Source organism: Carassius gibelio, chromosome B16 (genome assembly GCF_023724105.1).
Source record: "Carassius gibelio isolate Cgi1373 ecotype wild population from Czech Republic chromosome B16, carGib1.2-hapl.c, whole genome shotgun sequence".
NCBI lineage: Eukaryota > Metazoa > Chordata > Actinopteri > Cypriniformes > Cyprinidae > Carassius > Carassius gibelio.
The window spans coordinates 10,939,561-11,003,123 of record NC_068411.1 but is presented as its reverse complement, the minus strand read 5'-3'; the positions used below and the strand labels follow the sequence as shown (position 1 = coordinate 11,003,123).

The following is a 63,563-nucleotide window of genomic DNA, read 5'->3' as shown; positions in this document are numbered from 1 at the left end:
GCACAGGTACTCCTGGCAGTCCAGGCAGTGGGAGGTAGCGGGGTTGCCCTCATCACAGGAGCTGCACTGAGGGTCTGAGAGGTGCTGGGGTCTCAGAAGACCACCGTGATGGACCACCGATGAAGGCCGACCGTTCTTGCCCTGTTCCTCAGCAGAGACCACCACATCCAGCAGGTTGCTGAAGAGAAAGTTGGAGGAAGGTAGCGCGTCAACGCCTGATTCCGACAGAGACACTTTTTGGTCGCATGTGGGGCATCTGAGCTTCAGAGGGTCACCTGGGCTCCTGTGGCCCTCCAGGCATTGCCTGCAGAAGGCGTGCAAACAGGGCAAGACGTGCAGCCTCCTGGTGGATGAGGTAGATGAGGAGCTGGAGGTCTGGGAGGACGAGGAGGAGGTAGATGAATTGGAGGAGATCGGAGCAGAGCAGCCGCACAGCTCCTTGCACAGCGGACATGTTTGCAGGTCGGAGTCTGGGAAAGACGCCATTTGCGCAGAGGACCACAAAATAACTTCACACATAAAGACGCGTTAAGATACACAAAAAGCTTCCGAAATGGTTCCCTGATCAATTCGAGCAAATGATGCAGATCATAGACTTGGCATGCTGCAATCAACGATAGCTACTTGATATATACATGGCCGTTTAATGAGTTTAGATTTAATTGGGCGCTCTACTTTGGTTATTATCGATAGATATTCGCTGAAAAAACTCTTTACGCAACTTCTCGAGTGCGCGTTTGGAAACCAATTGTCATTTTGAGGCCTTATAATCCCTCGCTATGGGGCATTAACATTGTTGCGAAACATGAAATCCGCTGCGAGGTCCCTGCTCCGATCCTCCCCCACCGTCGCATGACGAGAGGGGCCAAACGCCCTCGACACGGTGTCAGTTTTTACCTTCCCAAGCGCAAATGTGTCCGTTTTCCATGAACGCGCTTTAGTCTACCATCTGCGCGTCGTTATACTCAATACGCGCTTGCGCGAGCCGCAATTAAATAATTCAAAGTATGTCCCATGTAGCTCATTAGCACGCAGCGCAGCTCCCCTCAAGATCCTGTTACTGTAGTGAGGCTGAAAAGCCCCTTTAACTTCCCTCAATCCGGTTACAGTAACACTTTGGCGAGGGATATAAAGTAACCATTCAACCTTTCGTTCCACGAGTTTCAACTGCCCATATTCGTCTCACGTCTACACCGCAAAACAAACGCTCTCCCCGCGCAACTCTTCAATCCGCATTCATTTTCAATGGCATGACGCTCGCGCGGAATACAATTCTACAACGCGTGACCATCAAGTGAACGCTTCCACACTAAAAAAGCCTAGAGCGCACTTCCGCCAGAGAACACTCTAGAAGGGCGGGGCTTATGTGACGAGGGGGCGGGGTTGGGCAGGGCATTCTCTTTAAACTAGTACATATTCAGCATGTATGTATTTATGTGTGTGTGTGTGTGTGTGTGTGTGTGTGTGTGTTTGTGTGTGTGTGTGTGTGTGTGTGTGTGTGTGTGTGTGTGTGTGTGTGTGTGTGTGTGTGCGCGCGCACACAGCTGGGTAGATTACTTACAAATTGTAGTCTGTTGGTGATTCCAAATTACATCACAACAGTTGTTGTTAGTAACGTAATCCATTACATTACACATTTTAGGTAATATAATCAGGCGACTTTTTGATTACTTTTAGACCTAACTCATTTATCACATTGATTTAAATATGATAATCTTGTACCATATTGATATAAGCTAATTAGGGAGAATTGATTTTGAATAATTTATTGAATTTGCGTGAATAATATCATGTAATCAATATTAGGAGTAGTTTAAAATGTAATTTTCAAGTAGTTAATTTTTGGATTTTTATTTATATATATATATATATATATTTTACTGCAGTCACGTTTGTAATATATATTATATTCTCATTCTATGTCTTGCTCCTAGCCTAAAAAAAAGTTTAATTCTTTCTTACCAAAATATCCTTCAACTGTTTGATTCTTGGTATAAATAAATTATCTTAATTATCCTAATATCTTAATTAATTTATAATCTGAAAGCATGGTCAACTATATTTTATTTTTCTATATTTAAATTAGTATATATATTTTCATCTTGTTTATAACATTACCAGCATATTTTTTTTATCTGTTATTATTCAGTTTTTGTTTTATATATATATATTGTTCTTTAAAAGGAACACATCTGGTTTGGTGATTGGGTGATTGAGCATTATTGATGGGGCCATGGGTGTACGCAAAAAAAAGGTTGGTAAACATGTTCTGGGACATGAAGGTCCCTTTGTATACCATTATTTCCCATTAATTCTCCCAGCCATCATCTTTCAACAGTACATGCTAATTTCCCTCCACACCTGAACCTATGAAATCAATCTCAACCTTTTTGTAATCAATATTATCCCTCCCAAGGGCCCCTCCTGTAATAGATAGCTACCACATGTAGGACTGGCTTTTGTGCATGTTTATGGGCACTCAGGATGGGGTGCTGGGGTGGCTCTTGTGACAAGGGAGGGAGCTTCTCGGTGGGGCTTAGGCTCCAGATGCAGGCTACCCAATAAAGCAGTGGGATGCCAAGCTGAAAGACAGAGCTTTGGGAGGGACCCTTTGACCCCATTATTATGGCTTGAATTAGGGGTAGTGGAAGCTGCCCACACCCGGCTGCAGAGCTCTGGCCATCCCAAGGACATTCCATTGATCTACGTGAGGAAAAAGCCAGAAAGGGGGTTGGGTGAGGGCAGAGGCTCAGCAAAACCAAGCAAAGAAAGGAAGGGTCATGTCACATGGTGGAAATGACCACAGGCAATGTGGATAAGGGTTGTGTGTACGTGTGATTGTGGATCTGTGTAATGAAGCCCAGGAAGAAGCTAGTCCTTTTAACTGTCACTCATAATCAACATGTAATGAAGGATTTTGTTAAACTCTTATTATGGTGCTCCCAGGTATGAGGGACTATTTCTACATTTTAAAAAAAACAGTAATAACCTGGATGGAGAACAATCACAAACATATATATTTTTAAATATATAACTTTATGTAAACATTAACAAACCGTTCTGAGAATGTATTTTTTTTTAACTGGCATGTGCCTGAAGGAAACTCTCTGTATGTGATTTGTCCATTTTTGATTGACTTTTTGTGCTTAAACCTCAAAAATGCAATTGATAGGTTGGTTATCAGCAGGGGTTTCCTGCAGGCCTGTCTTAATCGCAGGATTACATTTATATCCACTTACTGAACAAAGACTCTTGCCCTGTCATACCCTGTCGTATCACTTTTGAACTGACTAATTGATAATTAGTCTTGCTTTGCTTGTGAACATCTTTAAGGTAGCTTTCACTTTAATTGCAATGCAATACACACTGCTGAAAATACATGGAATGTTGGCAGAGACAAATACATTATTGCATATATTAATCTATTTCATTCATGTGACTTTTTCACCCATCCAATCATTTTGTAGAATAAAGTAATAGCACTGAATACAAAACCACAATCACCTTACAGAACAAACCCTATACCTGTCTAACATTCATTGACATTTTAGGGTCAAGGTTAGGGTCAAAAGTTTGGAATAATGAAGATTTTGTTGTTGCTGTTGTCTTATATTTGTGTGAATGGATATATTTTTCATGGTCTGACAGTGGCTCAGGAGGGCAAATTGGATCTTTTAGTTCGTGGTGTATGATGCATTAACAAAACAGGGCCAAATGCCTGTAGAAACACCATTTAATGGCTATTGCTTTTATTTATTTACTTACGCTGTGTAACTATTTATTCTATATAACGCTAGGTAATTATCTGTTCACATCTCCAAAAACAATGGCTGATTAGTAGATATTCAAGTATTTTCATTATAATGATAATTTATATAGACTTCAGGCTGGGTTTTTGAAGTACAGTATAATGAGTACAACGAGAAGAAAACAGAAAATCCAAATATGTCTGACTGGTCTGTGACCTGCTTGCTGATAGCCTCTGTCTCCATCCTGTGTGAGTAAATCTGTCTAAAAGCAGACAGTAGAGGGGGGCAGAGCATGAACAGACTCTCAGGTGATGTTTGAAAGGGCTGAGATTATGCGCAAAAATGCGAGGGTGCCTGCAAGTTCAGCTTCGAGATGCATATGACGACATCTGCACGACCAAGTCAAAGTTTGACATGAGATTTAAAAAAAAAAGTTTCTTTAAAAGAGTCTCTTGTGTTCAAGTCTGTTCAAGTGTTCAAGTCTGCATTTATTTGATGAAAAACACATGGATCCTCCAGTAGACTACAAATATGGAAAAACTACTATAATATCAGTATAATACAGATTCATATATGACACAAATGAATTATTATCATTGTATTATAATTTATTCATTCATTCCTATTAAGATTGTAAAACTCATGGGGCCCTATTTTAACGATCTGAAACGCAAGTGTCAAAGCGCGAAGCGCAAGTAACTTTGTGGGCGGGTCTCGGCGCTCTTGCTATTTTTCCGGCGGGATAAATGGCTCTTGCGCCCGGCGCAAATCTAAAATGGGTTGGTCTGAAGTAGCTACATTATTCATAGGTGTGGTTTGGGCGTAACGTGAAATAAACCAATCAGAGCGTCATCCAACATTCCCTTTAAAAGCAGGTGCGCAAGTTCCATTATGGATTGCTATTATTATGGCGTATTTACCAGGCGCACGCCAGGAGCGGTTCACAGCCGAGGAGACTGATGTTCTTGTAAGAGCAGTGAAAGACAGAGAAGTTGTGTTGTATGGGGATGGGAGAATAATTAGCCTGAATAATTTGTAAGCTAGATTTATGCCTATTTTTTCACATCTTCGTGTCACACCACAATGATTTCCGACATCTCATGTGTTAATATTTTTTTAGTGTAACAATTTATGATTTGCAAAAATAACTGTTGCATCTGTGTAGATAACATGAGCAAAGTGTATGCGCGTTGTGCACGCTATACATTATGGTCAAGCATGCGCCCTTAAAATAGCATAATGAACAACGCGCAACGCGCCACTGACTTTAGACTAGGTTTTTTCTGGTCAGTGGCGCAATTGTTTAATGGAACAGCAAAATAGCACCAGGGATTGTTTGCGCCGGAACACGCCTCCTTTTTTGCCCTGAACCGCCCAGGGAGCGCAAGTTCATTCACTAGTTTAGCGACGTTCTTCTGTGGAGGGAAAAGCGCGCTTTGCGCGGGTGCAAAATAGGAATGACACATGCGTCGGTGTACAAAGTCAATTGCGCTGGGTGCAAGATAGGGCCCATGGACTCTTGTAAACATTGTAATCTAAACAGGTACATATTAGCAGTGTATACAACAGTGACTGGTGCATTTGAACCATTGTTTACATTGTTTTGTGGTTACAGAGTTTTGATATTTATCGTATGTACAGATATCAGAGTATAAACCTTTGAAACACAACAGCAGCAGACAACATGGATACACTGTACACTACATCTTAAAACAAATTATATATAGCATTTAGGACTGCTAATGTACAAACACTACACTGGAAGAGAAGACTTTCAGATTTTCTGAATCTGTTCACTTTTCCAATTCTTAATAGTTCTATATTCAGCATTTAGACAAAACCTTTTCTCCAAACACATCTGAATTTTAACTGTGCCTTTTAGGCATTAAATGTGTTTCTCTCCTGTCAGTCGGGAACATTTGGCTTTTAAAATTATAAAGTCGGCTCAAACCGTCATTCTAGCACTGCTCTGAAAACCAGAACCAATCAAAAATATGTATTTAAAAACCCAAAGTTGCATATTACCAAAACATGATTATAATGACTGCATTATAAATCTATGTTATGTTCAACTAGCAACTGATCATTTTAAGGCAAAAAATTGCCTTTTTCAGAATCGTGAAGATGATACTTAAAAAAAAAAAAAAAAAAAAAAACAATTATGACACTGAAGTGTTATGCTCATGTGAAATGGTTGCCAGTGCAAATAAACAAAACACTTTGTGCTTAGTTATAACATACATCACACGACTGGGGCCCACTGCCTCAAAAGCACAACACTAGATCCTCAGTGCATGTATAATGCCTATACACTAGACCAAATCTCAAAATCTTCAAAAACTTGTGACTATGTGCCTGAGAGGCACAGTAATAAAGTCCAGATAGATTTCAATCTGTTTCAGCCCTTCCAGTCCCAGGGAATACACAGATCCCCATCCCGCATGACTGAACAGAAGTAAGAGATGTAGAGATGAAGGCCCTGAATCTGTGGGCATCTTTCCTCCATCAGACGCCTGCAGCAGGGGATCATCTGACTGCTGGACACACTGGGCTCTTTAGACAGACCTACAGGCAAATCGAAACGAGGTCTTCTTCCTCCTTCTCAAACCTGTATAGAAGGGAATAAACAGTCACTATATCAGAAAAAAAAACAGCATCCAGAGACACTTGACAAGACATTTCAAGACACAATCTCTATAAAAGAGACAGATTTTCTGATTAGGTATAACTAATGATTTAATAAATTTTAGAAAAAAACATTTTAACTGTGAAAAAAAAAGATCATGTTAACAATATGAAATATAGTGTACATGATTCTCAGAATAGCACTGAGATTTTCCTCAATGTTATCATTACAGATAACAATAATTTATTAAATAAATAAATAAATGAAAATAATATATATAATAAAATAAAATGAAACATACTAATCCCAAACGTTTTTTATTATTATTTTTTATGTTTGCAAAATTAAGCTAAATTATGGAGAGAGAGAAAAACACACACACACACACACACACACACACACACACACACACACACACACACACATATATATATATATATATATATATATATATATATATATATATATATATATATATATAAAAACCCTGTTGCAATACTTTTAATTTCTTTATTGTGATTTTTTTCCCCTTTAAGTGTAACATAATGTGAAAATGAACATTATTGGTCATTTTAAGAATATACGGTTACACAGGTGTCCTTGTTACAGTGTAATTTTACATTTAAGTAGAGAGTAACATTTAATTAACTACATATACTTACGAAATGGTCAGAGTTTAGCTTAGGGCTACTTGCATGTAATTATGCATAATTTACTTTTATTATAATAGTAAGTACATGTAACTTGTGTAACAAGGACACCTTAAAATAAAGCGTTACCGTGTATACTGATGAATCATGCACAATATTTTAACTTATAGAAGATAAATGGTCATTTGTGATGTCATGTGAATGTGCAGTGATAGGTCAAGCCCTCACTTGTCTCTGTGTTGCATGCGTCTCCGGGCCTCCTGGGCCTGCCTCTGGAGGAAGTTCTGCAGCTGGAGGGTGTCACACATGGTGAGGATGATGAAGTGGCCCTTCTCATGCAGGCAGGGGGTGGAGCGGTCACTATGGCAACGGAACAGAATAGAAAAACAATGATTGACGGGACATTAAGAAGCACAAAGACTTCTAAGTGAACAGTGAGGATATATCAGTCAGAAATGAATAGAACACAGGGAACCATTGGAATAACACTAAACCATTCATATACAATCTGTTGTTAACAGGCCAGTATGGTCTCTCTTCGGTTTCATTTTTATGTTTATCTTGTCCTTTTAGTAGAATTACTATTCTTTACATTTTCCACAGCTATCCATTTAAAGATACAGTACATAATTTATTGTAACTTCACTTGCTGTTACATCAAGATAACTACAATGATACTATTTCAGTGTCCACAACAATGGATAGAATGGTTTGTTTGTTGTAAGCAAATATTACAGTTATTTTGTATTTCAATTTGCTGATGCAGCAAAAGAAAATAATTAAAGCAAACAAACTGCCATTCAGATTTTATTTTGAAGTGACATCAATGGAGAACATGCTTTTGTTCCCATAGTGTTACAGTTATGTCAGTTAGATTTTCTCCATAACATTTTGATTGGACATTATTGCCTAATATAACTTTTAAATATTTTATATCTAATAATTTTTCGTTAAAACACTTAAAGAAAATAATAAATTAATCAAAATGATAGTAAAGACATTTATAATGTCAATTTATATGATGAAAAAATATATAATTGTTTCCACAAATATATGAAGCAGCACAGTTGTTTGATAACATAATGATAATACATTTTTATTGAGCACCAAATCAGTATACTAAGATTTCTAAAGGACTATGTGACACAGAAGACTGATGCTGATAATTCAGCTTTACCATCACAGAAAACATTCAAATAGAACTCCATTATGAACTGAAATAATATTTCACAATAATACTGTACTTTTTGTCAAATAAATGCAGCCTTGCTGAGCACAGAAGACATATTTCAAAAAAATAATCTCACCTACTCTAAAGTTTTGAACTGTAGGGAATATTATAAAAACACTAAATTATTATTATTTTTTTTTTATCTTCTTTAAATTATAAGAAAAGAAAAGTTGTTTCAGAGAATGAAAGGTATTGCTGAGACTCAATTTCTGAGGACCTTGCCTCACATAGTTGAAGGTCGTAAACACAGAAAACACGCACAGAGACAAATGACTGGAATTGAAGCATGCAAGTATTTACTTTTCCAAGCTCATTGTGAGGCCTTGCATGCTGTGGGGGTGCAGAGAGAGGCGCTGAGACAACAGTCTCTTGTGGAAAGTGTTGAGGGCGCTGTATTGTTCCTCCAGAGGCACAGCTGGACCCATCCGCTCGATGTGGATCACCTGAATCCCTCCCGACAGGTGACTGATGCACTCTTTCAGCCAGTCCGACTGCTGGAACAGGCTTTGGTAACTCAGCAATCTTTCAAAGAGCTCAGCATACACATGGACAGACACAAACACATGCGTCTTAGTCAGCAAAAATGTTTATTTTTTAAGCTAAGAATAATATAAGAATGGTTTAATAGATGAGAACATACAAAGTGAACATACTGACAACAGGATAAGAACTCAATACTCTGTCCAACAGTTTTACACATGGAGACAGAAGTTTAAAAGTATGGGATAGGTATTTTTAAAATGTAATTTCTACCTGTGATGTAAAAGCTGGATTTTCAGCATAATTACCACAGTCTTCAGTGTCACGTGATTCAGAAATCATTCTTATATTGTGATATAGTGTCCATATATAACTGGGCAGGCGGAGGGATCAAAAAGGCGTGATAAAGAGTCGGGTTTGACATTTTTGGAACCAGGGCGGTACGATAAAGTACCAAGCCTGCCTGGAATTGAGTCTTTTGGCACTTCTAATGTACTCTAAATTCTAATGATCGGTCCAAACAATAAAAGGAACCCCTGAACCTTCCAGCCAGTGCCGCCACTCTTCTAATGCTAATTTGACGGCCAACAACTCTCTATAGCCAATGTCATAATTACGTTCGGCAGGAGATAGTAGATGAGAGAAAAACGAGCAAGGATGTATCTTATCGTCCGAAGCAGCACGTTGGGACAACACTGCTCCTACCCCCACCTCACCACGAACTGCCGTGTGGGATCAGGGGCCACAAGGATGGGAGCCGAAACGAAGCGACTCTTGAGGTTAGCGACCACCTGAACGGAGTACTGGGGGAGGTCAAGGCTGTCAGGGGTGAGGCTAGTTGGCTGAAATTGCAAATGAAACGCCAATAGAAATTGGCGAACCCCAGAAACCGCTGTAGGGCCTTACGGGAATCTGGAGATGGCCAATCTATCACAGCCTTAACTTTATCAGGGTCCATACGTATTCCCTCGGACGAGACAATATACCCTAGGAAAGGAACAGACTGTGCTGGGAAAACGCATTTCTCCGCCTTGACAAAAAGCCCATTCTCAAGTTACCTCTGGAGCACTCGTCTGACGTGTTGAACGTGTTCCTGGAGAGATGAAGAAAAAATCAGTATGTCATCCAGGTAAACATATATAAACTGATCTACCATATCTCTCAACATGTCATTAACGAGCGCTTGGAAAACCCCTGGCGAGTTGAAGAGCCCGAACGGCATCACCAAGTATTCAAAGTGCCCTCTAGGGGTATTAAAGGCGGTTTTCCATTCATCCCCCTTCCTGATGCGGACCAAATGATAAGCATTAAGTAAATCCAGTTTTGTGAATATGGATGCTCCCTGCAACCTCTTGAAAGCTGAAGACATGAGTGGCAAAGAATAGGTGTTCTTTATCGTGATGTTGTACAGCTCTCAGTAATCAATGCAAGGTCGCAGGGAACCATCCTTCTTACCCACGAAAAAGAATCCCGCCCCCGCTGGAGAAGAGGAAGGACAGATGAGCCCAGAGGCTAAGAAATCAGAAATGTATTTCTCCATGGCCTCCCTCTCAGGAATAGACAGAGAGTATACCTTGCCCTTAGGCGGAGACTTACCTGACACTATATCTATGGCACAGTCGTAGGGACGATGTGGAGGAAGAGAAGCAGCACGGGACTTACTGAACACTTCCTTCAGGTCCAGATACTCTACAGGCACGTTTGGCAACACCATGTTCTCCTTCTGAAAGACAGAAACAGGGACAACAGAACAAGCAGAAACCAGACAAGACTCATGACAACTTTCACTCCACAATGTGACAGTGTTTGAACCCCATTCCACTTGTGGATTATGTTTGGTTAACCAGGGGTGACCTAACACAATGGGAGCAACAGGGGAGTCCATGAGAAAAAAGGATATTGTTTTTGCGATGGTTTCCAGACGTGAGCAGTGCGATGGGTTCAGTATGGTAAGTGACGTGAGGCAGTTCCTGGCCGTTGAGTTCGGTGACATGGATGGGGAGAGACACAGGAAGGACAGGAATGTTCAAGTGATGTGCCAGTGAAGAATCAATGAAATTACCTTCGGCTCCGGAGTCGATGATGTAGTTGAGGACTTCCCAGCGGAGATCACACCCGATAGTAGCCTCAAGTTTACTACCAGGCTGGCTCTTTTAACCGGGCATAAGTCGATGTTATGAGCTGAGCCTCCACAGTATAAACACAGTCCTTGGGACCACTGCCGTTCCCTCTCCCTCCGGGACGTGGTCGTCGACTGGACCGACCGCGTTCTCTCGACTCAAGCGCCCCCTGGCAGGAGAGATGGTAGGGCGTGTAGGACTGGGTTGGCGACCCAGGCAGTTAATCCGTGCGTCTACTCATAGAGCCAAATCTATGAGTCCATTGAGTGTGGGGGGCAGCTCGAGGAGGTAGATTTCCTTATGAACACGGTCGGCTAACCCATGCAGGAATCGATCCCACTGCGTGGCCTTCTTCCACTGGCAAGCGGCTGCCAGGGTGCGGACAGTACCATGACTGAGGTGCCCTTGAGCAAGGCACCGATCCCTCAACTGCTCCCTGGGTGCCACAGCATAAATGGCTACCCACTGCTCTGTGTGTGCAGTTTCGATGGGTTAAATGCAGAGCACAGATTCTGAGTATGGGTCACCATACTCGGCTGAATGTCACTTTCATGTTTTTGTATTTATATAGATACATAATAAATATACCCAGTACACACTCATATTGTGTAAACAAAAACTTTTATTTTGATTCTATTCTATTCTATTTCATTAGATTTTAAAAGGAAATGTTTCCTGAGATGGCAAAGCAGCCGCTATTCCAGTTTTCATGTCACATACAGTGAGCCTTCAGAAATCCTTCTGATGTGCTGATCTGGTGCTCAAGAAACATTTCTTTCTGAATCCAGTTGTGCTGTGTAGTATTGTTGTGGATTCTTTCATTAATAAAAGGTTTAAAATCAATTATTTGCAAATACAATTTGTTGTAATAATGTCAAAATATTTACTGTTCATTTTGATCAATTAAATAAAAAGTTTAATTTTTTTCAAAAAAATTTTTGGAATCAATTGGAAAATTATGGAATTATTGTAATCTCCAAAAATATATACTGCTATATTCTAAATTATTTTCTTAAAGTAATGTTAGCCACCTTTTTTACGACCAGAGTTTTGAGGAATACACAGAATACAAATGTTTTTTATTCATAAATATCAAAACTTACTCCATGAGATCAAATGCACCTTCTTCATGTATACATGCCTGGACTGACTTTTATTTATTTTATTTGATCTCACTTTCTATTCTTAATGGCCAGGCACACACCATATAAGTAGCACTGTCTGTGTGTAAATAATTAGATTCATGCAAATAAAACATCAGGATATGTGGTTGAACAAAAATAACATCCTGACTGGACTTGAGCAGAGACTTTTAACTCAGGTCAGGTGTTCTTTACCTACATACTGTTGAGAGTGTAATCACACTCCTCTTTTATTGACACAAATTAAGCAAGAAAAACAAACACGACGAGAAACACTTCCACCCACAGTAAAACACTGCCCATTCAATTTTAGAGCCATTAGATGTAACGTTATTCAGCATTCAATAGACTCAACAACACTGTAAACAAGTCACAGGCTTAATCAGCCACACACACAATTTATGTCAGGATGCTATAATCCAAACACTAAAATGATTTAGTCAGTAAGCACGAGCTGTCAGTACTGGCGCCATCTATAGGTTATTTTGGGATTATCATTACAGTTTTTTTTTCAGCTGCTTACACACTTTTTCAAAACTTTGCCTATATATGTATATATATATATATATATATATATATATATATATATATATATATATATATATATATATATATATATATATATATATACTTTACACACAAATCCAAAAACTGCACACACAAAATGCAAAATGCCTCACATCTCTTGCATTCGAAGCACTTCATTCAAAATATTGCAAACATTTACAAAACACCTTTTTCATAATATTAATTTCTGTTCGATTGTGCATGTGTGTGTGCATGTGTGTGTGTGTGTGTTACATAGAGTATTGTGTGTTGTGTTTTGCAGAAAAGTGTTTAATGAAAAGTCAAAGGCCGAGAATCAGTGTATGGTTTTGCAGATTTGGTGTGTGTTTCTGGTGTTTGAGGGTCAGGTTTCAGAAATCGGATACCAAGTAAAGATTTTGGGTGTATGCAACTGAAAAAAAAACGTAAACTCCAAGAGATGTTTGAGCAATTCAAAAAGGTGAATAAAAGAAGACTGCAAGAATTTGTGACGCTTTATTAATTTAATTAGCTTTAAAAAATGCATGTGTGGCCTAGTGGATTTTATTTACATTTTTTTTTTTTTTTATGTGCCACTGACTTCAGATTTGAGGCTTAAACATAAAGGAAGGTTTTAATCATTTTAATGCGACAATATGCATAATAATGACATAATCATAGTTATTTATTTTAGGTTGTTGTTTTTCTTTCATAGCTTATATGCATGTGCTCGTTTAGTCCTTCTTATTACAGAGTTCACCTATACATAATATAGCCTGTACTTTGTGTACACTTGTTTGTGTGTTAATTGTTGGGAACACTGTAAACCTGTGAGATGAAAGTAGAATAATGCTGATGCATTGACTGTAAGAATGAATCCTGTAATAGTGTGATTGTCACAGTCGTACAGTGGCTAAAGGCGATAGCCACTGGTGTGCTGCAGGCAGAACACATCTGGTCACTCTCGAATGACCAGAGCAGGACTCAAAAATCAGTGACAGGATCCTGAGAGACACATGCTGCTGTCAGAAAGGGCATCAGCTGCTCTTCTCAGGTCACTTCATGCATGTTTCATATACTGTAGGTGGGCTGTCTGCCACTGCTGGAAAAGAGGAGAGCGTGTGTCGATGTCTGTGTGTGCAGAGAAACCATAGTGACACGCTGTTATTCAGACTAGATCAATAGGAACAGACATTTCAATGTGTTTTGTGGTTACTGAAGGACTATGGTAGGTATATTCAAGTTAGATGCTAATGTACAGTATATTTTGTGTAATAATATTTTCACATTTTTGGAGGGGAAAATGGCCTGTATCCACTAGATGGAGCAATAATGACACTTAGATCTACTAATAATATGATATTTGTGACCCTGGACCACAAAACTTGTCATAAAAGCACGGGTATATTTGAAGCAATAGACAACAATATATTGCATGCGTCAAAATGATCGATTCGTCTTTTATGAAAAAATCAGGACATTAAGTATGTTCCATGAAGAGATTTTGTAAATTTACTACTGTAAATATATCAAAAGTTCATTCTTGATTATAAGTATATATTGCTAAGCACTTCTTTTGAGCAACTTTAAAGGCAAGTTTCTCAATATTTAGTTTTTTTTTTTTTTTTTGCATCCTCAAATTCCAGATTTTCAAAAAGGCCTAGTTGCATTTCAGCCAAATATTATCACATACCAGTGGAAAGCTTATTTATTCAGCTTTCAGGTTTTTATATATATATATATATATATATATATATATATATATATATATATATATATATATATATATGTATGTATATATATATATATATATATATATATATATATATATATATATATATATATATATATATATATATAATAAAAAATAAACATAAAAACACCTTTATGACAGGTTTTCTGGTCCAGGGTCACATTTATGGCTGCTATGATGATGATAAGAATAATAAGAAGATAAAAAAGATGTTAAAAGAAAAAAATAAAGACAAAAAAAGTCCAAATAAATTAAGATAATTATTAAAATTACTATTATAATATGTTTGCACAAAGTTTGTGTTCAACTGATTTTAATGTGTTTTATAGAATTTATTGATATAGGTAATTAATAATAAAAAATGGTACCAACATAGTTTAGTTTAATTCTCACTATTGGTTATTAGCATACTTATTATTAATATATTGGCTGTTAATTATTACTTACAAAGCAAATATTCTGCTTAAATATATTTTCCTTTGTACTCTACCCCATACATAAATTTAATAACTATCTTAATAACTATTAATAAGAAAATTGGGAGTTTATTGAGGCAAATATAGTTAATAGTTAATATAGTGAGATTAGATTGGTTCCCAATCTAAAAGTGTGACAAATAAAATAAAATAAACAATTTCTTTGTTTCTAATTTTCAACGAAGAAAATGAAAACACAGTAATTGTATTATATTTTATTATACTTTTTTGTGTTGTTTATTATACCATTTTTATTTACATTTTTATCATTATACATTTTAAGTTCCAATATTCTTCTGCTGCATAAAAAAAATCATATGACAAGATATTAGATTTTACCTTGGCTATTCAAGTGCAATTCTTATTTCTCAATGATATTACATTTATGTTATTAATATCAACAGTCACTGCAATTTAATTATTTGAATTACTATAAAATACGCAACCACACAAATGAACTGAATCCTCTGTAAGTTCAGAGCAGAACAGCGTCTCTTCTCCATGCGTCTTCATCAGTCATCAGCAGACACAGGTTCATTTTTATGACATATGATGGGAAAGCTGCGTCCTCTCACTGGGTCAACTGACAGGTTGATGTGCGAGGGTGTAAATGGTGTCGTTGTGTGTGATGAGGTGAGACCCTGGTGTTGTGAAGAAGCCGTACCCTTTCACCACGGCGGCCTGATTCACAACACCAGCTGCCCTGCCCCATCATCGCCGTCTGAACACATCATCTGTCACCGTCTTCCTCTCTGAGGATCCACCTGTCAATCAAAACAAAAACAAAACAAAAAAATATCACATATGCACCCTGGACTGATATTAGTCAATTAGCAAACAGAGCAATATATTCCTACAAAATACATAAAAATAGGTCTCTACTCGTATTTTGAATTGTGCACTAAACTGTATTATGTTTTAGAGTTGATGGAAATGTTTGTAAAATGAATGGCTCATGTACTGGATGAAAAGTCAATTTTCTCTCTGTGTGTGTTTACACTATAGGATGTGCATAAAGAAATACAGAGATGCACTTACGAATTTAGTTGATTTATGTCAGGGTTACTAAAAGCGATGTTTTGCATTTTCTTGAATGATTTATATATTTTTTTGAGATCTTTAGATTTTCCAAATCTTGCAGCGCAAACAAAACTAATTTCAAAATAATGTAAATTCATTAACAAAAAATGTTTAAAAGTTTTGAATTCTATAAGAGATTAACATTTCACTATAATTATTGCTCAAAGAATAGCAGTGAAAGTACTGTATTCATTTGAAATAAAAATAAAATATATTATGCACCCTTTCCTACTGGAACATGGCTGATAAATGCAAATTCATTCATCCATCCATCTTTAAAAAAATCTCATATTAAGTTTGAGCTAAAGGTTTTGTAAAAAAAAAAGAAAGAAAAAAAAATCCATCCATCCATTTATCCTTCATCTATCCATCCATCCATTTATCCATCATCCATCCATCCATACGCCCATCCATCCATCCATCCATACACCCATCCATCCATCCATCCATCCATCCATTTATCCATCATCCATCCATCCATACACCCATCCATCCATCCATACACCCATCCATCATCCATCCATCCATTTATCCATCATCCATCCATCCATCCATTCATCCATCCATCCATACACCCATCCATCCAATCATTTATCCATCCATTTATCAATAATCTATCATCCATCCGTCCATCCATTTATCCATCATCCATCCATCCATTCATCCATCCATCCATACACCCATCTATCCATCCATGTATCTATCCATCTATCCACTTAAGATTTTGTGTAAAATTAATCAACAGACATACAAATCTGCTTTTCAGGTTTCAGTATGGTTATATAAGTTGAAGAAGCTGTTAATATAACACATCACATGCAACACAAAAAATGACCTCACATTACAAAGCACCCTGCGTGATCCGCAGAACAAAAGGCGCAATTACTGCGTTCACCACACTGGGGAATGCTGACTTCCTGATAATTCCTTCCTGGTTACAGGAGAGTCTCCAGGGTAGAGGTCTTATGAGTGTGGCGCTTATGTTTCTGATTTCAGTTCAAAGACTGACCTAAGTGAGTAGAACTAATACAGTGGAGGTTTTCTTCTTTTCTTTTTTTTTTACAGGAAAATTACTGTTTCCTTTGACTCTATTATTTGCCTATTCTACTATCCCTTCTCTATCCACCGCAGGTTAATCCATATTAATTCCTCCACAGATGAACATGTCACATCACATATAATATCCAGGCAATACGTTCCCCTTCTAATCCTGTTTCATCAGCTCGCGTGCCCTTTATGGTCAATCTAATAGCGACAAAGCCCACATAAGTGCTTTTGAGCCAAGAACTGCTTTAAGGTTTCAATTAAAGGCCGTGAGAGGCAGGAGATTTTTGGATGTCTGCCAGTGTCCTTCAAACACAGACTGTCACAGAACACAGCCAAAGCCATAAAAAGAGGAAAACAAGGCATGTGTGTAAGGAAAATACATGGAAACTGTACGGAACTGTAAAAGCATTAGTGTGCGTGCATTAAAAAGAGACATGTGACCCGACTTTGAGACAAGCAGAAATAATCATGTCCTCTTTCTACTCGCTGCCAGCGGTCTTTGAGGAACTGAATACCCTTATTGAAGTGCATGAGTTTAATTTTTTAAATTGACCTCAGTGATTTGTGTGCATTTAATATTAGGTCCTCTGGTATCTTCAGCTGTGTAGTTCTCACCAGGAGTGTCACTGTGCTAGTAACAGATTATGATCTTTTGAAAATGAAGGGAATCAGATGGGACAGAGCCATATTTATACATCAAACACAGTGTGTCCTTTTGATACTTGATGTGTTTTAAAATAGCTACTGTATATATATATATAAACTAAAATACATAACAATTGACAATACAATTTTTACAGTATTTAAACATCTTAGTTCCTCTCTATATTAGATGGCCTTAACTACTATGCACTTACATTTAAATTAATTTGACACAATGCACTTTTTATGTACACACGTTTTTACTTTATGCTCATATATAAATGTAAATCTAATTAAATGTAATTCCATCTGTAATAAATCTCTGTCATTACATTTATAAAAACACTGTTGACCCATCCTTGTTAACATTAGTTGCCAAAAATAAAACTGTTCATTGTTATATTAGCTCAGCTTCAGTAAATATGTTGAAATTGGCATATACTAAAGTATTCGTATTGTAAGTTCATTTTAACTAATTTAGTTAACAATATCAAATGGAACCTAACTGTAAAGTCCCCCACACGAGGAGTTTACAGTTAAACATACTGTAAATATACTGTACAGTATGTATTGTATCTTTGGCTTACATGCAAAATGTCATATTATAATGAATGCATTAAACTGCATTAAAAAAAACCATTATTTTACCTGACAAAAATAAATAACCAACATATTACAAAGGTAAAAAAAAAAACAAAAAAACAAAAAAACAATTGTATTAATGTGATATAAATTTCCACTTTTAATTTCCATTCCATCCAGGATTGGGCTCCTTAGACAGGAAACATGGACAGTTTGTCGCGCTTGTTCCTGCTTGCTAAACGCTGGCCCAAATGTTAATGGCTCCTGGCCGTAATTAAAGCACTTAAGGAAATTACCCTGAGCTGAGTTCTGTGGAGGGTGCTGCGGGGGAGGATTCCACGGCACAACCCCAGTCAGCCTTGCCTCCTCAAACACGGCAGAGTTTGCATCAAAGTTCTGATAGACCGACCCATTCCTTCTGAGCTCTCCTGACAGCTGGCCCACCCAGCTCACATCCTGGGACTTTACTTAGCAGTTTCAACATATCTCAAAGCCCCAGCGGGAAACCTAACAGAAGGATCAATCAAACAATCACAGCAACACAGAATCAGGCACAGACTGGACGTGTCTGGCTCGCTCTGGTTTGCTGATGCTCTGCCAAAATACAACCGTGATGAAAAGATGCAGTACAATATTTGAACGCTCAGCACACGCCAACGTTATTCCTTCTGTTTGTGAGACGATACACAATAATAACAGAGCTATAATTCATAATTAAGAAGGAATCGTTCTTCATGTGGCTGATACTGTATAAGTAATTAAAGCACACATATATTTAGCGTGTATGGATGCTGTGTGTATTAAAACCATGCCTTCAGAGACATCTGGAAACAGCATCAACTTGGAAAAGTAATGCATAAATGAACTGAATAATTATATGTAAATATGCAGTTTTGGAATCTTTGTTAGAGACAGTCTAGTCATTAATATAATATAATATAATATAATATAATATAATATAATATAATATAATATAATATAATATAATATAATATAATATAATATAATATAATACCATGCATTAAGCGTTTCGGATTCTCATAACTGAGTTCAAATCAAACTGTCTGTGACTTTCAGTCCTATCAAGTAAAGGGAAATACATGTTAATGTCAATGATAAGAAATAAATTAACTGTGGAAATATGCTAATACCTACAGTCAGCAGATCTATTTCTTGAATCTGTTAAGCCAGAAGGCAGTTTTCTCATTATTAGTGAAATCTTGTGATGAGCTACTGGTCTGAATCTTGCTGCATACACTAAACAGCTCCAAACCACAAACACACACACACACACACACAACTGCCTCGTCTGACGGCCTTGTGATCTCCAGACTGCCAGTAAACGCATGACATGCAGTGATAGTCCCTGAGAATGTGTGCTGCGTTAACCAATACTGCCTCTAAAAGAGACAAATCTCCTGTTTCACTTCTTCAAACATGTTTGGAATATAACATACCGATTCAAAATATTCTAATAAAGACCCTAAAGACTTAATCTAATATCTAAAATGATTAAGTGATAGAATGCAGGAGCATACATTTATGGCCAATCTGATTCCACGCTGCACGAGTGTTTCTCCATTTCTGTGTTCCCTGCTGTAGTCAGACAGTAAGGGACAGCCTCTAGACACAAAATGGCCGTCTTTATCACACAATATATGATGTTGTTCGGTGTAAAGTGGTAAGCAATGCTGATTGCTATGTTTCTGCTTTGTATAATTTCGCTAAAAGAAGTACTAGTCTAGATTCATTGTGATTCCCAACCTATTATGCTAATTTAAATTCTCTATAACGCATGCTGAAACGATTGAAGATCAATTCTTAAATAGATGTCTAACCGTAAACTGGCGCTTATCTGGACCTGTCTGTATCCAGAGTCTGAGAGTCTGAGAGTCTGAGAGTATTTGTGTGCTGGGCAGGCGTGGCACTGCAGTCAGAAAGAGAGAGAGAGAGAGAGAGAGAGAGAGATGTTTGTTTGTAAGAGAGCAAGATAAAAACAAAATGAGAGAGTTTCCTTTTACATTGGACCTCTGGGCAACACAACAAAAACCATAGAGGAAAGACAGCAATGTCGCAGAACTCATTTTTTTTTTCTTGACTTGGAGTTTATTGCATTTAATATGAGTGAACTGCAAGAGGGAAAGAAAAGGAACAAAATGCAAAACAAAACAGCAAAATCTAAAAAAGACAAAACCATGTTTTGTGTTGCAAGCAAAAAATAAGAGCGAGAGAGAATAAAAGCAAAGGCAGTTGAAACAAAACAAAACAAAACAAAATAGAAAACAGAAAAAAATAAAATAAACAAAAAACAAAATAAACAAATAAAAGAAAAATAAATATATAACACCATATAAAAAATGTAAAAACATAGAATTTGTGCTGTAGTTAGTCAAACAAAAAATGCAATTTGTTTGATGACGTGGTGTTCATCTGAAAGGAGAGAATTCCTTTTATACAGTTATACTGCACTTCAAAGCACATACAAATACCTTGCTAACCCAGCAGATCTGATCTACTGTTTATCTTTACCAGATCACAAAAGCTTATATATACATAAATCATAACCCCAGACAAAAAAATTATATTGAACCCAAATGGGAAGCATGCCGGTTACATTTTACAAGTGTGATCACATTTAATTTATTTGAATTATTTGTTAAATATGAAGCAGCAAAGATAATGCATTTTTTATTGCTGGGACTCCCTGCAATAAAAATATACTGTGTTATATAATTTACTCTCTGCATTAAAAATATATTAGGTAGATAACAGTTTTCATTATGTTCTACCTTATGTCCTGCTAAACTGAGCAGACGGATGGTGAGGACATTCACTGGAAATGCTTGAGAAAGTCCATTAAAGTCATCTTCTGCTAATTAGTCCCGCTATGATTATAGGCTTCCCTGTAGAATCCACAAAATGCAAGTCATTCTGCAGCCATTCCCATCTCCTCCTCCCCCCATCACGATCCTGCCTAATCATCATCGCTACAAAAAAAAAAATCCATAACGACAAGAATCTGTTGAGCTGCATGGTACAAGATAAAATCAGTCATCTTGTAGAAGTAGCTTTTGATTGACAGCAGACTGCAGACCCATTACTGTGGGCGGGTCAGAAGCAGATGAGAAAAGCTGCTCTGACATGAAGTGCAAGGCACACAACATTAACTGCATTATGTAACGATTAGCAGTTATGCCTAATGATGGCCAATAGGTTGCTAAATGATTCAAAAATAATGTTTCAATTTAGTGCCATTAGATATTTGGTCCAACAAAGCATTTGTTCAGAGCGCTTCAGTCGTTTGGTGGGAATGTTGTAAACATGCACACTTAATGAATGTGCATTTTGTGTTTGTTTGTTTTTGTTGTTTTTTTTTGGAAAGAAAAATGGTTTGAAATGAAAACAAAAATTAGGATAATGAACATGGGATAATGCAAAAACAAACATCGTAAAAACAGAAACAACAATATGCATGTAACATAATAACAAATTCCAGTTTTTAACAGTTGCTTTAAAATTATAAATGAAATCATGCAATTTTAGTTAAAGCCTAAGAACTATTAATCTGCATTAATCTATAAATTCTGCATGCCTGAAATCATTTGCATGTAACATTTTAAGGACTAAGTTTTAAATTAGGTACTATTGTAGAAGTATTCTTTTTTATTTATTTATATATTTTTTGTTACACTTTATTTTAAATATGACTAATATTAATTAACTACTTACTATATGGTTAGTGTTAAGATTAGGGTTTGGTTTTGGGTTACTTGCATGTAATTATGCATAATGTATTGTTCTCATATTAGAAAGTACTTATAATGTATAGCAAGGACACCTTAATATAATAAAGTGTTACCGTTATTTCTATCCAAAATGAAATTAGAATTAACTGTGATTTTCCTTCTAAAAAAAATGCACGTATGCATTTTAGAGGTCTAACAATATAAAAATCTAATTTTGTTATATTTGTATATATATATAGAGAGAGAGAGAGAGAGAGTTTGTTTATTTTAGCCAATAACATGTAGGCTAATGCACCAAAATAAATAAATAGCTGTCAAATGTAAATAAACTAAATTTCATTTCATTTTAGATTGAGCTTACAACAGATGACTTGGATCAATTTGCAAAGAGACAGATGCGGCAAGCAACCTTTGAGTCAGTCACAGGAAGCAAGAAGATTTAGCCGACGTCTAAAAAGGCTGTGAATTTATTTGATTGATAATCTGATTACTGGTGAACCCAGCACGAGCAGAGAGAGAAGGAGGAAATAAAAGAAACGAAAGGAAGCCTGCATGCGGTCGGGGTTATATTTGCTGAAAAGATCTATTGGCATGCCAGCCTGGTGCTTTCACCCTATTCAAAGACACACACTCGCTCTCACACACACGGACACAATGGGCACGCGGCTACTCTTCTACCTGTCAGTCGAAACAAAGAGAGGAAAGGAAATACAACTGTGCTGCCGCTATTGCAGCTGGGGCAGCCGAAAGCATGACAAAGCAAAAAGAGGGTCATTTGTTCACAATGTTTATTTATTTTTTACATCTTTTGCCTAAAACACTAATATCAAATGATTTTTAAAAGCCAAAAAAATGAAACAAATATATAACATTTTAAATGATATTATATAAACATTACATTAATATAAAATGTATAGGCTAACTACAAGTATGTGAGAACTTAAATCACAATTATATAACAATCTGAAAGTGTGTTGCAATTAAAAATGATGTTTTTTTAATGTTATCTCATGAAGATTCATTTGTCTTCACATTTGTACAGTAAAAATAATGATTTTTTTATTATTCTGTATTAGCTTTAAAACGACTGATCTTACAAACTATAAGCACAGTTTGAGTGTTGAGTGTGTCATTTATTATATTTCCAGCGGCTCTCCATAATGATGTAAACATGAAAAACAAGAAGACGATTTGTAATTTACATCCCTTTGTTCATGAGATTTTCACTGAGGGAGATGGGTTGATATAATGCAAGAAGAGCATTAAAATATGAGCAAAATGAGATATGATTATTGCGATATACTTACCATTTAGAGAGTATTGTGTAACATAATTCAGGAAGCACCATTCTGACTGCATGCTGCAAGAAAACACAGGGCACATTATTATTTAAAACGACTGTGGTTTTGGAGACTAAAATATCAAACTGGCGCTGAGAAATTACAGAATTATACTGCGTTATAAAACAGCAATGCATGGGAAAGGAAAGGAAAATATATATATTTTTTGAAAAGTGATGAACTAATAAAAAATGTCAATTTCAGTGTTTAAAAGGAGATTCAGTTGACTGCTTTTAAATAGAAGGTTAAATTTGCATGAAATGATTTGGGAAAATGTAGGAATTCTGAACGCTTTTGGAAAATCTGTGAGACAGCAATCTAACCACACATTTGCACTAACACACACACACACACTTAGCATGTTATAGTGTTATAGTGAAAGTTAATTCGGGACTAAAAGGGGGCCAAAATATAATTTAAACATATAACAATGTGATCGCTTGGTCAGCACGTTTGCAGCAAGCAAGTGACAGAGTGACAGAGAAGAGAAAAAATACAACAGACAAATAGAGTGAGAGAGAGAGAGGTGGAGGAGGAGGACATTAACACAAACAAACAAACAAACAGAAAGTAAGACAGTAGAAGAAGACAACGGTGTACTTCTGGCTTCATCGGTGAGGGGGAGGGTCAACCACAGCCAGACTCGTTTTTCAAAGTTAACAGTGTGATTAATCACCTGGCTCACACTCGGGCTCGATATCAGATTTAAGGCATATGATTACCCTCATTGATTGAGCGGAGGTGTTCTCCAGCGGCCTGCTCGCTGCTGTTCCGGCACAGTTGTTTATTAATTGACTAACCGATTCAAGGACAGAAGCTGACAAACTGGACCATGAATAATTCTCCCTTCACTTGCACCGCCGGGGTCACATGAATGAACTAGTCAGGTGATAATGGTCATGAAGAAACCGACTTATGATTTGGGATCGTGTGACATTGGATGCAGCAATGAATCATCTTATCATGACTGAATAAGAAATATTGTTTTGCATTTCCAGAGAAATCCCCTAAAATATCCCTTCAGCGAGAGCGTCACTTGTGTTTGTTAAATAATTTACAGCTAACATAAGAAAGATATTTAGAAATTATTTTCATACAGAAGTATTTTATTATTGATTTTGTTTAATGAATTGATTGAACGAACGGATGAATGAATGAATGAATGAATTATGTTTTTATAAAGCTGAACATTTGAATATTTTTTTTTTCATTATTGACCAGATAATTTGTATATAGTAAGTTTAGTTTTCAGCTTTTTGTTTGTTTTTAGTGTTTATTTAAAATATAAAGATGACAGAGATGTGACTTATGCATAATCTTTAAATAATGTTAAAGTAAATAAATAATTGTATTGGATATATATATATATATATATATATATATATATATATATATATATATATATATATATATATATATATATATATATATATATATCATTTTATTATATTTTTATTTAATTCATTATATTTTATCAAATAGATAAAAAAAAATTTTAAACTTAACATCTGTAATTTTTTATTATTAGGTTTGACAAATAAAATGACTAATGGACAATTATATGAATTATGCATAATCTTTAGCTGGTGTAAAAAGTGTAAACATTCTATTTTTTTTTTATTTTTTTTTAAGTATTACTGATTTTGTCAGATTTAATACCGAACAAAGTAAGTAACTAACTAACTAAATAGATGTTTTATACAGCTGAATATTTTAAGCGATTTTTAAATTTTTGTATATTGAAAATGTTAAAGTTGTTTGTGTTTGTTAAAAAATCTAAAAAGTTCAATATTAATTAATTAATTAATTGAGAATGAATTCATGCAATTATTAATTAATAAATTACATTTATTGTTCAATTTAGTACCGATTTTGTTCAAATTGATTGATTGATTAATTATTTTTGTCTATATGTCTACATCTGATGTAAAAAGTGTAAAAAGTGAAATGTATATTCATCCTACTTGTCTTATGTATTAGTCATTTTTATTACTAAGATTATAAGTTATCTAACATTATCAAAAAAAGTGTATATATATATATATATATATATATATATATATGTATATATATATATATACAGTTCATAATGTAGAATTTTTTTATCTAGTTAAGCATTTTCTGACCTTAGTATTTATTTCTGGACTGTCATTGAATCAGGTGATGGCTGTAGGCACACACACACACACACACACACACACAGTGCTCAGCACAGCTGCTTTTCCTCTATGAGCCACACGCGTGTTGATTATTTCACAGAAGGCCATTAGTGACTTTAAAAGATCATTTGTGGTGTGGGCTACAGGCTGATAGATGGTAAAGTGTACAGTACATTAACCTTCTCTCTTTCAGATAATTGCTGGCTTCCTGCATGCTGATTCAATCTGGGAGGCTTCGGCTCTCGCGCTACAGGAAATGCTCTTCCTTGAGCAGATATTGTTTTATAGAGTATTCTGATCCATTCATGAGTATAATTGTGTTGATTATAAAAATGACTGTTCACATAATTATTTTAAGGACATGACTGATGAATGTGACTAATGTTTTGTCTGTTTTTATAGAAAAAAAAATACTAATAAAATCAACGAACAAGTGAATGAATGTGATTTAGTCATTGAAAACAAAAAAGCAAAGTGAAAGAGCATTTTCACTGAAACAGTTTCAATTAATTCCATCACACTGCTGACTTTAATTCAGATCTTCAGAGATATATTTCTCGAGCAGAGACGAGAAGCGCTCGCAGCTCGCTCTAAGCTGAGAAAAGAATATCCGTCCACAACCTTTTAAAATTAGGAGGAGAAACTAGAGCAGTAAAAAAGGAGACTTTAATTTTACGGAATGATTTTGAGGCCTAGGGGCATGGACCGAATGATTGCTGCCTGTTCTAAATTGTGTCACAGTATAGTTTGCCATACGGACTAGGCCATCACTGCCACTTCTGGGGCAAGCTGTATCATTATCTAGACCAACACATCGCACTACATAAAGAGTGGCTGCGAGTGTAAAAGTGTTTAGAGGATAATTATTCTTGTGTGCAGTTCAGAGAGGTGTGATGATTATAACCAAAGAAAGAGCCGAGGAGACAAACGCTAAGACACGCATGCAAAGACAGAACTGACAAAACCAGTTTTAAACCTGCTTTTTTTCTCTGTCTCTCTCTTCCCTCATCCGTCTCCCCATCCAGAGCCCCCACACTCAAGGGATTATTATTTGTTACATTTCATATCTGCTGTTAAGTTTTATTCCTCTCTGGCAGGACTTGAAGTCTGTCTCTGAAAGAGGGAATTAAGAAAATCTGAATGGATGAATTGTGAGCACACGCTTTTGAACGTGTGTGTGTGTGTGTGTGTGTGTGTGTGTATGTGTGTGTTACATGTGAAGTGATCAAAGGCAATCAAAATGTATTTTATCAGATTTTCACTTTACTAAAGCTGGTGTTCATATGTAAAAATACGGCTTGCCCATTAAAATAATAAATTATTATGTCAGTATAGGTTATTTCATTTTTTGTATGACAGGTAGATTTTTTTTCTCCTGAAGTTTTATTGTTATTGTTATTACTATTTTTATAGATGTAACTTTTTATTACTTGACAGTTTCATTAAAATGATTTTTTTTTTTTTTTTTTTTTTTTTTTTTTGCTGAATTTTATTAGTATTTTTTATTTTATTTTATTTATTTATTTTTGATACTTGGAGTTTGAGAGCTACAGTTTCAAAATTAAACTACGAAATTATATTATAAAAATATGAACTGCTTTTTTTTAAATAAGCTATGATTATCAACACAAGATTATCATAAACAAATTAAATGGTCATAGAGTGAAAAAGAATATCAATAATATCATCATTAACAATTTGCCAGTAATAAATAATATATTTTTATTATTTTTTCAGATTTTCACTTTACTAAAGCTGGTGTTCATATGTAAAAATACTAAGGCTTGCCCATCAAAATAATCAATTATTATGTTAGTACAGGTTATTTCATTTGTACGACAGGTAGATTTTTTTTTTCTCCTTAAGTTTTATTGTTATTATTATTTTTTATAGATTTAACTTTTTGTTACTTGACAGTTTCATCAATTGTCTTGAATTTTTTTTTTCCACTGAATTATATTAGATTTTTTTTTTGTGCTACTTAGAGTTTGAGAGCTACAGTTTCAAAATTAAACTACGAAAATGATATCATAAAAATATGAATTGCTTTTTTAATAAGCTATGATTATCATCATGAGATTATAATAAACAAATTAAATAGTCATAGTGTGAAAATTTATATCAATAATATAATCATTAACAATTTTGCCATATTTTTTTAAGTGAATATGTTTGCTTGCTAATAATACAAAGACAGTGAAGAGAATATTTTAGATGAAAGGTACAAATCCAATTAAGTCAAATTTAAGTGTGATGATATGATTTCATGTTGTGTTTTTAGGATAGTTATAAAAATAGATTTAGTAAGAAAAAAGAAATCTGGCTTTTTTTATGTTATCAAACTCAAAATATAATTTGAGATGTGATGAAAAATGGCAATGAGAAAAATGTCAGAAGTGATGAATATAAGGCCAATTTGTGACATTGTAGATAGATAGATAGATAGATAGATGCGGTCAGAATTCATGGAAAGGAAGCATCTGTTATCCTCAAGCAGCGAAATGTAAAATTGCTGACAGTTTGCAGCTAAGTTTGGGCCCAGCAGCAGAAAATCCCCCACCGAGGAGGTATGGGTGTGAAATCCATTTAAGACTGCCGCGGGCGCAAGTAATGTCATCCTGTAAAAAACAGGCTCTGCAAGCTAGTGCTACAAGCCCTTTGTGTGTCACTCTATCACCGCTGTGCAGAGTAGAGCAGGATCTAATGTGTTTGATGGCTGAACGGATGAACTGTGAAGTTTACTTGTGCAGGAGACAATACGAATGTGCGACTGTTTTTTTTTTTTTTTATACGCTGAGGAGAAAGGGTCAGCGAAGAGCCAGAGAGAGAACGCAGAACAGAATTACTTCAAAGCTGAGGTTATCCAGGTCTTGCCGTCTATTAAAGCACACATATTAAGAGCGCGTGAAGAGCTCTTCTCTGGATTATAGAGCCACAGCAATTCAGGATTCATGGAAATCTGCTCTGACCCTCGCTCCACACACGCTTCGCACGAACACACAGAAGAACAGTTCAATGGCATATCAACAGTGATTTACTGCCAAAAGTTCATCATTGTTACTTGATTTCCGTATTTTTGCCTCGAGTTTACATTTTCATTTTTACCGTCCCAGTTTGTCTCCTGGCATTCCAAGAAAAATGCCAATTATCCTCATGTTATAATCCCAGTGTCGACACACTCATGATGCCGACAGCACACTAATGCCATGTAACTAATCCTCTTATACCATTTTAATGCATAATATTGACTGTTTTTACAATTTGCATCTCCATTATTCATAAATGACAAAGCTGAACTCTTTGGGATTTGGCAACGCACATTTATGAAGTCCAAGAACAGTATTTTGAGGAATTAAAAAACACAGACCACTAACCCAACATCTTAGAAGGAAATAGGCACTTTTTCTTATTTCCGACATAGCTGTGTGAGAAAGTTTCAAAGGAAATAAATGGCTCTCAGTGTAGCAAAAGCATCTTTTTATTTAAATAACGTTTTAAAGTGTGCAATCCCTAATCTCAAACCAATCCATTCTCACAAGAAATGTGGAAAATGTTACGTTTGGGAGAACTGGTGGGAAATTCGCATGATCTGATCCATGACTTTTTGATAAAACGAAAATAAGAAAAGTCAGCATGAAGGCCCACCCCTAAACCCAACTCTCAGTTTGGTGTAAGTGAAAATCATACAATCATACAAATTCATACGAATTCGCAACAATGTAAAATAGTTATGAATTGCCATGAAAGTACATTGGCTCAACCAATTATGTGAGCTGTCTTCATATCTTCATATCTGACCAATGGCATATGCTAAGAATGTTTCGTTTAATTCATGGACCATTTCTCACTATTAACTAACAGCTGTGACATTTGCCTTAATAAACTCGTAATGCTCTTCTTATTAATAGTTAGTTCAGGAGTTGTTACATTTAGGCATCGGATCTTTTTAAGGTCTCTAAAATGCAGAATAAGGCATTAATATGTGCTTTATAAGTACTTATAAACAGCCAATATGCTAACTATAAATGCTAGTTAACAGTGGAATTTGGTTCTTAAAAAATTCTACCTTTAAAAATGAAAAATACAAAAGCTTACTAAAAAGTCCCAATTAATTCCAACAAAAGACGTCAGATAAATTTCACTCATTTTAAGCTTTCACCCTTCCCTGCTCAACTGAAAAAACGAATATAACATCAATTTCGCAATCCCAGTTTCCCCTGACATCTGTTGGGCACGCTGTCTTGGGCGGAAAAGGTAGCTGCTACTGAAGATAAAATCTAGTAAATCTTCAGCGGTTTTAACAGGGATTTATAGTGTGATTTACGCTCCTGACCCTTTTGTAGCATGCTAAGCTTTAGAAATGAATGTACGGGGAGTGGATGGGAGGGGGAGGAGAGAGAGAGAGAGAGAGAGAGAGAGAGAGAGATGAACTGAGGGGAGGGATGGAGTGAGTTCATACGAGGCTGAGTCTACGGTTCAAGCCAAATTCTTCCACTCTACTGAACACAGAACCGATGACTCCGTGAACTACAAAGCATTGAGAAATATGGTGAAGGACTGCGAGTGGTGTACTCGTATATTTCATTTAAAGTGGGTGCCATCATCTGACCTGACTAGTCGATTTTGTAAGGGAGTGTGCAACTCTGTGCTTTATGTTTGTGTCAGAAATGATTCTCCACTTAATTAAATCACATACATGGATAATGGGATTTAATATGCATTTTAAAATATGCTGAATAAAGAATGCAAACACACCGCATTTACATCATAGTCATCTTAGAATAAAACTGTTTTATTCGTTTGGAGTAGCTGCAGAATTTTCTGTTTTAATGCATTCTGAAACATTGTAGTCAAAGCGAAACGTGCAAGTCGATTGGACGTAAACACAAAGGATTTGATCCTGATAAGAAACAAAAAGGAAGCATATACTAGTGTTAGATACCAAGTCCTATTCTTCTGATAAGAATAGCGCACAATACCTACTCACAGTTTAAAGCAAATCTGCCATCGGCATCTGAAAGCTGAAAAAGCCTCTCTGATAATGCCTCTTATGGTTGGTAGAGCTACGTACCAATAAAACCATGGTGTAACTTTTAAAAATAGCTCAATTAAACCTCAATCAAGCTCAGGCTTGTCAAACAGGACTAATATTATCCTTGTCATAAAATATGCGAGCACCGATTCAGTAGGTTTGCATCAGGCAGCCGAGGAGGACAATGAGGGGAGGGAGAAACGGAGGAGAGAAAGAGAGAGCGGAAAGGCCAGACAACCCCTCGGTAAACGAGTGTGATGGAATGTGGTCTTTGGGAAGCGCTTTACAGCCGGCGACATGGTTCGGTCTTGGCACGTTATGGGGAATGAATGAATGCGAGATGTCCGCTCAAACAGTCAGACATGCAGCGATAACGGATGGAGAAGAAAAACGGATCAATTGTAGTTCATTCACAAACGAATTCCCATGATAAAAGTAATATTCCATCTTATATTTAAGAAACGCATGATCATGTGGCATGTGGGTGGTGTGAAGACAAAGACAGCCGTTGGAATCGTTTCCTGAGGTATGAATTCGAACTGAATTTTGTTGTTTAATAACCCTCCATGGTTCATTTAGCATTCGCTGATAAGCTAAATAAAATTACATGAAGAATATAACAACAAACCATTTGCAGCAACAAATATAGTCTACGATAAACATTCAAGGAATCTTCTAGGAGAGGTGCAAGAACAAGACAGCAAAGTACAAAAGAAGAAGGTGCTTACCTTTGTGTAAGTGCATCAGAACACTGGAGACTGACACACACACACACACACGTCCTGAAGCGAGCGACCAGACAGACAAGAGAACCCATCATTGTTCTCCACTTTCTCCACCCACACAAAGCCCACGCAGAGAGTGTGTGTGCAGATATGCAGGAGCAACAGAGAACATGCACACACATACGGGAACACGCGTGTGTGTGGTGTGTCTGAGTGTGACAGAATGAGGGGCTACACACAAAGAGCTCAGAGGAGACTCCAGTGCGGTCACATGACACTTGTGCGTGTGCCTGAGCATGAGTATGTACATGAATATGCACGCTGCTGCGTGTGTGTATGTAAATGAAGGGGAAACAAATGAAGGGAAACCCTACAAACGAGATGTTTGATGCTCAAAGAGATGTGGATATAGAACACATCTGTTTTACGAGGCCCTCGGGGAGCACAGACACTAAACACACACAGTCACCCTCTCTGTATTATTAATAACTTTTAATGGTGCCGTTACATGGAATATTGCCTGTATTGCTTTAACATGGCTGAGTGTCAGAATTCATAAGAGCGAGCAAAGAGAAAAAGGCCCCACAGCTTACTTGTCCCATCGTTTAGGTTTAAAACGCTCTATTTTTTGGTCTGTGTCTAGAATTGTATTAATTGATGCAGATTCATCTATCAAATTAATTGCAATTAAAAGCATTAAATTCAAATTAAATGAAATTTATGCATTTAGCAGGCGCGACTTACAGTGCATTCAGGCTATCAATCGTTATCATGTGTTCCCGGGGAATCGAACCCCCAACCTTGCACTTGATAAGGCAATGCTCTACCAATTGAGCTACATGAACACTAATTAGCATTAATGTGTAAAACAAAATAACCGAATAAGCATAATAATAAAAAAAAAAGGTCCACAATGATTTTAATTTGTTTTTATTAAAAAAGTATTGTGTCCATGAACGGGTATTTTTCCAGTTATGCTAAGGATGAAAGTAAGGAGAGAAAGAGGACTGCGGAGATGTGGTTTTCAATCCTGGTCCAGAAGATCTGACACACTCAGCTCAGTCCCTAATGATCTGATGATCTCAATCAGGTGTGTTAAATATGGAAAACATACCAAATGCTCAATGCTGTGGCTCTAAGAAATCAGAATTGAAAACCACTGGATAGAGCCGAGCTCAGGAACGGAAATGGGAGGCTAATTCCGGCATAGCAAACCAATCAATGAGAAAAATGAGGGAGTGTGCGTGAGAGAGATAGGGTTGGGTGGAGGGGGATGGGAGGCATGTTATCTTTTTAATAGACTAATCAGCGTTGGTATTGTGCATTTGCTCTGCTGAGAAGCTTTTGTCTGATATCGGCATTATTGTGGCACTGAATGGAATTTAGTGTTAGCGAGTGCTGTGCTGAGGATTATCCAATAGAATAATGCACGCCAATACATTCCTTCACGTAAAAGCGATTTCCATAATAACGTCATTGATGGTAATAATAATGGCTTGTTTTAAATCAATATTTTGCCGTTTAAATTAGGGCTTTCTGTACTGTACTGCTAAGACGCTTTAAACACTTTCTTGTTTAACAGTATTAAAGAGAATTTTAAAGCAGCTTGTCGGAGTTTAATTATTTTTATGAGACAAAACTGGTAATACAAATGTGTTCATCCAATGAATTAAAATCCCTTTAATGTAGCAGTTAAATAATTTTGTTAATTTTGTGTATTAAAATGACTGAATGGCATTTGTGATAACATTAAAGGCTAAATAAATTAGAATTCATGTAAAAAAAAAAAAAAAATTATGTCTTTTTATATTGCAAAATAATTGTTGCTTTAATTGAAAAGATCACTGAAAAGAATGTGCAATTTATACATTCATGAATATGAATTAAGTGTTATTTATAAAATTGGACACTGTAAGTCTGTACTAAATAAAAGAGTGAAGGAACCTTGAATGTTGAGTTTAATATAAACTCAGTCCACAATCACAAAACCTCCATTCAGTCAACACAAAGCAAGCGACACACACTCATTCGCTTTACGTGCTGTACAGACATACCTTTATCTCCTGACATCTTTGAAAACGCATCTAGCATAATTTGCGTTGCACAAATGCAGACCGAAAACACGTTCATTAGAAAATGAATTGCTTTCAAACTGCCTTTGTTAACGGTTATGGCTTAGAGAACAAAGACGAGGAACCTCCTTGGTGCATTGGTGATTCTTCCTACACACACTTCCCGAGCTCCTCACCATATAGCGCACAACCATCCTCGGAGGAATTCTCTGTCAATCACAGAGTCTGTGGGCAGCACTGCCTCTACGGCCATTTTGTGAGCGGATCCACAGGGAAAGCTTCATATTATAGAGATAGATTAATGCTATTATTATTTAACAATCCAAAGAGCTCCTTCATACACAGACATATATATATATACATATATATAAATGTGTGTGTATGTGTGTATGTTTTACATGGGTTAGATGGAAAAATATTGGAGACATTTTCTTTCTGTCTTTGTCTTAAACTCATGTCTTTCTGTGTCTTTTTAAAATACAAAAACTGTTTTCTGTCAGTGTAAAGCAGCTGTATCTATATGAACACTGTCGCTCAGTAGAATTGTAATAATGTCTAATTTGTCGCATTAGAGACACTGAAATAAAAGTCAGCCATGCATATTTGTGTCATATATCCCAGATATCAAGGTAGCGGTCGTTTGCAAATTACATTAATTGACACTAAAAAAACAATTGCGTTACACAACCGCTTGCAGACACACAGCTTAGGTAAATCCTCACGCTTAGTCCAGCATTTGGTTGCGTACAGCACCACACCCAAAGCCACAGTGAGCATATGGAGCACAACTGAGTCCAAATGGTACACTGAACAAGCACTACAATCCAAATAATGTGTCTCAGACTTAAACTGTGTTTTGTTTAGGGAGCAATGCAAGTGAATTTTAAAAATGAACCTTGGCAGATGTCAATGAGTTATCTTTAACGAGAAACAGGCCTAAATGCAATCCAGTCTATGGTCGTTTTAAAAGGTCTCGATATGCTGGAATTTTATAGGCACTCATCAGTTAGTATTTCTTCAGGACGTGATGAACACATAGGCAGTAAAATGAAGAAGCACAACGATGTCATTGGTGCCAAGATGGTTTTTGCCAAAATAGAGGCATTTATTCAGGACATCATGCAAACACATGTATGAATCACACCCCAGACGAAACTATTGCTTTATGCGGCTAATTCTACATCATCAATTAGCAATTATTATATGTCAACTCTATTCAAAAGAAGGCATCAAATCGCGCATATATATGCATGAATAATGCAAATGTAGTTGGCTGACACTGACACCCTTCTGCTAAATACGCAGCATTCAACTCAATATGGGGATATTTAGAAATATTCAGTGTCGTACTTAAGTCATGTATGTTTCAAATCTGTTATCTATTGATAAACTAAATATATGGTCAATGATGCTAAAAATGATCCTGAGACCACGAGCGTACGCTCAGCAAGTCGATTTTCTGCATATCTGCAGTGAAGTGCGCTTTCATGGATGCTGTTGGTGACACGGGTTAAATGGCCTTTCGTAACATTAAGCTGAGAACAGGAAATGTCAGGGTAGACTCCTCCTGTGTGGATGGACGCAGGTGAGAGACACAGGCTAATGTACCTGGGTTCCCTCAGCTCACTAATGAAGCCCCCCACTGGCAAACACACACAGACAAGCATACATAGCACACATACATTAACTTTACCTACATAAAGAGACACATTTTCAGACATCATGTACACCAAATGTATTTTGGATTTCTGTGAATATTAAACGCTTCCCAGTGAAAATGTTGCTTGGATAGCATTTTGATGAAGGTTCATCTGTGTGCAGGTCAACAGGAAAAGTCGACTACCGCTCAGGCAAGGTTCAGTCGGTGCCGTCACACTGCGACCACACCTGACCTCTGAGTAGTTCTCTCAGAGACACTGGCCTCCAAGGTTTTCCCATATTAAAGCTATACCTATTAGAGCACAGAGGCTAAACTTTATCTGTGGGAGTCTCTAAGATGCCCCTTCCTTCTTGCCTTAAAAGGCTCTCTGTAGTCCATAGAGCAGGGCTTCCTGAAGCTTTCTGCATCTACGGAGAAGCCGCTTCCTGCACCTTCTAGATGAAGCGGCTATATACTCATGACAGTTCTATATGCTCTGCTTGATGTGTGAGAATGTGTGCATGCGAACACATGTGTGTCCATATGTCTGTACTTGTGTGTGAACCGCTTCCCATTCTTTGCAGTGTGAACAGGGCTTGCGCAGTGATTTCTGGACAGCCTTTTTGGCGCAACATTAAATTGATCTCATAAAGGTGTACGTTTCTCCCAGCCGCATGCGTTTTCCATATTTTCGAAAATTCCGAGGGCATCTTTGAAAAGTCTCATTGTTTCAGGAAAACCAAAGGGACAGTCCCCCGTCCACAGCACAGCTTGACAGAGAAGTCACTGTTCTTATAGTGATGCTATAGTGGACAGGTTAGCAATATAATGTGACAGACTGTTAAACAAAGAGAACATGCACTTTATAAGGGCATTACCAGTGGTGTGCACAAGACACACACTCGAAATAAAGGAAGTGTATGCTCTGCAGGGCCTCAGGCATTAGAGCATACACACATAGACAATGTCAATGAGCGTGTGTAGTACACGTATGTGTGTGTGTGTGTACGTGCTTGCCGCCTGCACTTACCCCTCGGATACCCCTCATGATCTTTGCAGACAGTAGTGTTGCTTGTGTCCCGTCGCTTCCACGATCTTCCCAGCTCTAATCTCACACACACTCTCATTCATACCTCCTTCCTCTTGCTCTTGTTAACTACGCCTCTTTCTCCATCCCTGCTTTCTAACTCCACTCACACACTCACACGCTCCAGGAGAATGAGATCGGTAGCCTCACCCTGGCACAGAGAGTAGAGAGACACATGGGAGGGGTGTTTTGTAATCTGCCAGGTCGTACCACCCACAGGAGAGTGCTGACGAGAGGGGGAACGGGAAGAGGGGAGGGAGAGAGGAAGCCAGGAGCGCTCTCCATCTATACCATCACCGACACCCTCCGTCTGCCTGCGAGTGGTCTCTCCCACCTTCTGATTGGATCTCCTCCCTTGTCTTCATTAAAATTCGAGCAAAAAAAAAAAAGAGGAGAAACAAGGGGAATGCCTTTACACTGGAGATTGATTCAGCTATTGGTATTTGCCTAAGACATAAGGATTAGGATAAGTCATCGAGACATGCTAGAATGAGCACGCTACCACCGCCGTGCTGTGCGTGAGCTGATGAAGCAGCATGCGTGAGCTTACGGTGGGGGTAAAACTGACTGTAGAGTCACTGTACGCAGTGGAAAGTGAGTGTCTACCACGCAAAAACAGCTTGCCTATATGATGTAGTATGTTATTATTCAAGCAGATTAAAAATAAATGAATGCTAATAGTGCGGAATTAAGGGATCATGTGCCTAAGGGTCAATGCCGTTGTGATGAAGGCTGTGTTTGTCACTACATGCTTCATTATAGCATTTTACTCACTGACTGTGGACTGAATGACACAATGACTCTGTGTCATGTTATGCAGGAAATGACATGTCAGTGCAGTTACAGTACGCAGTGGCTCCGACCGAGTGCGGCTGCGTTTTTGCATCTGGGTGTTTTGGGTGGGGTTTTCCATTTCAGCTTTAGAGCGAAAAGAAAACCAGATATCGTCTTAAAAGCACTTTTCTCTGCGTGAAGGCGCTTTCCAGTTTATTTATCTGTCGGAAAACGAATGGAATGCTAGATGTGCTTGGATCGGCGTGTGAAGATGCAGGAATAGCTACATTAACCGTCCCATCACCCATCAGTGTCTTCAGCAGTCACTAAAATCAATGACAGAAATAGGTTCGGAGAGATCAGCACAAAAGGTAGTGTTGCTCAAGCCATATCTCCATTTCCATGAATCCAAATTCGATAGGTCAAAGCAAGAAGGGCTCAAATTTCAACATGTATGCAATCAGGATTATGGAGATTGAAAGTGATCCCAGGGATTAAATAAAACCATGGGTGTTGTGACATATCTGAGCACCTTGGGCAGCACGCTAAAGATAATTTGATGTGAGTCGGTTGGGCGTCTTGTAGCAGGTTTGATTGACATTGATCCCTGCAGTAAAACAGCCAAAATCCATCAAGGCGATTTGATTGGCAGGTGGGTGTGGGAGGGCAATCGCAATGTGTTGAACTGTATTTGGGTATATAATGTAGCTTGACAACGTGAAATTGTCATATATAACATTGAACAAACTGGCATCTGCTAAAATGTGCATAGGGTTATTTTCTTGTGCCTTTTACTTGTGTCTTTTCACATGTGTCCGTTTCCAGAATCCAGGCATTGCATGTGTATTTAAATGCTAAATTGTGCACATTTAATTTAAATGTGTATCAGTGCTCAAGATTTAAGCATTTCTAAAAGTGTTTCTAAAAGACTGTTGTGCATGTGTATGAAAATAAAGACTGAAGATGGTTTTACTCCCTACCCCCAACAAATCGAATGCATTTACACGCATCACTGCCACCCCAAGCTACTGACACTAACAGTATATGCGTTTATGTATTTGTGTGTGCTTTTACAGTTATTAACCTTGTTAATACTCCACATGTAGAGATTGTAAATGCCTCATAGAGCTTTTGTGGCAATAAGAAGCACTGTGTACATATGTGTCAGTTTATGCATAAACAGGGTGGCTACTGTGTTCATTTACACCATCAGATTGTCTTTATACAATTGGTTTGTTCTCAGTCTTTTCAAGAGGAAGGCTGTTTAGACAGTGAACACACACTATACCTCTATTTAGAAGCATTGTATGCATATATGTGTCCATTTGCACGTCAATGGTGGCTACTCCATTCATTTACACCATCAGATCTTTTAAAGAGTTGCTCCTGAAATAAAAGAGGAAGGCTGTTTAGGCGCTTTAACGGTGGGCACACCCTAAAGGAACGCCTGTCTGCCTCCGGTCTTCTCCATCGTGCCAGAGAGAGGATATGATTAGCCAGCACTACTCGAGTTTGATGCAAAGATGGAGGAGAATAAAAGCATATGGGGGATGGTGGGAGGAAATTGGCCATATATGCCTTCCTTGTGATGACCCTATTGATTTTGATGTATCAGGAGACAGTGGTGAGGTAAGACAGCAAGACGGAAGAGAATTAACAGCAGAGAAAAGGAGAGAGAGGGAGATGCGACGGATGGAATCAGGACACTATTTGGAGCATACAGGAGAGACCTTTGCTAGTGACATAGAGAAGTTGTCTCAAAGGCTAGATCTTAGTAGCTATGACGTTTGGAGTTAAAAGTCAAATTGCACAAATGTTTTATTCTCAATCTCTATTTAGTTGTTTTGTATGTTGGTTTCTACCTACCAAAATTCTAAATCATTTTAAATGTAGTTATCATTTGCTAACCTCCCTTTATTCCAAAATCGTATGACTTTCTTTCCTCTATGGACTATTAATAAAAATATTATCTTTTTTTCCCCTTTTCTTTTGTAGAGAAGTCAATGACACCCAAAACTGTTACGGTTACAAAATATTTTCTTTTGTGTTCTGCAGAACAAAGTCATTCAGGTGAAATTTTTCGGTACTACAGAATCTGTTTTAATTTCAGTAACACTTGATCATTTATATGATTATAAATAAATATATTTTTTTATTTTTTGCAAAGAACCATTTAAATTGAAAACATCATGTACTGTATTATTACACTATATGATCTGGAAGAGAATCATAGAGGGTAAATGAAGGAATAACAGCGAAATGGCGAGAAAGCGAGACAGATGGAGAAGAGAGGGAAAGAGAATATACATTTCCTTCTCTGATGGCGAATGAGGAAGCTCCATTGATTTGACTACATCATGTGACATCCCCCTTCGGCAAATGTTACAGTCTAAATAGAGCGTATTTTGTGTGTGTGTAAGCCATCACAAGCTCCATAGACCAGCTCTTTTTCTAATAGATTCCATCTGTCTGCCCCAAGCCCCCATCGAGCAGGCAGAGATACTGCTAATGTTTATGCTCACACCTCTGAAAAGATGGAGACCCCCGGTGTTTGTTCTCAAAAGCTGGACATCAGGGTCACCATAGCATATCATAGAAGATAGCTGTAGTTTAACATTAAAAGCTGAACTATATTTACTTAACTAACTCTGTTTTTGAAACACCATGTCCGGTAACAATCTACTTCTACAACAAGCCTTACATTTACAGAACATTGCATAGCTGTGTTTTGTCAAACAACCCACAGCTGAGCAAGCCAATGCAATAATCATATTTGGTCAAGATTATTTTTAGTGTACACTTATCAGTGGTGGACCAAATACACAAGCATTTCATATATAATTTCAATTCACAATCAACAATACTAAAATTCAACATTTTGCACCAGCAATGGAATCCCTTTAGAGAATAAAACTCTAAGAATCAAATTACTCTTGGTTCTCGCCCGATTCTGAGCTGGATATGACTAATTCTGTGAGACTCACTGTGTCCGGATCATTAAATCAGTCATTCACTCAAGAACAGCTGCAATTCATCAGTTCAGTATAATAAATGGTTCATTGTGATTTGTGAACCGATTCATTAAACAGGATTGTCTCTAAAGAAAGATTCTTTTACAAATTGGACATTGCTATCAGGTCTCAATTTCTTTTTTTTTCTTTTTTTTTAAAGGGGGGGGGGGGGGGGGGGTGAAATGCTCGTTTTCACACAATATCCTGTTATCTTGAGTACCTATAGAGTAGTACTGCATCCTTCATAACTCCAAAAAGTCTTTAGTTTTATTATATTCATAAGAGAAAGATAGTCTGTACCGATTTTTCCCGGAAAAACACGACCGGCTGGAGGCGTGACGTGTGGGCGGAGCTAAAGAATCACGAGCGCGAGTAGGCTTTTGCGTTGAGAGCATGTGGAAGCTGTGACATTACTGTGAGAAAAAAAAAATCCAAAACAAACCATGGCTAACAGTCAGATTCAGCGTATATTTATGATCCAGAATCAGATCCAGAGGCTGAAATTTAACAAGAGCAGCATCAGCAACGACTCGCTCCGAGCGGGGCTCGAACCCGGGTCTCCGATGGGAGGCGGACGCACTAACAAGGAGGCAGAGATATTTGAAGCAGTTTTACTCACCGCCTGCAGTTCCAACACACGATGACCCTTTTTCGTTGGGATTGCATCATCCTTAAGAAATAAACGATACGCAAATCCGTCGTCAAACTGGGCCTTGTTTGTTAAAACAAGCATCTTCGAAATGCAGGGAACAAACAAAAACACTTGCACAACTCCGTTGATGCTCTGTAAAAATAAACTCCATCCACTGGTCCCTTAATGCTGTTTTTTTTTTTTGGTAATCTGTGCAGGGTTGTCTTGCCCTGGCAACCAAAAACACACTTCTTTTGTGACTTTTCGCGACGCTCTCGCTCTGATCAGTGAATCGCTCTGATCAGTGAAATGTCTGTGCTCAGCCTCGCTGTACAGGAGCGCGCGCTCTTCCGGCAGAAGTGCCCTCATGACCCATATAAGGAAATTCCGCTCCATCTAACGTCACACAGAGCCATACTCGAAAAAAACTTTCCGAAACTTGTGACAAACCAGAGGGAGTATATTGGGGACAAAAATACTCCTTCAAACGTACAACTTAATTTTTTAAACTTTTTGTCCATGTTTAGCATGGGAATCCAACTCTTTAACAGTGTAAAAAACTCAGTATGCATGAAATAGCATTTCCCCCCCCCTTCAATGAAATATAATGGACTAAAAAGATATTCTACATTGCAATGTAGTGAATTAAAATATCCAGTCACACTTTATTTGAAGGTCCAATTCTCTCTATTAACAAACCATTAACTATTACTTCTGCTCAATAAACAAACAGCCAATATGTTAATCATAGGCATGCTAATAAGCAACTGTTTAACAGTGAGAACTCTTTCTATACTAAAGTGTTATCAAATTTCCCTAACTAAAAATAAAAATTACAAATAAAACTCCCACCAGTAACAAATACTTAAATGTTCCCATAGAGTCACAAAGAAATGGAAGTAGAGACTTTTTCATCCAACACTCCAAACTTGCACATGTCAACAGAAAGAAGTCTGCATTTTTCACTACAATGTCCAGTCATTGCATTTGATTAAATATGTTTAAAAGGCTACGTATTTATGAGTCTTTTACGTGCATTAAATCTAGGTACAAATGTTTTCACACAGAAACCTTGGTAACACTTTATTTTGATAGTCCACTTTAAACATTCAGCTAACAGCAAGTAACTTTGAAACTACATGTCAGCTAGCAGTCATTAGAGTATTAGTAGACACTCTGCTTAAAATCTTCTTACACTTCATTTTGATGGGTCCATAACATACAACATACTGACTATGAGAATCTATATGTTACCTTATTCTACTAATCCTAAACCTAACAATCTAAACTGAGAGTAAGTAGTCATGTAGTTGCAAAGTAATGAGATTTAGTTGGCATGTAGTTGTGAAGTTACGTATAGTTAGTAGAATGTCTAAAGTGGACTATCAAAATAAACTGTAACCTAAATTTTAATTTAGTAAATCTCAATCAAATAAAATATGCAGTTAAATTAATTCAAAATGTAGATTCAGATTAGGAACCGACTATGTACTACACAAATATTACAATGACGAAAGTCCTTATGTGGAGATGGTTTGGTTTTGTTTTAATGCACTCCTCATTCATTAACATTAAAATTAAGTTAAGAACAGTTACATGTGAGTATGCACCAGTTATGAATAATTCAGTTATTAGCGAGCAGACTCCTTGACTTTTTAGATATGAGATGTGTTTGTAACTTGTAGTGTAATTAACAAATTTTTCAAAAAGGCAGGCTGACTATTATAGTTTAACCATCAAAAGCTTTTAGTTTGACAAGTTACAGTTTCAAAGTAGCTTCCCCAACCCTGCTAGTGCTAATGAGTTAGCGATTTACCTCTTTGTGACTGTGCAGTGCTGATATGTCCTGCAAATTAGCATTGAATTTGTTGACTAGCGCTTCATGGAGTAGGTTTGGTTGGAATCAGGGTCCAGTTATAGAGGCTGCTGGGAATTTATCCTCTCATAATCAAATAAAATCCACTTATTCTCCTTGTTTCCACCAATATGCTGAAGCTAGCATAAACGCCAGGCTCATCATACACTGAGGGCTTGTTAAATGTGCCTTACTGTCTGATATAGACATTAACTGATTTCCAGTATGTGTGTGTGTGTGTGTGTGTGTGTGTGTGTGAGTGCTGAAAAGTAAAGAGCAGGCTGTCAGTTTCTCTGGCTCTTGAAATGCATGGCTGCCCACACGCCTGTTTGAGATCCACCCAGATGTCTCAGGCCCAGCTCAAACCTCCTGCTCCTGAGTAGGATGAGAGGATGTATCTGCATGCATGTTTGTGTTTGTGTGTGTGTGTGTGTGTGTGTGTAGGTAGCACACAGACAATTGTCAAAGCTCAGCTATTTAAAGACAAACTCCACAGCAGTTCAGCATGAAGGGTGGAAAGCGATTGGAGTGAGAGAAAAAGAAACTGGAAGGAAAATCCCTTATCAACATGCTCTTCACTTTTTTTTCCAAGCAATGAATAATCAATTAGTTCTCAAATCAGTCAAATGATTTCTTCAAACTGTGTTGATTATTCTTGTGTGAATTGCTAGAACAAGGAAAGCACGGTGGATTGCTTTTCTGATTTGTCAGAAATGATCAGAAATGATGTCACTTACTTTCCTGACATCACTGTTCACATGATGGTTGAGAAAAGTCTACAGAAATAGCAATCCAGGTCAGAGACATATGACATAGCATATTTTACTATTTTATTACACAGCTCGCCAGGGGCATAAATTTCATCTAATGGTAAGGAGGAAAATAAACATAACACTTCTCAAGAGCAGTTTTTGAAGAGGACACAAATAATATAGCTAAAATTGTACTTGTAAGGAAAAGTTTACTCAAGAAGAAAACCTTACTACTATTGGTGTAACATGGAGACTATACCAAATTAGACAACTTCAAGATGTTGTGTTTGCACCGTGACAGCGCTCATGTCCCTTGTAGACATTACTATCCATCAAGCAGGTAATGTTATTATTGCTAACATAGCAGATTCATCGAAAAATACATTGGCATCATCTGTATTAAATAGAAAAGAATCACTTCATCCAATGTTTAAGTGAATAAAATAGCTTTGACAGCCTTGGAGTACCACAACTATTGACTTTGCTCTCACTCACTGGACTTACGTGTGTTTGTAGGTGATGCAAGGTTGCCAGGCTTTTGCAATAAAATCCACCTAGTTGCTACTCAAAACTAGCCCATAGCATTTTTAGGGGAGTTTTCAGGTAAAAAGTTTCCAGGGGGTAAAAAACACGTTTGTTTTTGCTGGGTTCCTCCGGTAAAATTTGCATGCATTACTGGGGTCAATTCAACCCGCAGACGTGAAAAACAACCCATGGCAACAGTGTTAAAGTAGGGAAAACTGCGGACTTGGCAACACTGAGGTGATGTAAAAGAGTAAAGCAAACATTTGGTCCAAACCACTGTGAGGCAATGGAGGGGGAGACTCAAAATATTTCTAAACTTATAACGCTTTTTCGCCCCGTTTGCGTTTGTGTTTTTTTTTTTTACCACTTACAGAATTATTTATAATATAAAATGTTATTCATAAAAGACAGCATGGTTTTTACTCATAATTTTTAATCAAGCATTTAAATATATATACATATATATTTATTTTTTTACAATAATTGTAATCAGTATATTTCACCTGCGATACCAATATGTTACAATAGCTAACTAGTGATATCTTGTAAAAAATAGCCTTGGATGGATCTAAATATATTATGGCTGTCAAAGGATTACATTACATTACAATGCTGTAGTGTTTACAGTTTTAATAGTCATTGAATTAACATTGAATTAACTTTGAAATCTGGAACATTGCTGGAACAAACTTGTACAAGCAAGTTTGTCACATGGTACATTTTTGGACCAATCACAGTTGTTCGTGTTTACACAATAGGAAATTTTATTTAAATCCTGCTCCTGGAGGTCTACTGTCCTGCAGAGTTTAGCTCCAACCTTAATTAGCCACACCTTAACAAAGATAACCAAGGTCTTACTAGGCACATTGGAAATCTCCAGGCAAGTAGGAACCAAACTCTACACAGAGGACAGAGTTTGGAAACACCTGATGTAAGAGTTAGCTAGGATAAAAATCCAAGATAATGCTTAAACCTTATCTACTTTATTGCAACCATCAAAGCTTTTGGAGGCTTATTACCAATGCAAGATAACACAAGATAACCATATTAAAATAAAGAAATTCTAAGGATAAATAACCAGTGGTTATGCTTAATAAATTGACACAGAAACTTTGATCAATTAAAATACTATTTATCATGCAGTTCTAATATTAGGCACCATTCGTTTTAAAAATGTAATATAATATATTAAAATAATAAGATATGAATGTGGCTCAAGAGATGGTTCACCTTATTAGGAGCAGCCCATTGTCTCTCATATACAGTTATTAGCTAACATCATTTGCTGGCCAATGGTCTAGACACATGAATACGTAAAATCTGTTATCCACAGTGAAAGTATTTTTAAAAGCATATAAAACCTCTAAAATGTATAATTTATACTACACTTTAATGCAAACATACACCCACCATGATAACCAGATAAAACACGAATTCAGTGCCCTTAGGGTTGTTTCTTTTGTCTGTGATTTTCTTAACAGACTCCATTTTGCCTCCAGGACAGTGGTTTCATTGAAATTACATAACAGACAGCATCCATTAGCATTTGCTTTGGATCTTCTGAGTCATAATAGAGATCTGGGCTGGCTTTCACGTTTACACAGGCTATTACCGAGTGGCGTATTCATAGGGCATTTAATTTGCTGTTGAGTTTATTTTCACACCTCCATTCTGTTTGCATCAAATAGAAAGAAAACTGTAAGTTTGTAAAGGGCCGTGGATCGCAAGCAAACGGTTAGAGGCACTTACGGCAAGAGATGGGTTTGGTAAATGTCTAAATGTCCAGACTGGACTTGCCTGGAAGTGCAATCTCCATACCAGCCTTCCTACTGACCCATGCTGAACCAATGAGTGTTTTTGTGAGCCGTGGATGAAATTGCATTCACTCATGTCTCCAGTCTCCCAGCTCCCCCTTATCAGCTCTAAAATGAATCAGCACTTCTGTTCAGATTTTTCCCCTTTCCCCAACCTCCGCCACCTTCCCAGAATCCTGCGCAGGATCCCAGACTGATCCGAGCCAAGTGCTCCCATGGGACTGGTTGGAAAGCTATGACCAACAGCAGCCATTATCCTGCTAGACATGAGTCAACTACAGATCACCTCACGTTACTTCAGCCCATTGTGTCATTGATTTGCAGTGGGGGACGAATTTTGCAATTTTATGTACTTCCCACAATAAGGAAGATTAGTCGATGAAGACAAACACTATTAAAAAATTAAACATCAGTTTACTAAAATATAAAATTAAGATAATTCAAACCATGCAAAATAATATATAAAATATACCATAGAAAAAAAATGTGTGTAAATGTTTGGTGACATAAACATGCAATATGTAAATAGACATTACATGCAGCAAAATGTGTTTACATTTTAAAAACAACGCTGTGCAAACATAACTTTATTTCATTTTATTTCAGCTGATCCAGAAGTGGGAAAGATGCATTAACATTAAAGGGTTAGTTCACCCCAAAATAAAAAAATTAGGCCATAAATTCTCATTCTCATCTGGAAGTCATCCTAGGTGTGTATGACTTTCTTCTTTCATATGAATCATATGAGTTATTTTAATAAATTGCCTTTGATCTTTCAAGCTGTTGGATGCCACTCAGTGGGTGTTGCACTGCATCAGTCCAAGAGAATTTTAATAAAAATTTTAATCCATTAAAAAAATGTGTCTCACACAGCTCTGGAGGGGTGAACAAAGGCGTTCTGTATTGAATCAATGCATTTTTGTGAGAACAATATCTATATTCAAAACATAATAATCACTTTAATCTATTTTGCGCTTACTGTTAAAAAACAGAAGCAATTCCAGGAGTATGACGTATGGTGTCATACATGACGTCAGCTTTGCACATGCGCCAGTGAGTCTCGTGAAAACCATCGTTTGTTACCAGGAGTAAAGGGAGCAAAGTTTCCTCATGGCTTATATCGAAATCCTCTAACATTCTTAATTCAAACCCTATTTTGCACTTCTAATTAGTGACCATTGTTTTTTTATCTCTCCGCTGTGTTTCTGCATGCATCAGTTCTGAGAGGCGCATACGTCATTCCCCCAGAACTACTTTGTGTACAACAAGCTAGATTAAAGGGATTATTACATTTTTCTTACGAAAAAGCATCAATTCACTACAGAAGGCCTTTGTCTATATAATAGACATCATATATGGCTATTACATTTTACAGTAGGTTGTTGTTTTATTTATTTTTTTGAAAGAACAATACGTTTTGAGAATGAAAATTATGCTTTGGAGCGCAGTGAAGAATAAAATCAATTAAATAATGCATAAAAATTAATTATAAGAACCACAGATACCTATTAAAAATACTTTGTCATTGTGTATTCTCAATTTAAGTTCCTTCAATTTCATGATTAACACGATATATTATATATTCAGTGTGCACCTTGTAAATTCAATATTTCACTGACTGCTAAAGTTAATCTTATTTGGTAAACACAATTTATTTTCATAGCACTTAACTGTGGCAAATAACTGAGAGCACTTGTCTGACTAAAATAACATTTGCTCAGTCCACAAATGTTGATATTGCTAATTTATCTGTGAAATCTATCAAAAGACACATGTTTGTTTCAAGCATCAAATATTGTTGGCAAGAGTGACTTCATTAGGAAGTGATCATTCATGAGCAGATAATTTATAGAGGTCTCATCATCTCTTTACTTAAAAGATCAATATGAATTTCAGAATTATAGCAGGCTACTCTACCCCTGAGACATGACAGGTTTATTTTTAGCTCTACAGTCCTTTTTTGATTTTATATAGCTATAATTTGACTTAGATTTAGACCAATATTGCCTTAAGTGTGTTTATATATTGTGGAATGATTAAAAGAGTTTTACTTGCTCATATTAACGTAATTACAGCATAATTACAAAGTAATAACAATGTAATAGCACAATAATGTTGCTTTTTCATAGTTACACTAATCTGTGGGAGATCATAGTTAATTTGCTGGTTGTGAAGATGTGCTATTTTGAATAACAGGCCACTATGCACATAAATTACACATACTGATGGAGTTAACAGAGCAAAACAGTGCTTCATCAAAAATAAGTGACAGACCTTTAATAATCCTCTGAATTCCATTTATTGAAGCAGAAATGCCTTGCTTTTTTCAAGATAACATGAATTCCATAACTTCATCATTTGAAGGAAACATCATTTGATCTGAAATGTTTTATTTTCTCTGACAGCTGTGATCGCATCAGTAGCAGTTTACGGCTAAATCCTAAATATGACAAATAGAGCATTATCTAGTGTTATGATTTTGCTAAATAAAGCATGAAAGAGAACAGAACTGTCCTGAATTCTTTAACTGTGTGTGTGTGTGTGTGTGTGTGTGTGTGTGTGTGTGTGTGTGTGTGTGCGTGCATGCAGTTCCCACTGCAGTACTGAGGGTACGGCTTAGAGAAAAGGCTGATTCACTGGCGCTCTCCTCTGTGCCAAGCACATGGCAGCCTGGCAGAGCGACTTGGCATGCTCCACCCTATGCTCACAAGAGGGCAAAGCAATGACAGAGAGTTAGACGGAGAGTTTTATCTATTATAGCTTTTGGGGAACTAGCTACTGTAGTAACAGATCACCAAAGTCAACATGGAAACCACTTAAATCGACTCTGCCAGAATACATAATCCATCACAGAAAACAACAGAAAATACTGTGACAGGCTATGGCCATAACATCTGAATCTCTTGCGGTTTACTATCAAAATAGTTTCATACACAATGACCACTAGATGACAAAAGAATCTTGCCCAAGTACGATAAGAGATTTCTGACAAATCCAGACTGCTGCAGCTAGATTTGGTCTAACAGAGCGAGACAGATTCTGAATCCAGCAAATATTCAAACAGACAACAAATAAATTAAATAAAGACATAAGATTGCAGAGAAATAAGCAAATAATGTACAATCAACTCAATTAATCATATTAAAACTCAATATAATCTTGGAGTAATTTAAGTTGAAATATGTATTTGTATTTTTACACTTGTGCAGTATACATTTGAAAGTATTATTTTTTTATGAGATATTAGTTATGAGATTATGTGTTATGGATGTATTATGGTTTTGATTATGCATTATGGAGTTTTGATTATGAATTAGAGTATAGACATATTATGTTTTTGACTTGATATGATATATAAAGTTCTGCTACTCATACTCAGAAAAATAAATAAATAAAATAAAACCAACATAGGCCTACTGGAAATATGCCCCTTCTGATATTTTTGCTAAACTCCATAAACATACAGTTCATTGCAAAGCCATCTGAAATAAAGACCAGTGGAAATGCAATACCATCAACCTTTATTCCTTGATTACAGGGGTACGGTGCCCAGGAGATGCCATGGTAGGTTCACTTAGTTTTGTCGTGGCCACAACATAATAACTTGTGGGAATGTGATTGAATGAAATTTATTATGGGATGGGATTAATTACTAGTAAATTTAATATTTAAAGTCAAACATTCAGAAAACATGCACTAACTTCAATTCTACCTTTTATCAAATGCATATTCTCATATGTACACTGTTCAAAAATATTGAGCTTTCATTCTCTTGACACTAAAAGACGTAGAATGAAATTTGTATACAGTATATATGGAATACAAGAAATAGATTGAACTGTATGTTAGTTTACTAATTTAAATAACAATCTATTTAAGTTCACAACGTACTAAAAATAAATATGCAATATCTTATGGTGGCAGCTTAATTCAGTTACCTGATATGAAACAATGTTTGTATTAGAAGCCATATGCCTATAAATGCTTGCTAGGTACTGTAACAGAGCTAGTGACAGTTGCAATCGCAAAGGACTATCAATAGCAGAGCTCTTTGTGCACTGCAAAGGCAGGTCTCTCTTCCAGGCTTTGCTTCCCCTTTAGGTTTTATTTCGGGCTATTTTTAGCTGACAGGGAAATGCTATTTTGGGAATAAGGCCCATGCCATTGATTATGTTAAAAGACAGAAGCTTCACAGACGCAGTATTTACAGTGTACAGTGTATACGACATGATGGCATTGTCACAAAAATAGAAAGAGTGAACGATTTATCTCTTAAAACAACAGAACGGAAAAGTGCCTTTGTGTTAGTGTGAGTACGTTGTCCAGATTTATATTCTCATTGTGTCTAAAATTCATTCAAAATCTATGATATAGAAAAAAGAAAAGAAAGAAAAATCCAACAACCAACAAATAAGCTTCATTCACATGAAATAGCGTTTAGAAAGGACAGCATGGAAACAGGCTTCATTCAATAGGCTGGATTGATCCGTGTGTTGGTGGCATAAGCACATTGGTTGTGGCGTAAATACATTGGATGAGGCAAGGAAAGGGAGATAAATGGGGGGATGGAGACAGGAGAGGAAAAAAAGGATGGCAAGAGAAGAGAAGGGAACAGCAGCGTAACATCTAATTGCTATAAAGCAGCCTCAGAGTCTCTTCTCTCCCACATGCACAGCTCATCCCGGCCCAGTTAAACTGGGCTCTGCTCGTTAATATGCTGTTAGGCTGCTGCCTCTGAGAGGACACATTAGCCAGATTCAAACACGAACAGACAGAGGGGTTTTACTGGATCCACCACAGGCATAGGGCACATATTTGCATTACAATGGCAATTAAAATGGAAATAAATGGTTTACAGTCAGTCAGTCTATTATAGCAGTTATTTGAGCTCTATCCCATTGCAGCCCACTGATTGTTTAAGCAGGCTTTTGTATTTAAATACCTACAATGTATATGCACAGTACTAAATATATGCATTATAAAGGTTTACATAACAAGTCAAAAATTTGAGCACAATGAAGTTGTTGTTGTTGTTTTAATCATAAAGGGATAGTTCACACACACACACACACACACACACACACACACACACACACACACACACACACACACACACACACACACGCACGCACACACACACACACACAAATAACATTCAGTCATCATCATTTACTCACTCACATGTCGTTCCAAAGACTTCTGTTTATCTTCTGGAACACATTTTTTAATATTCTGCCATTAGTTTTTTTCTGTCTATTGAAAGTCCACTCAACCAAAATTGTCACACTTCAATGACTCAAGCAGTTTTCTGAGGAGACATGATTGTTTTTTATGAGGAAAATATTTAATTTAGGATATCACACATACAACAAAGCTCATCAATTATGGTAAAAACTAAAAGTCTTATGGGTTCTTATTACGTGAGCAACTGACAGATCAGATAGCATGACCATTTTAACTTTTGACTGAACTATTCTTTTAAAATGAACAATCTTTTTTGTGTGCTGTAAGGGAAGTTCTTCAATATTTGTTGAGGTATCCCATGACAGAATGTGGATTGAATAAAATTACTGTCAAATTGCTAGAAAGCCTTTTGCATGGACAGAGCCTGACTGATTTTGTGTATTCATGATAATACTATGCAGCAACTGTTTAAAGAAGTGAAAGGAGGAGGTGAAAGTTTGTGCTAAAACAAAGATTCAAAGAAAGAAAACTCTTTGTTAGCATCAGAACAACTTAAAGACGCATGTTAAAGTTGCGGTAGGGAACTTTTGACGCTCTAGCAGTTAATAAACAGAACTGCTTGCGTCTTGCGGAAGAACATCGTAGCCGGAACTACTTCTCTCTGTTTATGTCTATGAAGAATCACAAAGGTACTGGGTTACTCCGCCACGGTATCCCCGAAGCAATCTAAAATAGTCTGAATATAAACACTTATTATAGGTGCACCCTAGTGATTCAGGACAAGCTAAAAACACAGTTTGGAAAATGGATTCATGGTGTACTCGCTTATTATATACATTTTTCTACATTTTGAACACAAACAAAGTTACGGACCGCAGCTCTGATTGGTTGTTTTTACAGGGAGCGATGGAGTTTCTGCAAATGGCAATAGGACCACTGGGAGGAGCCAGAGGAGCTTGATTTTTTCACAGATTATCGGTCTCATATTCTACTGTCAGGACATAATGACAGGTTTAACAAATATGTAAAAAATATATTTTTACAAAAGTTACCTCCTGCAGCTTTAATTTCCCTGAACTAACAGTGTTAGAAGTGTGTTGACAAAGTGTGCATGTATTGACATTTACATAGTATTTATTCTGTCTCAAAAGAAAAGACTTGAAATGTTGAACTTTTTATGGTGCTGTTGTGTTTTAGTGTTATTAATCATATATACCCCTTTGCTTACAATATTATGTTGTTTTGAATTGACAAATGGTGGTCTGACGTTCAGGAAAGTTCTGGAAAGTGAGCTTTGGCAGCCTGCTTTGAACTCACGAAACAAATTTTGTATTGGCTTGATTTAGTCTGAAATGTTGCCACACCAGTTCATTTTCCATTTCACTGAAGTATATTAATGCCTGTATACAACTACAACCATTTTCCAAACTGCTTGTTCTACTGTATGTAGGGGTCATGAGGATGTCAGAACCTATTTAATAGTGCATAGTGTAAATATAATTAGGCTTATTGTGGTAGATGCCAATTTCCTGACCCATAAGACAAACACATGATATTATCTAGACATTGCCAAGGCTCTAATTGAGAACGTCCAAGAGTGGCATATCAGTGGCACAGGATAAAAGTCACTATACAGCGACACATATAAGACAGCCCTGGATTGGTCATACACTTTGGAATGCGAGACTGACAAGCACCATTGTAATGTGAATATAATCACATTTAATCTAATCTTGTAGTTCTCATTGCCTCCTATTGACAACACTGAGTGGGAACAATCTCTTTGCACAATCACATTTGCAAAACCCCACTATAAAACGCGATCTCTCTAAGTATGCTAGCAGAAAGCTTGGGGTGCAAAATTGCTGAATCTGGATTCACTGTGCATTTGCAAATTATTGGACCTTAATTAACTCTAAGTGTTCTCCAAAAAACGCTTCCAGAACAGGGAGAGACTTGCCATAAAGAAACCCATTTCATTTCCAAATGCTTCTGCTGACCCAGCGAAGTGCGACAAGGGAAAAAAACGAGGAGAGGCAGAAGGAGAGAGAGATAGGAGGAGAGAGAGAGACAGAAACCTCTTTCCATGCCTGTGCAGTTTTCCGATTCTTCATCATAATCCAGGTAAATCCTGCTGGTGGTATTGTACTCATCATTCGGTTCTCTCGGCCTCTGCTGCCTGCAACCCCCCACCTCCAACATCTCCCGCACCCACCCACCATGAAAAACCTTCAATCAAACTCTCTTCTCATCTGCGGCCACAGAATGCCTCCTTAATGTTGCTATTTCAGAACGAAATCCACCCTTTAGCCTGTCTCTCCCTCCGGGGGGAAGCTCATTGTAAAACAAACCGTCTGTCTGTCAAAGACCCTGTGTAGGTGTAAACGCACTCACACTGCCTCGTCTGCATACATGAATATTTAAATACGGAAATTAGCCCGTTACCTCAGAATGTGGAGAGACGTAAAGATTTGATCCTCTTAGAAAGGAGAGATCAAATAAGGTTTCTCTCAGAGAGGTTGTGGGATTAAATAGACAAATTTGAAACCTCCGCTGAGGACATTTCCTCATGTTCGGGTAATTACAGTAAAAGGGAAAGTGACACTGCTGTCATTAGCATTAAAAATGATTGTTAGTCAGCAATGATCATCCTCAAAAATCTGAAAATAGACATTAGAGGATACTGTAATAGAGAAATCCATTCACGATCCTGACAGATGTATGCTGTGAAGAAGATTGAGGTGTTGGGAGTAGAGCAGCACACCAAAATTCCAGAAGCTTTGACAGAAATTTTCAACCTATAGGCTCAATGGAAATATGTGCCTCCCGACATTTTGCAAAACTCCAAAATCATACACATATTATTGCCAATTCAATGCAGTTTCCAGTTTTTATTCACCACTAGAGGCAGTAAAACATTTACAACTTCTATTCTTTTTTCACACAAATTATGATTACGGAGTCATTTACCAAATAATTATTTTGAAACTTCCAAAATACTATGTTATGGCCTTAAAATGATTTTAACATACCACATGATTTATAAACAAACACTTTTGGACATTTACAGTACATAAAACACTTTACATGTATGGCTTTTCTGAAATAGTAAACAGAGAAGTCAAGTCTGCTTATTATAAGTGACTTTTGGCTTGTTTCCTTAAGAAGGTGCTCACGGATTTGAGCAGTAGCAGGCTGCTAATTTCCAGAACACAGTTGAGTATTTGGGCTTTTTAGTGGTAGGCAGAAATAGGACCCATGGCACCCATTTTCCAGTATTTAGTGTTTTATGATGTTTCTCTGTCTGTCAGTGCTATAGCAATCATACAAACATTTCTTACAAGAATGTCTTAAACGGAATCAGAGTGCTAAGGAAGCTCAGAGGAAATACATGTCACATTTAATTTCACAAAATGCATATAGGCTGAAGATTATTTTTAATACATTTAATGTCTTTTTAAATTCTGCTCTTAGTGTTTCATTAGAATTCTCCACTGATTTTTGTTATCAGATTTTTTAAACATTTTATCCGTAAAGCAGAGTGTTTCAGGTCTAACATACATGTCCTCTAAAATTTGTTTCCTCTAGAAATGGCTTCACTTTAGAGCTCCCTATCTCTTTTCTGACCCATTTAACCTTCACAGCTTTATGATAGGACTTCTCAGACTTTTAAAGAGGCTTTTCTAGTCTTAAGTCAAGTTGTTACTGCTATTATCATTATCTCCTTAACAAATGGAATTGTACCAGCTTCTTTTAAACATGCTATACCCCAACCACTGTTAAAAAAGCATAATCTTGATCAGCATGACCTAAATAACCATAGACCCATTTCTAAATGATCTTTCATCTCAGAGGATTTGGAAAAGTTGTTTAGTCTCCGATCTCATCGTACTTGAGTGCTTTTAATAAATTTTTTACATATTTCAGTCTGGGTTTAGATAATTTCATAGTACTAAATCTGCCCTCTTGAAGATTAATAATGATATTTTACTTTACCATTTACTCTGGTTTTTGCTGTACCTTATTCATTCTTGATTTAAGCATTTGATACAAAAGATCATGACATCTTTCTACAAGGACTTGATTAGGTAGCTGGTTTCCAGGGATCTTTACTGAACTGGTTTGCTTCCTACCTTAAAGGAACACTCCACCGTTAGCATCTTGCTCAAAAATGACCAAAGAGTTTTGCTATTTTTCCTTCTCTTCTGTAGTTACATTGTGTACTAACACTGATGGAAAATGAAAAGTTGCAATTTTCTAGGCTGATACAGCTCGGAACTATACTCTCATTTCGGCAAAATAATCAAGGAACTTTGCTCCCGTACCATGGGAGCAGCAGGCGCAATGATATTAGACAGCACCTGAAACTGGTCCCCAGCAACTCTGCTATTACCCATGGTACAGCAGCAAAGTTTCTTGATTATTATGCTGGAAGTGTCAAGTTGTAAATAAGAAATATAGCAAAACTCTTTTGTCATTTTTGAGTTAGATGCTAACGGTCTAATCTGACTAAATTATCTATGCTGAGCTAAGATAAAAGTGCTACCACCAGACCCAAAGATCGGCTGAATGGATTAGAAAACAGTAAAACTCAACTGTTCAACTCTAGGGGAGTTTGCCTATTTTTAAAACAAGTGGAGTGTTCCTTTAAATCAGATCTTTTTCAGTGAATTTGAGGAATTTTTTTCTCAAATCTCATATGGTGTTCCACAGGGCTCTATTTTGGGTCCTCTCCTTTTCTCCTCATTTATGCTTCCACTCGGTTATATTATTCAGAAACTTAATTTATCACATCATCTCTTTGCAGATGACACTCAACTTTATTTTCCTGTTAAGAACAATAACTGTTATATATCTAATACTTTTTCATGTATTCAGGAAATAAAAAAATGGATGGACTTTAATTTTTTACAGTTAAATAATGAAAAAACTGAAATAATGGTTTTTGGTCCAACAGCTGTGTCTTCTGGCATTGACAAGCAGCTTGGCCTCTGTCATCAAATCTACACATCTGTTTTAAAAACCTTGGCATTGTCTTTGATCCTACATTGTCTTTTGATAAACAGATCAGTGCTGTTGTGAAAAGCAGTTTCTTTCAATTAAGATCAATTGGTAGAATCAAGAAGATGCTTTCCATGAAGGACCTTCAAACAGTAATTCATGCATTTATAACTTCAAGTTTGGATTACTGCAACTCGATTTATCTGGGTTTGCCTAAATCATCTCTGGATCAATTACAATTGGTTAAAATTGCTTCAGCCAGATCATTGACTGGCACTAAAAAAATGAGCTCATTACCTGATTACTCGCCTCTCTACACTGCATGGCTCCCAGTCAAATTCTTTGTTGATTGAAATATCTTGCTTTATGTTTTCAAAGCTCTACATGGTTGTGCTCCACAGTATATTTGCAATCCTCTAATTTTGCAATCCACCTCTAGGTCTTTGGTCATTTGGGCAATTTCTCCTCTCAGTCCCTCGTTTACATTTTAAAACTAATAATATTAGTATAACTATTGAGTTAATATGTGTGGGAGTTACTTTTAGAACTAACCACTGAAATAATTAGTGTTCCCTTAATTGAAAACTTGGGCTTTGTTTAGACTAAGCAATATGACTGGCTCTTAAGTCTAATCATAACTAAAATAACTAAAATTTGGCAACACAAAGGTTTAAAAAATTTCATGACTGCATACCATTAGCTAAGGAAGAATGCAATCTGTCTTTCATGAAGAATACAAACTCAAAATGCATTTCAGCAAACTGAAGTTGGTTGAATTATTAAAAGAATTAAAAAATTTTAAATCTATATTTATGTGTGCTGTGCGTTTTTATGCATGTCATGTAAGCTTAGAAACATGCTAAAGCCAAACTGTGAGTTGATTTAGAAACCAAACAAGGACACAGAAGCAGAAGGATTTTTTTTAACAGAGATGTACACTTACGCCCTACACACATGTACATTAACTGAGACAGTTAAAAAAAAGTTTTAAAAGCTGAATTTACTGTAACATAGTTGTCATATTTTGTTGATTTGAAATGTTACTGAAACCACATTACTTATTCATGCTGCTGTGTACACTTGAAACCTTAGCACCAGCATAGTTCTGTGGACATCTGTAAATATACAGAAGATAACAGTCCATTTGAAATATACAGGAGATATATGATTCTACAGCATAGTATTGTTACTGTATTCACAGCAATTTCCTACTCCTGTTCAATATGAAGTGAAGTGAAGTGAAGTGAAGTGAAGTGAAGTGAAGTGAAGTGAAGTGAAGTGACATTCAGCCAAGTATGGTGACCCATACTCAGAATTTGTGCTCTGCATTTAACCCATCCGAAATGCACACACACAGAGCAGTGAACACACACACACACACTGTGAGCACACACCCGGAGCAGTGGGCAGCCATTTATGCTGCGGCGCCCGGGGAGCAGTTGGGGGTTCGATGCCTTGCTCAAGGGCACCTAAGTCATGGTATTGAAGGTGGAGACAGAACTGTACATGCACTCCCCCCACCCACAATTCCGTCCAGCCCGAGACTAGAACCCACAACCCTTCGATTGGGAGTCCAACCCTCTAACCCTCTAATAAACATTCATATTTAATATAACTACTACAGTTAAAAATAATAATATTGGAAAACTATATTGCATGGGCATATAATATAAATGCACTTTAAAACTTCTACTTTCTAGAGTTTTGTAATGACATTGTCAATGACATGTTTTTGAAGCACTCTAAGTTTTCTTCTGTTTTATTCACTGTTAATGTGTCACAGGAAGTCAAGACCATTAGAATATGCTTCTTTGTGACAGTATGTGTGTGTGTGTGTGTGAGAGAGACGTCTTTTAATGCGTGTTAAGATGATACTTGTAAGCCAGCTCAATCATAAAGCCATTACTGCAGTCTTATGCTCACTCTCCCTCTCTCACACAGATTTTTCTAGAAATCAGATTTTCTCTGATGTCATTAGTGTGTAATAGACAGTATGCCTCTTACCTCCAGCATGCCCTGAAGGGTTGTGTAAATGGACATTTTACCACCTCTATAATCTACTGAGGGCAAGAAAACTGGAGAATTGTAAGCCTGGAGCACATGGTGTTTGGAGGGCATTACTGTACAGCAGGTATTTATCAAGCATTTAACGCAAAAGACAATAGTGATATTGATAGTTACAGATATAAAAGTATCTAGAACAAAAAAAATAAACTGGACACAGAATACGAACACAAACAAAAACTGATCATATTAATGGTTTACATTTTTAAGTATGCTGTTAAAAATATAATGTTTAATTTAGTAATTGTGTTTTCATTCACTTTGGAATTTGAAAGGATTTAATCAAAACATCAGGAATTTCTGTCCTTAGCAACAATTAAACCCATGAATACAATATAATGTAATTTAAAATTTGAAGTATATATATGTTTATTATATATACTTCAAGTTAATTTGCTATTCATTTCAATTAAAATGTATTTTATATAGTATTCAAGTTTTTGTTTCCATACTATATGTTTGTGTTATGTGTGTATTTATTATGTTTATATAAATACACACACATACAGTATCTATTTTGAAAATATTTACATATATTTACATCCCTATATTCATATAATTAATATTTTAAATAAATAAATATATTTAATACACAAGCATAACATTTTTCTGAAATATTTACATGCATGCAAAGTCCTATATATCTGTTACCTGTTTTTGCATTTAACTTATACAGTATATACAATCACCAGCTACTTTATAAGGTACACCTGTTCAATTGCTTGGTAACATAAATTGCTAATCAGCCAATCACATGGCAGCAACTCAATGGATTTAGGCATCTAAATGTGGTGATGATGACTTGCTGAAGTTCAAACCAAGCATCAGAATGGGAAAGAAAGGGATTTTTAAGTGACTGTGAATGTGGGACGGTTGTTGGTGCCAGACAAGCTGGTCTGAGTACTTTAAAAATTGCTGATCTACTGGGATTTGATAGAAAGGCAACAGTGACTCAAATAACCACCCATTACAACCAAAGTATGCAGAATACCATCACTGAATGAACAACATGTCGAACCCTGAAGCAGATGGACTACAGCAGCAGAGGACCACACCGGGTGCTGCTCCTGTCAACTAAGAACAGGAAACGGAGGCTACAGTTCACACAGGCTCAACAAAATTGGAAAATAGAAGATTGGAAAAACGTTGCCTCGTCTGATGAGTCTCGATTTCTGCTGCGACATTCAGATGGTAGGGTCAGAATTTGGCGTAAAGAACATAAAATAATGGATCCATCCTGCCTTGTCTCAATGGTTCAGGCTGGTGGTTGTGGAGTAATGTTGTGGGGTTAGGGTTAGGGTTAGGTTAGGGTTTTTTTGGCACACTTTGGGTCCTTTAACATTAGTTAATGTTTAGTAAGTTCATTAGTAAACATTAAAAAGAACATGATCTCTTTTCGAAGTTACGGTTAAGACGACCCATTATTTTATTGGAAACACAACGAAATTGGCTCAAGATACTTATGCAGATGATAAAGGATGTCTTGAATGTCCCCAAAATACCAATAACTCATTTTCAACAAAAAAAAACGGTTACTGTTGCATGGCAGTATATCTATAATCAGTAGGCCGAATAGAAATGCCACTAATAACATTTATGCATACACATGTCTCATATATAACAGAATGACAGAATATGTCACTTTTTATGTGTAAAAATATATAAAGTACAAATATAGCCTACATACAGGACATGTGGCCAGAACCCAGCACAGTCCAGACAACATTCCATAACACCTCATTTGGCTGCCACACGCCATTTACAGCGTTTTCTTTCAGCCCAAGTCGGTAACTGAAATACATGAATGCATTCTGGCCTGGGAGTAGAAAAATAAAGCCTCACTAGGTCAACCATTTAGTTTGCTGAGTTCATTCACATAGTCTGATAGATGCTAAATCTGTGAAACCCCAGCGCAGTTCTTCACTAACTGCCAATACCTCACACTCTGTCTGGAACCTCGTACACTACTAGTCAAAAAGCTTCAAATGAGCTACTGAAGGCTTTCAGAGTGCTAAATATAAAGCTAGGGGCAACTTATCAAAGGACTAACAAAATAAAAGGACATAAAAGAAAAAAAAAACGAGAGAAGACAGGGAAGGAGAGATGAGCAGAGCTAATGAAGAAGGAGTCTTCCTTTGGCTGAGTGTTAGCCTTGCTGCTTCCAGTAAAAGCCGGTCGTCTTCACAATCAATAGCACCATAATTCCACTGCAGTAATTGCCGTTTGTGCTGAGAAGCGATAGTAAATCATTAGCCGGTGAGACCAGCTATAGGCTCTCGGGAGCTGGAGAAGAGATGGTGACAATCGCTAATAAGGTCAGCGGTGGCAGCTTAACACTTAGTCAAATTCCCATACAGTGAACCACCACTGAGTCTTTCTCACTTTGAGTAGAAAAAAATGACGGGCCACATGAGTGGGAGCAGATGATGGAGCCTGAGACATTAGTGCTGCTATTATCAATGTGAGATTTTCACAAACAAAACTGAGAGAATTCATTGCGACTACAGCTGTGATACTAATAGCTACTTTTATTGCAGGAATTTCAACTTTATTTGCACTTTATTTTCTCGCTAGAAAAGGGGACATATGATGTTGCAAAAAACATTTTTACAAAGCTCATCAGCAGGGTGTGCTCTAATTGGCCAGCTATCCAGTGCATTCTGATTGGCCGAATGCCTCAAGCATGTAATTGAAATGTTACACCCCTCAACATATTGTGATGCGTGTCCTGGTAAGAACGCTGGCGAAACAGGCCAAAAATTAAACCCATTACAATTGAGGCATTTGTTGCATCCAATGAGGACATAATTACTGATTATAATGACTCGTACTGTATTTTTATGCAGTGCATTGCGTATCGCACTGCGTAAACATAAAACCATGTCTGCAGCGGCAGCCGGCGGCTAGAGTGGAGAACTTTCTCTTCAACAAAGATATAAACTAGTAAATATCTAAAGATTACAAAAGGAGTTTTTTTTTAAATGATGCAGATCCATTCAGGCTCCCCAAAGCTGCTCTATTGGATTGAAATCTGGTGACTGGAGCCCATTTGAGTAAAGTGAACTCATCGTCATGTTCAAGAAACCAGTCTGAGATGATTTGAGCTTTGTGACATGGTGCATTATTCTGATGGAGGTAGTTATCAGAAGATGGGTACACTGTAGTCATAAAGGGATGGACATGGTCAGCAACAATACTCAGGTCGGCTGTGGCATTTAAACAATGCTCAATCGGTATAGGCTACTACTCTTACAGTATATCACTAAACAGGGTATTCCATGAATCATAAATAAACAGGAGAAAAAAAATTTAACCCGATTTCATGAAAGTGCATATAAAAGTATGCCAAATAAAAATGAAGACTCGTGATATTGATATGCAAAAATAGACTTTGGCATGCATATGCTAAACAATGGGTAGATAAAGAGCTGTGGAGTAGATGTGCATCATTTGATGCAAAACCTGCGTATCATATGCACGCCAACCAATTTTGTGTCATATGCATGCGAAAACCGTGTATTATATGCACACCAAACATATGCACACCAAAGTCAATTTTTGCATATCAATTCTACAAGTTTTCCTTTTTATTTTTGACATGCTATTTATAAATCAAATTGACCCCTGTATACTGTAGACCCCTTATCCAACCTTTAAACTTACACAAACCACCAAACCAGTCCTTAACCATATAGAGACAAACATTTCTTAAATCTCAATCTGTTTTTTGATCTTGTCAGTAAATCTTCTAGCAACTCTATTTAAAATCACTAAAAAACATTCATAACATCTTACCAACTGCCTAGCAACATCCTGTGAATGTTTTAAACTCTCACGTCCTTCGGAAAACGTAAAGTTCTAATAGTTTACGTTAGGATTTCCCCAAATAAAGAGTAAAACTAGGTGAGACGACAGCAAAAACGTCAGCTGATGGGATCTGATTAGCTGCACCCACATGCTATTGTATAATGCAGAGCAGCAGGGGAAAATGGTCTCAAGTAATTATCTCATCAGTCACGATGATTCTCTCTTTCTCTCTCTTCATTTCCCTTTTCAAATCTTTCACCCTCCAGCTTGCCCCCGTCTCTGTCTCTTCAGTCTTTTTATGTTTTGAATGACTCTTCTTGTATGGCTCATTCCTGACTCATCTCTTTAGCTACATTTACGCAGTCAATATTTTGGATCGACAACCATATTTTCTTACCGAAGTAACTATCACATTTTAGACAATAGTTCCAATAGAAGCCAAAGCATCAAGTTGCTCACATTTGTTTGAAACCATGCACACGGTATGTGAAAGACTCGGAGCAACAGTGATTTTACAAGAAAGTTTTTCATTTTCTGCTTCCCACTGACTGATGAGAGAAACTAGAATTGTCCATTGAAGCATTGAAATAGACATTTTGTGTGCAATAACATAAAGGCTATACCACAAATAATAATAATAAAAAAAAAAAAAAAAAAAAAAAAATATATATATATATATATATATATATATATATATATATATATATATATATATATATATATATATATATATATATATATATATATATATATATATATATATATATTATGTGTAGTATTAATGCACAGGAATCACAGTTTTGGAAAACAATGTATCAACAAATATTATTATTTTATTTTATTTTTTTAGAGCTGACAAGTATAAATTATTTATCAAAAATAGAATAATTTAACAAAAGCGTTTTTTATGAAATCTCTGCACTTATTTTATATTTTTGACAGCTCTAGTTTTAAAAGTGAGAAACAGCATTTATTTTGTGAAGATTTTTTAATATGGTATTTAACATGGAAATTAAAAATAAATATTATTGAATTATAAATGTCTTTAGAGAACAGAAACGTAAAATCTGTCCACAGTATGTGGCTATGCAACTTAAAACAACAAAATGTTAATAATTTATCAATCACAATTATTTTGCAAATGACATGTTTTATATTTGTATAAATATTTATATAATATTTGATATATTTTCACTAAATACACAAAATGGATATTATTTGAAATAATAATTTGAAAATACTTAGACATTAAGTTAAACTGAACTGAGTACATTATTTCGGTTTGCAAACAACATGTTTTTATAATACCATGCTTTACATTTTTTTCACAGTATAACTTTAAAATTTTTAATATATAGTTAACAACGAGATCATCGCTGGAGGTATTTGAAAAAAGAAAAATGCATATATAATATTGTGTTAAATGTAATTCGGTAAATGAAACATTTTTATAAAGATTTTTTTCAACTAAAAAGTAATCCCCCATAATTGGGACAAAAAACAGTATTCTGTTGTTGTGTGAATGTAGCTTATCTCTATATCATTCTCTTTCTCTCTCCTCTCTCATCTCACTTTTCGTCTCTTGCCACTCTATCTCTCTTCTTTCTCTTTCTCCCTGCATTACTCCATTATGTCCTCATGCACCCTCTCCCTTGAAACTTCAACAGATGCATTTCCTCCTCAGTAATGCAGTAATGCACCGATTTACCTTGTGAGCACCGTGGGTGTGGCGGCTGCTCTGAGGGACGTCTATAGGAGTGGCGTTAACTGAGACCTCATTACCCCTCCCTCCCCCTTCCTGAAAATGCACTCTCACCAGCTGTAATTGCATTGGGGAGATAAGAGGCTTGGTTTGGGACAGGATGCCGCGTGTGCTTGTAAGCGCTGGGGCTGGTCCGACTCGGCCTCTTAGCTTTAAATCAATGAGCCCATCTAGACCTAATGCAGAGCTGGACAACTCCTCCGGAAGCATTAGCCCTATTATTGCTGGCTTGGCAGGAACAACCCATGCGCTCATTTCACACACAAACACACACAATACAGACACAGTTGCATACTCTTGAACTATAATATTTCTAATGGCAAAAGAACATTCAGATGTGAAAAGTATTATGTGTACTGTACAAAAACGAATCTAGAGATACACTCACATGCACATAAAAAATCCCAGTTGTCAGGAGCAGGGGATGAGTAGTCCACTCAGCATTTCGGTTTGCTCCGTACTGTGGGGTCAGCACAGTTA

The 63,563-nt window shown here is 36.8% G+C and overlaps 2 protein-coding genes and 1 long non-coding RNA gene across 3 annotated transcripts in view; all 3 read right to left on the bottom strand.

Moving 5' to 3' along the window:
- LOC127974914 (E3 ubiquitin-protein ligase TRIM71-like) overlaps nt 1–1,344 on the bottom strand; it is a 39,967-nt gene extending 38,623 nt beyond the window's left edge. Inside the window, exon 1 of the mRNA XM_052578498.1 lies at nt 1–1,344. This exon is cut by the window's left edge and continues 189 nt beyond it. Within this exon, the coding sequence (XP_052434458.1) occupies nt 1–519 (519 nt within the window). The 5' untranslated portion in view covers nt 520–1,344.
- A 4,970-nt stretch (nt 1,345–6,314) lies between these two features.
- On the bottom strand, nt 6,315–8,782 carry LOC127974308 (T-cell activation inhibitor, mitochondrial-like). The gene is made up of 3 exons (XM_052577490.1): nt 8,557–8,782; nt 7,254–7,385; nt 6,315–6,357 (listed from the first exon to the last, which is right to left on the bottom strand). Exons 1-3 carry the CDS (start codon nt 8,679–8,681, stop codon nt 6,315–6,317), a joined length of 300 nt encoding a protein of 99 aa, XP_052433450.1. The 5' UTR covers nt 8,682–8,782.
- A 6,170-nt stretch (nt 8,783–14,952) lies between these two features.
- LOC127974927 (uncharacterized) lies at nt 14,953–36,042 on the bottom strand. The gene is made up of 3 exons (XR_008157415.1): nt 35,847–36,042; nt 23,157–23,209; nt 14,953–15,516 (listed from the first exon to the last, which is right to left on the bottom strand). It is a non-coding gene; the product is annotated as an uncharacterized LOC127974927 (long non-coding RNA).
- Between the last annotated feature and the right edge of the window lie 27,521 nt (nt 36,043–63,563).

Bases quoted from the DNA above. Each gene is read 5' to 3' on its own strand.
- LOC127974308 (XM_052577490.1), bottom strand. From the start codon at position 8,681: ATGGGTCCAGCTGTGCCTCTGGAGGAACAATACAGCGCCCTCAACACT. The intron at 7,386-8,556 runs GTAAATACTTGC...CCGTTGCCATAG, and splicing joins CTCACAATGAGCTTGGAAAA to TGACCGCTCCACCCCCTGCC. The intron at 6,358-7,253 runs GTGAGGGCTTGA...CCTTCTATACAG, and splicing joins CGCATGCAACACAGAGACAA to GTTTGAGAAGGAGGAAGAAG.